Source organism: Microcebus murinus, chromosome 16, assembly GCF_040939455.1.
Source record: "Microcebus murinus isolate Inina chromosome 16, M.murinus_Inina_mat1.0, whole genome shotgun sequence".
Classification (NCBI taxonomy): Eukaryota; Metazoa; Chordata; class Mammalia; order Primates; family Cheirogaleidae; genus Microcebus; species Microcebus murinus.
In genome coordinates, this window is record NC_134119.1 from 70741408 (window position 1) to 70813496 (window position 72089).

Genomic DNA, 72089 nt, shown 5'->3' on the forward strand with positions numbered 1-72089 from the left:
GATCTAAACATAAGATGAGTTTTAATATAACTATTTCTATGAGTTTTGTTTTGATATGCCTATTTTTCATTTTTAATATCTTTGCTACTGCTTTAATGTTTCAGGGAAAAAATAAATCATGAAAAATGACACAAAACACATATATAAGGGATATACTCAGGGTCCAGTATAGCTTGGCACAAACTGGACTTTATTTAAATTTGGGGTGTTTGTCCACTATGGAGGAGCATTTATTTATTTATTTATTTATGTGCATTCATGTTGTTTTTTTAAATATTACATTAAGTCTTATTTTTCTTTTTGAAAAAACTAACTGTAGTCACTGTGCTGTGCAATAGCTCTCTGGAACTCATGCCCCTGTGTGGCTGAGATTCTCTGTCCTCTGACCAACATCTCCGCAGCCTCTACCCCGTCCTGCTGACCGGGCTTTTGGGGACCTCCTCAAGCCTGCCTCACCCGAGGGCCCCAGCTCCAACTTGAGGATCTGACCTTTGAGCTAAAACATGAAGACTGAAAAAAGAAACATCCAGGGGAGCGGAGGACAAAGGAGGTTCCAGTGAGAGGGAAGCAGGCAGAGTCTTGGGGCAGGCGCCCCAGGGAGGCCAGCGGCCGGCTGCCGTGGTCTCGTGGGACAGTGCCAGTAGTTTCCCTTTCATCCCGCGAGCTGCTGAAAGAGGTTGCATCTGAGGGGGAGGTGGGTGGAGGCTGAGCCGTCTCTGATCTGAGTCATCTGCAGGTCTGCCGCTTGCTTTGTTGGAGGATCGTCTGTCGAGGGTGGGACGCTCGCCACTGAGACGCCACCGTGGTCTGGGGAGAGGCCTGGCACGGGACCAAGTGGACAGCGGTGGCCCAAGGCTGGCGCAGGCGACTGGAGGCGAGGCGCTAGGGCGCAGAGGAGCGAGGAGAGGATAGGACAATGCCTGCCGTGAGCTTGGCCTCTCGGGCGGAGGGGGGGCTTTCTGTAGTGACCGGGAGGACGTGGGGGTGAGCGGCAGACTTCCGAGGAGGATTGAAGATCTTGGCGCGGGTGCACTGTCAGGAGATGCCAAGACTCCATGGAGAGACGCCAAGGAGGCAGGAGTCCAGATGGAAAATCGAGGCTGGAGTAGCAAATCAGCATAGATTTTTGGTAAAAGTTTTGGTTTTGGCCAAAGTGGCCGTAGAGGAGGTCAGGTAGGAAGAGGGTCAGGGTGGTGTGGTTGCCTCTGAGGGGTGCCCCAGCGATGGGCGCCTCCCAGTGCTCACACCCTGTGTGGCCCCTCCCACGACGAGCGGGGCTCACCTGTGCGACCCACGGGAGAACACAGGAGTGTTGGTGAGTGCTCCGAGGCTGGGTCCAGAAAGGCACGGCCCCTTGGCTCACACACTGGGGACCCAGCGCCACGCTGTGAGGACGCCCAACAGCACCACGGAGAGCTCCCGCTGGCCAGGGACGAGGAACAGCCTGCACTGCCGTGTCTCCCCGAAAGTAAGGCAGGGTCTTATATTTACTTTTCCTCAAGAAGACACCCCAGGGCTTGTTTTCAGGGGACGTGTTAATATTTTTTAAGTATGGTACAACAATGTACATTTATTCCAATATAGCGAAGTCGTCTTCTTCTGGAGCATCATCCTCACTCTCCAAGCCCCGAATTCCGTCCTGAATGTCTTGCGACTCTGTTTCCTTTAGACCCACCGGCCCCAGTCTCTCCCGTGGAGCCACAGAGCTGTCCTGGGCGGATGAGAAGGGCTGCTCGGCGTCTTTCCCGCTCCGCGCCGACACGCATGGGCTGTGCAGACGCGCCGCGTGGCCACGCCCGTCACTAGGGCTGATTTTTGGGCTGGGGCTTCTATTGCACAAATGCAGAGAAATCCTGCTAGGGCTTATTTTATGGGTAGGACCTATTTTCGGGGAAACACAGTACCTTCCAGGAATGTGAGTCTCTTCGCAAATGGATCATCCAGCCTTTAGACAGTTCAGCCCCGGCAGACATTGTAGAGGCAAATTCATGAGAGACCTTGAGCCAGAATCCCTCAGCCATTCCATTCCCAGCACCCAGGCCCACAGAAACAGTGCAAGAAAATGAATACATTTATTATTTTAAGCCACTAAGTTTGGGGGTAATTGTTATGCAGTGGTAGTGACTAACACAGATGGGGTAGATGGACGTGACCCCCACCCGGGAGCCCTTCAATGTCCTTACAGGTGAGCCGGGGAGGTGGGGACCCAGAAGGGGGTACCTGGTGAAGTGAAGCAAAGACTAGAGGGAGTGCATTGCCCCTGAAGGTGAAAGGAGGGAGGGACAGTTCAAGCAGCTGATCACAGGAGGGCGTGAGAGTGGCCACTGGGTTTAGGGATGTGTGGGTCACCGGCACCTTGACGAGAGCAGCTTCAGGGAGTGATGTGGTGAGACCTGGCTGGAGTCGGGTGAAGAGCGAGAGGGTGACAAGGGGCAGTGGCCACCTCGAGCAGAGAGGACCGTCCAGAGGGGACGTGGGCAGAGGCCTGTCCCTAGAGAACGTGGGCTGGGGGTTACCAGAGCCCAGTGCTCAGAAGGAGGGCGGCGGGGAGGGCACAAAGCTGGAACTCCACCCCAGAAGGGCATCCTGGGCCACCACAGGGAGCCCACACTTTGTCCTGGGGCAGTGGAAGAGTGTCAAGTGTTCAAAGGAAAGGAACATGGCCTGGCCTGACCTTTTACGAAAGTCGCCGTGAGTTCCGAGTGTGGAACGCTTAGAGCAGGCGTCCTCAAACTACGGCCCGCGGGCCACATGCCACCCGCCTAGCACATTTATCCGGCCCGCCGGGTGTTTTTGCCGCAGCTGCCTGTCCTGCTTAGCAGCCGACTCGTCCCGACCCACAGTGCGCACTCTCCCACGGTCTGAGGGACAGTGACCTGGCCCCTGTTTAAAAGGTTTGAGGATCCCTGGCTTAGAGGATGGCAAGGTTCCGAGCGGGAGGATCATCAGGCAGCCGAGTTGGTCCAAAGGGAGGGGAGGTGCTGGCCGCGGGCGGGGGCGGGGGCGGGGGTGCCCGGGCCATGGAGAAATGTGGCCAGACAGGTCCTTGGATGGCAAGAGCCACTGCGATGTGAGCCGGGCCCATGTGAGGAGGACAGGGTGAGAGAGGCGCTCTGACTGGGTTCCTGCAGGAGTGGAAGAGTGCTCTCTGGGACAGAGGCCGACACGACAGAGCACTCCCTTGGCTCACAGGTAAGGGTCGGCTGGATGACACCCCGCATACACCTGGAGTCTGTCCGAGAGAGGAACTGTCTTTGCAGGACAGACTTCGAGTGTGCGCTGGATCCAACCGCGGCCCCTCCCAGGCTCACGCTCTCCGGACCCGCAAACGTGGCCTTATTTGGAAATAGGGTCTTTGCTATGGAAATAACCAAAGGCCACCTGCCTTGGTCTGTTTGGGCTGCTAGAGCAAAAAACAGCAGAAATCTATTTCTCACGATGTGGAGGGCAGAAGTCCAAGACCAAGGGAGCAGCAGGTTTGGTGTGTGGTGAGGGCCATGTCCTGGTCGCAGATGACTGTCTTTTACTGTCACCTCAGGTGGCGGAAGGGGCAGAGGTTCTCACTGGGGTCTCTTCTGGGAAGGGCAGGAATCCCATGCTTGAGGGCTGCACCTCCAGGACCTGCCCACCTCCCAAAGGCCCCACCTGCTAATACCACCAGCTTGAGATGTCAGCATGTGGATTTGGGGGACACGAGCGCCCAGACCGTAGTGCCGCCCTCGCGAGAGCTCGCGAAGGCTATGTATCCAGAGCTTGCTAGAGCCAAGAGATCATCTGCCAGCATTGGTGCTTGACGGAGAGCTGGTGTCCGGACTCTAACCTGCAGTCCAGACCCCCTGGATCCCCCTCCACAAAGCCGCGACTCCGAGCCCCTCCTAGAAGGACCCTCTGTAGCTACCACTGATTATGAAGTGGGATTTTTATTCCAAGAAAAATAATAACACAGGCAGGGCAAGTATGAGAGAGCGAGATGGTCAGATGTTGAGGCAGGAGCAAGGCCCTTTGAAAGCCGATCGCACTGTTCCGCTGAGAAGCGAGGCAGACGCCGTCCCACCCCGGCCGCTCGCAGAGTGGGCGGCCAGGAGGCGCGGGGCGGGCGCGGGCCGCAGGGCGGGGCAGGGCCGGGCAGCGGGCGCTGGGCCTCTGCCCAGACCGGGGTCAGGCCTGAACTGCGTGCGCGGGCAGAGGTGCTTTGGGAGGGCGCACGCGCGACCAGGCTGCGGCCAGAGGAAAGGGCGGCTGCGGAGAGGGAAGGGTCCCGGCCGCCGACGCCCCCTCTGGTCCCTCCCACTGCGACGGAGCGGGAGGGCAGGGGCTCCGTGAGAGCCGCCCAAGGCCGCGGGGCGCCCGGAGGACCTGCGGAAGAGAGAGCCAAGTGTCTGTGAACGGATGACTCCTGCTGTCCGAGGCCGCTGGTCCAGACGGCGCCCCTGTCTCCCTCCCTGTTGTCTCAGGGCCTAGGACAGTGTCCGGCACGCACAGGTTTGCCGACCGACTGGCGAGTGAGCGGCGAGCAGGTAGCGCCGACCGCCGGGCTCCGCTCTGCCGCGCCCGCGTGGAAAGGCGTCCCTGCGCGCCCGCGTGGAAAGACGTCCCTGCGCGCCCGCGTGGAAAGGCGTCCCTGCGCGCCCCGGGCCCGCGTGGAAAGGCGTCCCTGCGCGCCCCGCGCCCGCGTGGAAAGGCGTCCCTGCGCGGCCGCGTGGAAAGGCGTCCCTGCGCGCCCCGCGCCCGCGTGGAAAGGCGTCCCTGCGCGCCCCGGGCCCGCGTGGAAAGGCGTCCCTGCGCGCCCCGCGCCCGCGTGGAAAGGCGTCCCTGCGCGGCCGCGTGGAAAGGCGTCCCTGCGCGCCCCGCGCCCGCGTGGAAAGGCGTCCCTGCGCGCCCCGGGCCCGCGTGGAAAGGCGTCCCTGCGCGCCCCGCGCCCGCGTGGAAAGGCGTCCCTGCGCGCCCCGCGCCCGCGTGGAAAGGCGTCCCTGCGCGCCCCGGGCCCGCGTGGAAAGGCGTCCCTGCGCGCCCCGGGCCCGCGTGGAAAGGCGTCCCTGCGCGCCCCGGGCCCGCGTGGAAAGGCGTCCCTGCGCGCCCCGCGCCCGCGTGGAAAGGCGTCCCTGCGCGCCCCGCAGTCCGCAGCGCTGGGGTGGCTCTCCCGCCGCGGGGAGCTGGGGGCTGGTTCTGCCACCCTCCTGGGCCGCCTCCTGCGGGGCGGTGCGAGGCTGTTGCTGTGGAAACCGCAGTGGGCGGGGAGGGGCGGGGGGGGGGAGCCAGCGCCTCCCAAGCTGGAATTTTCCATCATGTGGTGAAGATCCCGCGTGGATAAATGACCGCGGCCCGCAAACCATCAGAAGGCGGTCGGCGCTTGCGGCCCAGTGAATGACCTTGCCTCAAGGAGTCACCTCGTGGGCGGGGGAGGGTCACATACTTCATTTCTACCTGTACTTGGGAGATTCTCTTCTCATTTGGGGGCACAAATCTAATCGTCAGCGATAGATGCGCCCACGCGCCCACCAAGACCTTCACTCCGCTCCTTCTGGGATGTCCCAGGACCCCTTTCCACCCTTGTTTGGACCTCAGATCAAACATCCCTGCCCCAGAGCGTCTTCCCAGCACCTGACCTGTCCCCTCCCCTCCCTGTTCCTTTTGCCCCAAAGCCCTGGCCTCTGGAATAGTCTGTCTCACACCCCGCGCCCCAGGGCTGCACCTGCTTCTGGCTCCCACAGTGGAGGCCTGCACCTCGGTCAAGGGTGGAATGACAAAGAGGCCTCTGGTCCAGACGGCGCCCCTGTCTCCCTCCCTGTTGTCTCAGGGCCTAGGACAGTGTCCGGCACGCACAGGTTTGCCGACCGACTGGCGAGTGAGCGGCGAGCAGGTAGCGCCGACCGCCGGGCTCCGCTCTGCTCCGTCAGCAACTCTTTAGGAGACTTGAGATTTCTTTAGGAGTCCACAGAGACCCAAACAATAAAATTTTGATCCTGCCCCCCAAAATGGACTAATTGATGTATAATTGGCACACAAGAAAATGCACGCATTTTAAGGGTACAGAAATGTCTTTGACAAATATATGGGTCTTACAAATATTGCGAAGCCAATACTACAGTCAAGATACAGGCCGTTCCAAGGATGCACTTGGATAAAAATAAAAAGTCACCAATGGGGCGCTGGTTGCTTGGTTAGGGTTGACCCTACCCAGCCACTGCCATCCCCAGGAGAGCTGGGTGTGCCTGTCTGTCTTCTCTGTCACTCACTGTCTGGCACAGGGTGGACCTACAGTCAATATGAGTAGGATAAATGTCTGAATGAAAACATCTCCTGGCAGGCTGTAATCTCCATGAGAGAGAAAAATTCATACCTCTGTCTTCCTCCCCAGTGTATGGCCAGGGCCTGGCACATTGCCCTGCCACTGTACGCACTCAATATGTATTTGTTGAATGAGTAAGTAAAAGAATGGATGAAAACATGGCAAGAATATCAAATATTTCTGCCACCAGCCACTGTTGATATGAGCACGTGGGACTTTCTAGACTCTGTGAAACCTGGAGCCACTGTTTGCCCCCTGCAAAGGCCTCGTCAGAGGACAGGCTCGGGAGATGTGCCTGCGCTGTGGGGCTCAGGGCTTTCTTGTTCCTTAGCAACTCAGGCAAACTCGATCTGTTACCATGGAAACTGTTGCTAAGATGAGGAAGTGGAGGTGGCTGAGAGTCAGCAGAGGGAACCTCTGAGAATGGAATATTCTGGAATTTTGTGTCAAACTGAGTGCACATTTAACATTTTTAGCCTAAACCCCACTAGCTCATCATTCATTGTCTGCAAGTAAATAAAAATGTGGGTTCTTTGGCAGGTGTTTTCATGTCTCTGGGATATCACTAATGCAAACCCTTATTTGTAAAATCAGAATGTGGAGCAGTCTACCTCATAAGATAATGAAAACAGTGTTGAGCTCAGGACCCAGTATCTTATAAACCAGGGTCCGACAAAGAGCATTTAGCAGGAACAGCTGCAGTAAAGTTACTTGGGAGAACTTTCCCTAAAGAACAAAGATTCCACGCATCACAGTTGTTGTTTTTTTCCAGCATCAACTTTTTTTCCCCAGGTGCTTTCTTTGGAGAAGGAGTCATGTCCCCTCACCATCCTAGGTTTGTGTCAACTGGATTTTGAATAAAAGCCAGATTTATTGGTTACTCTGCCAGCTTGTTCCCTTAACATTAACTCTAAATGTGCACAAAATGGGTGTATTTCAAACGAATGATGCAGTCATGTGAGAAACACCTGCTGAATGTCCCCGCCTCGCGGGCAGCGCTGCAGGCGCTGGGGCACAGAGGAGCACGCGGCAGGCCCGGCCCTGCAGAATGTGTGCTCCTCTCTACTCAATGAGCATGACTTAAATGTTAATGCAAATATGAAACTGGACTCCTGGCGATGGTTTCTTCCTCATATCTTTGTAAACCTAAAGATAGTATCTTGCATCTGACACATTGCTGTTTATTCTTTGGTCTCTTTCCATTTTAAAGAATATTAGTTATGCATAGTTTGTAATTCAAAAAGTGTGCTCCTAAGGGAGCTTTGTTTCATTGCTTCGTGTGTGTGTGCGTGTGTGTGTGTGTGTGTGCGCGTGTGTGTGTGCATGTGTGTGTGTGCGTGTGTGTGCGCGTGTGTGTGCGTGTGTGTGCGTGTGTGTGTGTGTGCGTATGTGTGTGTGTGTGTGTGCATGTGTGCGCGCGCGCGCGCGTGTGTGTGTGTGTGTGTGTGGTGACAGAACAGTTCTGTACTCTGTCACCATGATAGTTGCATGGATGTGGTAAATTTTCACAGAATGATACAACAGCAACAGGAATCGGTGCACATAAAAAATGTAAAAGTCAAGGCCGGGCGTGGTGGCTCACGCCTGTAATCCCAGCACTCTGGGAGGCCAAGGCGGGAGGATCAATCAATGTCAGGAGTTCGAAACCAGCCTGAGCAAGAGCGAGACCCTGTCTCTATTATAAATAGAAAGAAATTAATTGGCCAACTAAAAATATATATAGAAAAAATGAGCCGGGCATGGTGGTGCATGCCTGTAGTCCCAGCTACTTGGGAGGCTGAGGCAGGAGGATCGCTTGAGCCCAGGAGATTGAGGTTGCTGTGAGCTAGGCTGACGCCACGGCACGCACTCTAGCCTGGGCCACACAGTGAGACTCTGTCTCAAAAAAAAAAAAAAAAAGTTAAAGTCAGAAACAGGCTGATCCCTGAGTTAATAGTCCTGTGCCAACATCAGAACCCAGGTCTGGGCATTGTGCTGTGGTTCTGTCAGATGTTATTGCTGGTCGTGTGAACTAAAAATAAAATATTAAGGCTTCCTCCCTCCACTGGCTGACTGAATGGACCGCTCCTGGCCAAGGAGATAATCTAAAACTAAACTGCCTGCAGGAGGAGGGAGGTCAGACAGGCCTCATCGTGCCCCCTCCCTTCTTGGAGACTTTCTTTGTAACCCATTAACAGGATTAAAGTTATGCAAGACAAACCTGCAGGTCCTCAATTTACGCAACAAATATATGTCCAGTAGCTTGTCTCTGATTAACAGAGATCCTTATCTTAAAACATTCCAAGCTTTTAGACAAAGCTTCATGTCTTTAACCGATTACAAGTCAAAGAATTTTTAAACCCACCTATAACGTGTAAGCCCTGGCCCACTTCGAGATGTCCCACCTTTCTCAGGCCAAACCAATGTATGCCTCCCACGTACTGATTTATGACTTTATGTATAATTCCTGTCTCCCTGAAATGTATAAAACCGAACTGTAACCCAGCCACAGCGAGTCCACTTGCTCAAGGCTTCTTGGGCGTGGCTTCCAGTCACAGTCCTCAAATTTGACTCAGAATAAACCTCCTTAAATTATTTGATAGAGTTTGGCTTCTTTTCTGTCGATGGGCAAAATGAGGGAAGGGTACGTGGGAACTCTCAGTACTATATTTTTGCAATTTCTTGTGAGTCTTTAAATATTTCACAAAGTAAAAAGTCAGTTCAAAGAACACACAAAAAATATGGTATTCCAATACACGCTTTACAAGAATGATACAAACCACACTGGGTGTGATTTCCTGGCCAGACTCACGCCTGCTCCCTGGAGGGCACCTTGGGCTGTTCTGGAGAGGGCTGGCTTCCTGTCCGTGGCAGAGGTGAGCCCCTGGCAGGCTGATGGCTCTTTCCCAGCACCTGGGCTTGTGCTCGGCAAGCCCCTGGTGCTTAGTAAATATTTATTAATGGGAAAAGAGTGCCGTTTCCTGCGCTATACCCAGCCTCTCTGAATAGAGCATCGAGACTGTTGTATTTTGACTGCTGTATTTTAAACAAAATCTCTCTGAAATTTCTGGTCCACTTAAAAGGCTGACAGGTGTGGCTTTAAAGGCGTGGTAAACAGAACCGACAGGTGCCAGGAGCACAAGAGGCTCTCAAAAAATTCATGTGGTCAACTGGATGACTTCTTAGGGCAAGGCTGGAGCTCCTGGGGCAGCGATTTGCATCTGTGTTGCGGGCTGCCCTGCCCCCAGCTCCCTGCCTTGGGATCAGCATTCCTTTGGAATTCCGTGTCTGCAGGTGAGTCCGCTCTTCCGCCCGATAGCCTTCCTGCACTGCGCCCACCTTCCTGCACTGCGCCCACCTTCCTGCACTGCGCCACGGCTGCTGCTTTGTGCTTCCCAGACGCACAACGCCGCGCACACAGGTTTCTAGTTCTGGATGGTGGCATCGTTGCAAGGAGCATGCTCAGGGGGTTCAAGCTCAGGGTTTGGGGCTTCCATTCAAATCCCAGCTCTGCCCTTATCCGCTGCCTGATGCTAGACAAGCTGTCCAACCTCACTCTGTCAGTTTCCTTCTGTCTAAAATCAGGCAATACTATTACCCACCTTGCAGGGTCGTTGCGAAAATTTATTGTAAAGCATTTAGAATAAGTACTCCACTCGTTTAAGATGCTGTTATAAAGTTACTCTCCTGTTTATTCATTGTTCTGAAGCCATCAACTCCTCCCCACCCCAACAGCTCAGCAAAAGGCAACACCATCCCCGAAGAACGGTCCACTCTGTTTCCAAAGCCACCACCCTAATGCAGGCCACACCTCGCACGCTTGTCCCTGGCACAAGTGCAGAAGAGGGCCGGACGCACACTGGGCGCTCTTGAAAGCCGCTCGATTAATCGCTGCCAGCATCTCCCAAGAGCTGTGAGCCCCGTAAATGCAGAGAGGATGCCTCCTGCGTCAGTGTGAACCTGGCACCTCGCGCGGGGCAGGAACTCGGTCAGCCACACAGTCCTGTGCCACGCAGTGACACTTCCGTCAGCGACAGACTGACGTGACCGTGGGCCCATGAGATTGCAGAGTCCTGCTTTTACAGTGCCTTGTCTGTGTTTGGATGTGTTCGGATGCCACAGGCTTGCGGCCGTGGCGCGGCTGCCTGCAGTTTCCGGTCCAGGAGCCTGCGCAGGTTTGTGGGCTTAGCCCACGCGTGTGGCGGGCCAGCCCACCGGCTTGTGTCAGTTCACTCTGTGATGTTTGCACAGCGATGAAATCGCCACACAGCCCGTTTCTCAGAGCGTGTCAAGTGCATGACTGTCCCATGGTCAATATTGGTGGTTTGTTGAGGATGGATGTTGATCTGCCTGATTTCATCATCCCGCAGTGCAGACACAGCATCACATTGTACCCTGTAAATACATACAGTTATTATTTGCCAAGTTAAATGCAATTTAAAAACCGAACAAAAATAATGCATTAATAAAACCCAAAGTTTTATGAGGCTTCATAACCTGCTGCCATGCAGACCTCACGTCCGAGCCTTCTCTCAGTCCTGTTAGCTGCCCTGGAATGCTTCCGTCTGCCTGCAGCCTCCTCCCCGGGGGCGTTCTCCCTCATCCAGCCGCTGCTCAGTATCACCACTTGGCTAGTGTGCGCCTAAAACAGCCCTTGCCTTTCCTATTAATGCCTTCCAATTTCCTGCTTTATGTTTCTGCATAGGCCTCTTCAACTTCTGAGGTTATATTAAGTGTGTTAGTTGATTTTGTCTTCTTTGCACCAAAACAGGTTTTACAAATGCAGGGGCGTGGTCTGTCTTAGTCCCCGCTATTTTCCCAAGCTCTAGCATGATGCCTGTCTCTTAGAAGGTCATCTTTTTAAAATAAATGACCAAACTTTTGGTGATGAACGAATGTGTCTCCCACTAGAACAGCGGGATGGGGGGCGGTTTGCATGGCGCTTGCTTCCTGCCCGTAGACAAGGGCTGGACCCACAGAGGCGCTCAGCCAGTATTTATGAAATGACTTGATGAATTCTGATCTTGCTGCTATTACTGGAAGATGCAGGAGATTTGTGATTTCTAACTGACTCTACAGATGCCCTCACATGCATTTTTTTATGTGTGTGTGTAACTTTTTCAAATTTATTTCTAATTGGCAAATAATAATTGTATCTATTTATGGGGTACAATGTGATGTTTTTGTATGTGCATACATTGTGGAATGATGAAATCAAACTAGTTAACATATCTATCACCTCACATAAGGCACTGTATGCTTCAAAATTTTCAATATTCTTGCCACATGCATGTTTTTCTTGTTCTGCAAACCCCCAATCAAAGGCAGCCGAAGGCTGTGCACGGACCACTGCTGTGTGGGGGGGACTTGAGCCTTCTCTCCCCTCCCCTGCTGTGCCCACCTCAATCTCTAGGATAGGTTAATCAAGACTGTTCATCGGCCCTTAGCGAGGAGGGGAGGCTCAGACCATCACCATGGAAACCGCAGCGGCAGTGCGGAAAGGCGGGCGGGCCAGGGAGGGGCTGGGGCCCTGCGAGGAGGCGGATTCTCCAGCATTTGGAGCCATTTCCTGGCCGTGCCCTGACACGCAGCGGACACGCATTAAATATCTATTGGAAGAATAAAGGGTGGGGCCTCCCATATACAGCGGGGAACCTCCACCCCGGTTATCTCTGATGAGAGGTCGAGCCCCCCAGCTGGGCAGGTCCCCGCACCGTGAGCATCACGACCCGCAACGACGCTGTTCGTTGAGTCTTCCTGATTTTCATCTCGGTGGAACTCAAAACCATGACAATTCAAAATCGTCACGGCCATGAGCAGCGTTCCTGAACGAAGGGCTTGCTGTGGTCTGGATGTGCGGCCCCCCAAAATCCGTGTCTTGAACCCCTAACCCCCACGCGGTGGCACTAGGAAGCGGGAACTTTGGGAGGGGATGAGGTCATGAGGGCGGAGCCCTCCCGAATGCGCTTCGAGCGTCACAGTGGAGACCCGAGAGAGAGAATCCATCTGTCCGCGCGTGAGGACACGGCAAGATAACGGTGACCTGCAAACCAGAAAGGGGCCCTGCAGAGCCCAGCCAGGCGGGCGCCCCGGGCGCACACTGCAGCCTCCAGAGCTGAGAGGAGTCGAGTGGGCTGTGCTGACCAGCCAGGCTAGGGCATTTGTCCCGGCAGCGCGGGCGACTGCGGGCTCACAGGGAGGTTCTCAGCCAGCCACCCACCGTCCCTGCGGCGCGGCTGGCCCCAGGCCCCCGAGGAAGCGGCTGCGGGCCCTGGGCGCAGGGCCAGGCCCTGGAGAGAGGCGGGGCGGTCTGGAGCGGCGGGCGGGCCGGGGCGTGGGCACCGCGGCCGAGGCCGGCCTCCCTGGCGCCCGACCTGTTTCTCAGGGCCTGGGGGAAGCTGCGTGCTCGCTCCCCGCCCCGCCCCGCTTGGTCCTCCGCGACAGGACCGGCAGGGACTCGCCTTGGCTGTCGCAAGGCTCCAGGAGGCCGCTCGTCTCCTGGAGCGCCGGGACCCAGCGCCACAGCCGCGTGGCTCAGAGCGACAGACACCGATTCGCTCGCAGTCCTGGGGCCAGAGGTCCAAAATCCAGGCGTGGGCCGGTTGTTTTCTTCCGAAGCCTCTGGGGGAGACTGTTCCACGCCTCTCCCAGCTGGGGGGGCGCTGCTCGCGGGTGCAGCGTCCAGTCCTGTGTCGTCGTGTGGCCTCGCCCTGTGTCCGTCTCCCTGCCCCGGCACCAGGCCGCTGCACGGGCCGCAAGCACAGCAGCCCGGTTCCATGCTCCGGAGGTGCCGGGGTGATTTTTGTGGGGTGCGTAATTAACTCAGAGCGCGCAGGTGTCCGGCACGGTTGGCAGTGAGTGCTGCGTGCGAGCGCCGTGTCGCATCCAGAACGGCCCGAAGACAGCGGGACTGCACGCGCACAGCGCAGGCACTGCCGAGCCGGGGCAGGCCCCGGGCCTCCTTGCCCCCCCAGGGCCATCTTCTGGACCGAAGGACGGGCACGGTGCGGCCCGGAGATAACGGAAGGCCGGGTCCCCAAGAGGTGCGAGGTGGAGTCGGGCAGGCCGAGGGAGAAGTGCGGGGCCCTGCCCGGCGGCGTCGGGCCTTGACGGAGGATGGCAGGCACCGGCTGGAGGCGGAAACCAAACGAGGCTGTGGCCCTTGACGGCGCAGAGGCCATGGGCGGTGGCCGAGGGGATGGGGAGAAGTGGGGTGTCTGTGGCATGAAGGGGGAAGTGGGAGAGGAGGCAGAAGGCTCGAGGGCGGGGTGCTATTGTCCCCAAAGTTACGCCGGCGTCCTGCCCCCAGGACACCTGCCTGTGACCCGTTTGGAAATAAGGTCTTTGCAGGATGTAGCCTAGTTAAATCGAGTCATGAGGGTGGGCTCTCGGCTTCCACGCTGGGTGTCGTGATATTAGCAAGAAGAGAAGATGAGGACACAGCCACTGCAGGGAGACCACACAGGACGGAGGCAGAGACTGGAGTGAGCGGCCACAAAAAATGCTAAGTAGGTGAAGGGATGGATAGGTTAATTAGCTTGATATAATCATTCCACAATGGCTGGGCGCGGTGGCTCACGCCTGTAATCTTAGCACTCTGGGAGGCCGAGGCAGGCGGATCATTTGAGCTCAGGAATTCAAGACCCCCTCTCTACTAAAAGTAGAAAGCAATTAGCTGGACAACTAAAAATATATAGAAAAAATGAACGGGGCATGGTGGCACATGCCTGTAGTCCCAGCTACTTGGGAGGCTGAGGCAGGAGGATCACTTGAGCCCAGGAGTTGGAGGTTGCTGTGAGCTAGGCTGAGGCCAGGGCACTCTAGCCTGGGCAACAGAGTGAGACTCTGTCTCAAAAAAAAAAAAAATCATTCCACAATGTATACATACATCAAGACAGCACATTGTACCTCAGAAATGTAAACAATCATTATTTGTCAATTAAAAAGTTTAAACTCCTTTCTATAGAGGTTGCACTAGTCTGCTGTCCCACCAGCAGTGTAAGAGTGTTCCTATCTCTCTGCATCCACACTAACATTTGTTGTTTTAGGACTTTTTGTTAACAGCCATTCTCACTGGAGCTAGGTGATATCTCATTGTGGTTTTGATTTGCATTTCCCTGATGATTAGAGATGTTGAGCATTTTTTCATATGTTTGTTGGCCATTATTCTGTCTTCTTTGAAAAGTTTCTGTTCATGTCCTTTGCCCACTTTTTAATGGGGTTGTTTGATTTCTTTTTTCTTGCTGATTTGCTTGAGTTCTATACAGATTCTAGTTAGCCCTTTACCGGATGTGTAGCATGCAAATTTTTTCTCCCATTCTGTAGGTTGTCTGTTTGCTCTAATGATAGTTTCCTTGGCTGTGCAGAAAATTTTTAATTTGATCAGGTCCCATTTATTTACTTTTGTTGTTGCTGTGGTTGTTTTGGGGGTCTTCTTCATAAATTCTTTGCCTAGGTCAATGTCTGTGTTTTTCCAAACACATTTTCTTCTAGAATTCTTATAGTTGTGTGCCTTAGGTTTAAGTCTGTTATCTGCTGTGAGCTGATTTTTGTGAGAGGGGAGAGGTGTGAACCCTGTTTCTGTCTTCTACATGTGGCTATCCAGTTTTCCCAGCACCATTTATCGAATAGGGATTCTTTTCCCGGTGTACGTTTTTGTCTGCTTTGTCAAAGATCATATGGAAATATGAGGATGGTTTTATATCTGGGTTCTCTATTCTGATCCATTGGTCTATGGAGATCCCTCAAAGAACTAAAAGGAGAACTACCATTTGATCCAGTAATCCTACTACTGGGTATTCACCCAAAGGATAAAAAGACATTCTATAAAAAAGACACCTGCACTGAAATGTTTATAGCAGCACAATTCACAATTGCAAAGATGTAGAAACAACCCAAAGATGCAGTGCCTGTCAATACATGAGTGGATTAATAAAATGTGATATATGTATACCATGGAGCACTACTTAGCCATAAAAAAGTGGTAAACTAATAACGTCTTGTATTAACTGGAAAGAACTGGAGCCCATTCTTCTAAGTGAAGTGTCACAAGAATGGAAAAACAACACCAAATGTATTCATCATTAAATTGGAACTAATAGATCAACACATCCATCAGAAATCAAGCAGGAGGGGGATGGGTAAATCCACACCTAACGGTACAGGCACACCATCTGGAGGATGGGCACACTTTTAACTTCGAATCAGATGGCACAAAAGCAATTTATATAACCAAAAACATTTGTACTCCCATAATATCCTGAAATTTTTTAAAAATTGAAAAAAAATTAAGTAAAAAAAAGTTTTAAAAATCTAATCTAAAACGCTGTGGGATTTTTTTCCTTAACAATCTATTAGAATTAATCAAATGTCTATATTAAATATCAAATTCATTTGGGTTTTTTTCTTTTTTGAGGTCATGGATTTGGGATGCAAATTATTTCAGGCAACATGATAAAAGAAAAATACTGTTTACTAAATTACAGCAAAAGCATTAAAATCTGAAAAATATGTCTTAGAAGAAGTGAAATCCATTATTCTCTTCCTTGAACACTTCTTCTTTCTTTTTTTTCTTGTCTAGGTCTTCACTCTGCCATTTGTTTTGCCAATCTGCCCTCAGAGCTGTAGGCCTGGTGTATCGTAGGAACTAACAGATATCTGTTGAATAAGCAAATGCATAAGGAAATGAATTTTACTTCTGAAAAATACAGATCATCATGTTTATAATGTTTGGCCTCTTACTTCTTTAAAAAACTTTTTTTCACTATTATTAATAGTGTTGCTGTTGCCATTATTTAAAGTTGCCCCAGATTTAGCAAATAAAAACACAAGCTGCCCAGCTAAATTTGGATTTCAGGTAAACAAAAATTTTTTTGAGATTGCATAATTTATTGCCATTGCTAAGATTAACACATAGACCTGATACTAAATCTTATGCCAAAGTTTACTTTTCTGTGAGGCATGTTTAAAAAAACATTATGCAGAATTTTATAGTGTCAATATTTACACACATATTTTGTCACAAGAAATAATAGCTATTTGAATTAACTACTACTGTAAGCACAATAATTTAAATGTCTTTAGAGTACAATAACTTAAGGATAAAATTTTACTACAAGAGAAAGTGCAAATGTATCAAGCAATTTTGTTTTAGAGTGTAATAGCATTTTAAGAATACATAGCATTTTTTAAAGAAGGATTATTTTAGGTGGTAACCCAATTATGACAATTAGATAATTCTGTTATAAATTGATTCATAATTATTTTCTGAGATCAGAGAACTTGTTTTTATCACAGTAATTTTTTTACATATAAAGAAATTTCTTTACATTTTCCCACCAATGACAATTTATACACTTTGTAATGAGCCTGTATATGTAAACAAAAACAAGAATAGGCCAGGCGCGGTGGCTCACGCCTGTAATCCTAGCACTCTGGGAGGCCGAGGCAGGAGAATGGCTCAACTTCAGGAGTTTGCAACCAGCTTGAGCAAGAGCGAGACCCTGTCTCTACTAAAAATAGAAAGAAATTAATTGGCCAACTAAAAATATATAGAGAAAAAATTAGCCGGGCATGGTGGTGCATGCCTGTAGTCCCAGCTACTCGGGAGGCTGAGGCAGAAGGATCGCTTGAGCCCAGGAGTTGGAGGTTGCTGTGAGCTAGGCTGATGCCACAGCACTCTAGCCCTGCAATACAGTGAGACTCTGTCTCAAAAAACAAAAAAACGAACAAACAAAAAGCAAAAACAAAAGATATCTGCTATGAATCAAATCTGAGTAATTTAGAAAAAAATATGAAAACTTGTAATTACTATATTTTTACTTTTATAATCTTAAACTGTAATGAAAGCCTTATGCATTCTGTTATAAGCATCTTGTGCATTCATACAGGAAATGATCATTATAACTGGATAAACACAAAACAGCTGTCATAGCATTTGCAGTACACAGTCTAATATATATTACCCAAAACTAGGAAATATAGGAAGCAAAGCTAGCTCACTTCTTTTTCAAACCTCAAGCTATCTGAACAACTGAACACGGGATGGCCGTGGGGGGATTATTTACACCGTGGAAATTGCCGAACGCCATGAGGCTCCCCACCCCAACCTGAAGGGACGGCTGCCGAGTAGGTGCCAGCTCCCTGCTGGCTGCAGGGACTGAATACTCTACCCTAGGGAGCAGCAGCGCTCACTCAGGAAGCCCTATTATGAGCTCATCTGTGTCCTACTGTGTCTCCCTGAAAGTAAGACAGGGTCTTATATTTATTTTTCCTCAAGAAGACACCCTAAGGCTCATTTTCAGCCGATGTGTTATTTTTTTCAAGTACGGTACAACAATCTACATTTATTCAAATAGAGTGACGTCTTCTTCTGGAACATCATCGTCACTCTCCAAACCCCGAATCCCATCCTGAATGTCTTGCGACTCTGTTTCCTTTAGACCCACCGGCCCCGATCTCTCCCGTGGAGCCACAGAGCTGTCCCGGGGCGGATGAGAAGGGCTGCTCGGTGTCTTTCCCGCTCCGCGACGGACACGCATGGGCTGTGCAGACGGCTGCGTGGCCACGCCCGTCACTAGGGCTCATTTTCGGGGTGGGGCTTCTACTGTGCAAATGCTTAGAAATCCTGCTGGGGCTTATTTCATGGGTAGGTCTTATTTTTGGGGAAACATGGTAGCACCAGGGCTACTGTGGTGAACAGAACTGCCAAGACCCTGCCTTTCTGCAGACCTCATTTTGTGAGATTGGAAAGGAAGTAAACATAAAACTAAACACAGAAAGAAGATAATTCCAGAAAATTCTAAGCACAAGAAATAAACACAGTGAGGTGATACTAACACAGGGCAAGCATCACTTAAAAAGGCAGGTCAGGAGGACTCCCTGGAGGAGGTGAGCTCACCTGTGAACCACTCCAGAACAATCAGAAGGACCCAGTTGTGGGAGGATTTGGAGAAGAAGGTTTCAGGCGGGTGTGAAGTGGACAGGAAGTCTGCAGTGTCCATGGAATATAGTGGTGCATGATGAGTGGTAGGGAGGGAGAAGGAAGGGATGCTGGGGTGGTCAGCATAGGCCAGATCCTGCAGGGCCCCTGAGCCTGGGGCGAGGGGCCCCATGACCTTTGATAGCACTGGCAGCTTCTAGGGGTGGTAACTTGGAAACTCCCATCACCAAAATACTATTTTAAAAAGATTGCCCTGATTCCAAAAACATATCTACATACAGATAAAAAGCACATGAAAAGATACTCAGCATCACTGATCATTAAAGAAATGCCAATCAAAACCACAATGAAGGCCGGGCGCTGTGGCTCACGCCTGTAATCCTAGCTCTTGGGAGGCCGAGGCGGGCGGATTGCTCAAGGTCAGGAGTTCAAAACCAGCCTGAGCAAGAGCGAGACCCCGTCTCTACTATAAATAGAAAGAAATTAATTGGCCAACTGATATATATATAGAAAAAAAAAAAAATTAGCCGGGCATGGTGGCGCATGCCTGTAGTCCCAGCTACTCGGGAGGCTGAGGCAGAAGGATCACTCGAGCCCAGGAGATTGCGGTTGCTGTGAGCTAGGCTGACACCACGGCACTCACTCTAGCCTGGACAACAAAGCGAGACTCTGTCTCAAAAAAAAAAAAAAAAAAAAACACCACAATGAAATGCCACTTTGCATGAATTAGGCTGGCTACTAAAATGAATGAATGAATGAATGAATACTGGAACATAACAAGTGTTGGTGAGGATTTGGAGAAATCAAAGCCCTTGTGCCCTTTTGGTGGGAATGTAAAATGGTGCTGCTGTTTTGGAAAACAGTATGGTTGCTGCTCAAAGATTGAAAATTGGATTGCTGTATGAGCCTTTACTTTCACTTCTGAATATATGCCCTAAATAATTGAAAGCAGGAACACGGGAGATCCTATACAGCTGCAATCAGAGCTGCAGGATTCACAGTAGCCAAGAGGTAGGAGCAAACTAAGTGTCCATCTAAACCAAATGTGAGCTGCACACACAGCGAAATATCACTGAGCCCTAAACAGGAAGGAGATTCTGACACACGGCACACCATGGGTGAGCCTCGAGGACATTATGCTGGGCGAAATAAGCCAGTCACAAAAGGACAAATACTGTGCCGTGTTTCCCCGAAACAGGATCTGCCCATGAAACAAGCCCCAGCAGGATGTCTGAGCATGCGCGATAGAAGCCCCACCCGGAAATCAGCCCTGGTGACGGCGTGGCCACGCGGCCGTCTGCACAGCGCATGCGTGTCGGCGCGGAGCGGGAAGACGCGAGCAGCCCTTCTCATCCGCCCGGGACAGCTCTGTGGCTCCACGGGAGAGACTGGGGCCGGTGGGTCTAAAGGAAACAGAGTCGCAAGACATTCAGGACGGAATTCGGGGCTTGGAGAGTGAGGATGATGCTCCAGAAGAAGACGACTTCGCTATATTGGAATAAATGTACATTGTTGTACCATACTTAAAAAAAAATACATCCCCTGAAAATAAGCCCTCGGGTGTCTTCTTGAGGAAAAATAAATAAAAGACCCGGTCTTACTTTCGGGGAAGCGCGGTGTGCGCGCGTCCCACACAGGGTGAGCACTTCAAGGCTGAGGCGCTGAGATTAATCGTGTCCCCGGCAGGCGCGCCTCCCGCAAGCAAGGGGCTGCGGTTCCCAGGTCACTAGGAATCCACCAAGGGTTAAGCTGAGGACAGACACAAAGAACCACACTGGGGTTGTGACAGGTCGTGATTCAATGACAGTTAAGGGGCAAAGGGGTCTGAACCCAACCTACAAATAAGCATCTTCGGGATGAACAGGTGGGTTTGTCCAAGGGTGAAACTGGAACAGAAGTGGCGCACAAGTCGCTGACGGGAGGGCGGCAGGCAGGCCCTCTGTGAGCCCTGTCTCCCAGTCCACACCTCTGGCCCGCCCCTCCATGGATGCCCACCTGTGGTACAGACCACAGAGGTGGCTCCTGTGGTCACCATGGAAACTGCAGTGGGATGAGGACAGTGAGCCAGCTCGGGAGGGGTAGGGAGATGCTCTGACGCTGGAATTTTCCAGGATCTGGGATGACACTCAGGGTGTAGAAAAGAGATTTTGGGGAGTGGCAGGGTGAGACCTTGGAGGAGGACAGTGTGGTCACCTGGGCATTGTGGTGGAGGGATCTGAGACCCACAACAGAGGATGAGGCAGAAAATGGTCCCTGACAAATGGAGAGAAATAGCAAGAACAGACAGGAAAGGCGTTTCTGACTGGAGACCTTATGTATGGTATAAAACTACAAAAAAAAATTTTTTTTTTGAGACAGAGTCTCACTCCGTTGCCCAGACTAGAGTGCCGTAGTGTCAGCCTAGCTCACAGCAACCTCAAACTCCTGGACTCAAGGGATCCTCCTGCCTCAGCCTCCCAAGTAGCTGGGACTACAGGCATGCGCCACCATGCCCGGCTAATTTTTTCTATATATATTAGTTGGCCAATTGATTTCTTTCTATTTTTAGTAGAGATGGGGTCTCACTCTTGCTCAGGCTGGTCTCGAACTCCTGACCTTGATCCTCCTGCCTCAGCCTCCCGGAGTGCTGGGATTACAGGTGTGAGCCACTGCGCCCGGCCTATAAAAATCTTTTAAAGAGCAAATCTGAAAATGAAGCACATAATGAAATAGAAGTTGTGATAGTATCTTCCCAATCGCACCCTACTTTGGAGTGAGCGGGGGGGGGGGGGAGAGGACATGGCAGAGGCTGCAATGGGGCTGCTGAGACTTCGCTCTGGCGTATCTCCCAGGGAGGCTGTGGAGAGGGCAGTGGAGCACCCCAGACAGGGCCTGAGGAACCTCACTGGAAAGACAGGGTGGCACAGGGGAGCCATGGCCCACGCTTACTGTGTCAGTGAAGAGTGTACAAACCGCTAGTCCAGCTGCCCTCACCTGCCTCACTCAGCAACTCCCACTCTCAGACATTCACATGCCCAAGACAGGACTTTCCACATGTGGGAGGTGTGGGCAGCCAATACATAGCAGCAGCTCCAGAACCCAGTGACCTTATTTGAAATGAAATTGATCCATAAAAAGAAAGACAAGTATCTGTTTCATCTGCAGGATCCACCCACCCACCCATCGATCCACTGAACCATCCCTGCAGCAATCCCCCATCCATTCATCCTATCCTCCACCCAACTGTCCATCTGTCCACCCACCCATCGATCCACTGAACCATCCCTGCAGCAATACCCCATCCATTCCTCCTATCCTCCACCCAACTGTCCATCTGTCCACCCATCCATCGATCCACTGAACCATCCCTGCAGCAATCCCCCATCCATTCATCCTATCCTCCACCCAACTGTCCATCTGTCCACCCACCCATCGATCCACTGAACCATCCCTGCAGCAATCCCCCATCCATTCCTCCTATCCTCCACCCAACTGTCCATCTGTCCACCCACCCATCGATCCACTGAACCATCCCTGCAGCAATCCCCCATCCATTCATCCTATCCTCCATCCAACTGTCCATCTGTCCACCCACCCATCGATCCACTGAACCATCCCTGCAGCAATCCCCCATCCATTCATCCTATCCTCCACCCAACTGTCCATCTGTCCACCCACCCATCGATCCACTGAACCATCCCTGCAGCAATCCCCCATCCATTCATCCTATCCTCCACCCAACTGTCCATCTGTCCACCCACCCATCGATCCACTGAACCATCCCTGCAGCAATCCCCCATCCATTCATCCTATCCTCCATCCAACTGTCCATCTGTCCACCCATCCATCGATCCACTGAACCATCCCTGCAGCAATCCCCCATCCATTCATCCTATCCTCCACCCAACTGTCCATCTATCCACCCACCCATCGATCCACTGAACCATCCCTGCAGCAATCCCCCATCCATTCATCCTATCCTCCACCCAACTGTCCATCTGTCCACCCACCCATCGATCCACTGAACCATCCCTGCAGCAATCCCCCATCCATTCATCCTATCATCCATCCAACTGTCCATCTGTCCATCCACCCATCGATCCATAGGTTCATCCACTTACCACCTTCGATCTGTATACCCATCTATCCATTCACCCTGCCATCCATCCATCCACCATCCATCCACCATCCTTGTCTTCATCCATCCACCATCCATCCACCATCTATCCATTCACCCTTCCATCCATCCATCCATCCACCATCCACCCATCTATCCATTCACCCTTCCATCCATCCATCCACCCATCTATTCACCCTCCATCCACCATCCACCCATCTATCCACCCTCCGTCCACCATCCACCCATCTACCCACCCTCCGTCCACCATCCACCCATCTATCCACCCTCCGTCCACCATCCACCCATCTATCCACCCTCTGTCCACCATCCACCCATCTATCCACCCTCCGTCCACCATCCACCCATCCACCCTCCGTCCACCATCCACCCATCTACCCACCCTCTGTCCACCATCCACCCATCTACTCACCCTCCGTCCACCATCCACCCATCTACCCACCCTCCGTCCACCATCCACCCATCTACCCACCCTCCGTCCACCATCCACCCATCTATCCACCCTCCGTCCACCATCCACCCATCTATCCACCCTCCGTCCACCATCCACCCATCTATCCACCCTCCGTCCACCATCCACCCATCTACCCACCCTCCATCCACCATCCACCAATCCATCCACCATCCACCCATCTATCCACCCTCCGTCCACCATCCACCCATCTACCCACCCTCCGTCCACCATCCACCCATCTATCCACCCTCCGTCCACCATCCACCCATCTATCCACCCTCTGTCCACCATCCACCCATCTATCCACCATCCATCCACCATCCACCAATCCATCCACCATCCACCCATCTATCCATTCACCCATCTATCCACCCTCCATCCACCATCCACCCATCTATCCACCCTCCATCCACCATCCACCCATCTATCCACCCTCCATCCACCATCCACCCATCTATCCACCCTCCATCCATCATCCACCCATCTATCCACCATCCGTCCATCATCCACCCATCTATCCACCATCCATCCATCATCCACCCATCTATCCACCATCTGTCCATCATCCACCCATCTATCCATCATCCACCCATCTATCCACCATCTGTCCATCATCCATCCATCATCCATCCATCCATCCAGCATCCATGCCTTCATCCATCCATCATCCACCCATTTATCCACCATCCATCCATCATCCACTCATCTATCCACCATCCATCCATCATCCACCCATCTATCCACCATCCATCCATTCACTCATCCATTTGTGATGGGCTGAATGGTGGGCCCCAAAGGTGATCCACATCCTAGTTTTCAGAGCCTGCAAATGTTACCTGATTTGACAAAAGGGACTCCCTGTGATATAGGTGATGGCAGCTCAACTCTGCCTTTATACTATAAAATTGGTCATAGACAAAACATAGGGGATGGGTGTGTCTGTGTTCCAATAAAACCATATTTTACAAAAACAGGGCAGGCCACGGTTTGCCAACTCCTGCACTGGATTGTCAACCCCTTAACCTGAATGATCAGGCCCTTAATTCTCTTTCTGACCATATCTCCGTCCACTTCCTCCTTGACTCCGTCCACTCCAGCCACAGTGGCTTTTCCTCACTGGCTCTCGGCAGGGCAGCCGCCAGGCTGTGCTCTCCAAGGTGTGAATTCCTCTGTAGGGCCTGTTCTTGATATTCCCATAGCTGCTCCCTCCCTCCGTTCAGATTAAAATATCACCCTGTGCAAATATCACCACCTCCAAGAAGCCATCCTGGACTGCCCAATCTAAAAATACCCCACCCATGTTCTGTGAACCTGACTTGCTGTTCCTCACAGCACTCAACACCACCTGAAGTCTTACACCGTACTCACCACGTGACACTCCCACAGAACACTCATCTTCTAGACTGTGGACGTGACTGCTGAGTCCTCTGCTGGCTCCACCACCCTGGGCTCGGTCTACCACACAGTGTGCTCTCAGCAGCTGTTGGTCGCAGAAAGGATGGATGAACGAATGAATGGATAAGGGTAGGAGAAGGAAGGGTTCAGGAGGGCAGAGACCTGGTTCTTTTTTGCACATCATTTTATGATCTGTGCCTGGGGCCGCGTCTGGCACATAGGAGAGGCCCGAAAGGCTGGTGCTCAGAAGATACTTGGGATCTCCACCCACGTCCACGGTGGGCCTTGAAGCCAGTGTTCGCTTTCTGCAGAGACGCTGCCGATGACCCGTTTTGACGTGTGCAAAATGCACACGTGAACCACAGACGCAGAGCCTTTTGACATCCGTCCCTCTGCCCTGTTCCCCCACAGGGCTCTCACCTTTTTCAGGAATGGCGCAGGAGCTCAGGCCGTTGCCATGGAAACCCTGGCTGGAATGAAGAGGCAAGTGCTTGAAGGGGGATGCAGACAGAGCCACAGAGAATGGAATTTTCCAGACCCTGCAGTAATACTTACGTTCAAAACAATGTCGGGATATGAACCCTCTGACCTCACCTACATCTCTCCTGACCCCAGGATTCTCAGTGTCCCTCACCCCCTCCAGGTGTCCTTGTATTCCTTGGCAGTCTGGAGTCCTGGGTCCTTCCTCTTAGACTCCCTTGCATGTCTCTCTCTCTGTCTCCTCTTTCTCTCCTCTCTCTCTTCTATTCCTTAGGCAAAATACCAACCCTGATCACTCCAATTCCCACTCCTCCGGACCCCGAATTTTAACCATAATCAACAACTTGATTGGGATGGACTTCAGCTCTGTCACTTATCATAGGGGCATTTGTGGCAACTTTTAGGGAATGTTTGCTGCATGCCTGTGCAGTGTCTGTCACTATGTCTCCCAAAGTTGAACCCACTCAATAATCTTAGAAATTATATATTGTGTTTAGTTTAATAAACAATGCTATAGCACTTACTCAATGCCATTCAGTCCTCTAAATCTCTAATTTTTAAGGCTCATGTGAACTATGTTCTAACCTTACCCCAATTTTCATGTAAGGAAAGGGAAGCACAGGAGAGTCAGTGTGTAGACTCGCACAGCTACCATGTTTCCCCAAAAATAAGACCTACCCATGAAATAAGCCCTAGCAGGATGTCTGAGCATGTGCACAATAGAAGCCCCACCCCAAAAATGAGCCCTAGTGACGGGCGTGGCCACGCGGCGCGTCTGCACAGCCCATGCGTGTCCGTCGCGGAGCGGGAAAGACGCCGAGCAGCCCTTCTCATCCGCCCCGTGACAGCTCTGTGGCTCCACGGGAGAGATCGGGGCTGGTGGGTCTAAAGGAAACAGAGTTGCAAGACATTCAGGATGGAATTCGGGGTTTGGAGAGTGATGATGAAGTTCCAGAAGAAGACTTAACTCTATTTGAATAAATGTAGATTGTTGTACCGTACTTACAAAAAAAAAACCAAAAAAAAACAAACAAACAAAAAAACACATCCCCCGTAAATAAGCCCTAGGGTGTCTTCTTGAGGAGAAATAAATATAAGACCCTGTCTTATTTTCGCGGAAACATGGTAGTGAGTGTCAGAACTGGAATTCAAACCCAGGCAGCAGGACTCCTTAGTCTGCACTTTTAAGCCTAGGGCTGTGCCTTTGCTTGGCAGGTCTCGGAGGGCTGCCTATGCTCTGATGCCCATTTTAGACATGAGGCAACTGAGGCACCAACCAATGTCCTTACAAATGATTTAGTCATTCTCCGCCTCCATTGTACTCAACTATTTTAGTAACAACATTTTCAACACAGTCATCACAGCTTTGGCCATTATGCATTAATATAAATTGCAAGTGCCCATCAATACATGAGTGGATTAACAAAATGTGGTATACGTACACCATGGAGTACTATTCAGCTACAAGAAACAACTGTGCTAGAGCACCTCTTGTGTTTTCCTGGATAGAGCTGGAACCCGTTCTAAGTGAAGAATCTCGAGAATGGAAAAACCAGCACCACATGTACTCACCAGCAAATTGGTTTCACTGATCAACACCTAAGTGCACATATAGGAATAACATTTATGGGGCGTCGGGCAGGCGGGAGGGGGAGGAGGGGACAGGTGTGTACAAACACAATGAGTGCGATGCGCACTGTCTGGGGGATGGTCACGCTTGAAGCTCTGACTCCGGATGTGTGGGGGTAGGCAACACACATAACCTGAACATTTGTATCCCCATAATATGCTGAAATAAAAAAAGAAATTTTAAATTTTAAAGATAGAAATAAAGCACTCTAACCTTTTCTCACCATGCCCCATGTCAGACACCGCCTGCCAGGCAGAGACGCTGGCGGCTCAGAACACGGTGATGACGAAGGAGACGGAGAAAGCTCAGACGGTTTGAAAGATATACAGGAGAGAGGTGGCCGGGCAAAGACGTACCTTGGGGATTCTTCACCCGTGGCCGAGGGAACGGGCTTGCTGGTGATTAGATCAGTTCTGGCCTGCAGTGTTAGTACCGAAGGTCGGTGCTGTGGAGCAGCTGGTGGGTGAGTGTGTGTTTCTGAAGTCATGAGGGAGGTCTGGGCTGGGGATGGAGACCTGGGGAACCATCAGTGCAGAGGGCCGCTGAAGAACAGGTCACAGGGTTGTGCACTGCACAACTCCAGGGGGTGCCATCCATGTGAATGATACTATGAGAGGGAATCCCACCAAGGTCACCCATGGAGAGTGTGCAGAGAGAGGAGGATTCAGGCCTTTAGTGGCTAATCAGATAGACAGGAATTGATGAAAATATTGCTCAACTCCACAATTGTTTTCATGTTAAGAGGAGGCCATTATTTTAATTATTTTTATTCATCTACCAATACTTTACTTCTGAATGTGGGTGTGTGTGTGTGTGCACGCATGCATTCCAAAGTCACGACACTCACAGGTAGCTGATATAGACAGAAAAGAAAAAGGACTTCTAGAATTCATAATTCACATCTGCAGGGGAAAAATATTTACTTTACTTGTATTAATAGCATTCATCCAACCAACTATTCATTCATGTAAACATCCCTCCATATACTACACATCAGTCCACCCACCCACCCATTCACCCATCCATTAATCTCTACACCAATCCATTTAATCGTCAATCCATTGCTCCACTCATTCCCCATCACTCTATCCGTGCATTGATCCAACAAAGAGGAGAAATATATCTCAAAGAAAAATTTGTCATCTCCTTAATGATAAATGTATTTATGTGTTTACTCATGAAATGTAAGCTACAAGTCACTGCATGGCCTCTTCCCCGCTCCCTCCCTGAATTCACCTCCATGCACTTTTGTCCTTCCTCCCTGCCCATCAGACACCCGGCCTCCTGTGTGCTCCAAGCATGGCAGTCATGCTCCACCTTCACACGTTTCCAGCGCTGCTCCCTCTGCCCAGAGTCCTTCTCTCCCGAACGATCCGAGTCTCTCCCTCCCTTCACTCAGGTCTGCTCAAATGTCACCACCTCCAGGAAGATCTCCTTGCTCTGCCGGCCTAAGGCGCCCTCACCTTCACTCTCCATCTCACCTGCTTACCCTTTATAGAACTTATCACATCTGTATCTTTCAGTTAAATGTTTTCACTCATAAAGGTCCAAAGGTGAAAGGTCCATAAGGGGAGAGTTTGTCTTGGTTTCTACTTTATCCATCACTTTTGACTCCTGCTGACTCCTAGGGGACCTCAATAAATACTCAGTAATAAACCATACTCAACGTGCTTTGTGAATGAAAGGACGAGTGAATGGATAATTCATCAGAGCACAGAAACTGGGCATTTGTTTATTCGTTCATTCTATGGGCTCATTTTCCAGCTCGATACAGAGCACGTGAAACAGAGAGTGGCTCAGCGAGCCCGCGCCGGCGAGCGCACCTGTCCTGTCTGCGCTCGCGCCACACGCCGCCGCTCAGTAAATGGAGGGCGAGGACACGAGCTGCTGCGTCGGGCGCTTGGAACGGATTCCTCATGTTATTCTGAGTCGGGGGAGGCTCTGGCAGCCGCGTCTGGGCTTTTTCTCCTGGTGCAAAGATCGGGACCAATGACGCATTTCACCACGCACAAAACACGCAGACGCGCGCGGAGGCGGAGACTGCGCCAGGCAGGCCTGGTCCCCGCAGTGGCGGAGCCTGACGTCCGCGCCTCCGCTCCGGTCCCCGGTCCCCGCGCAGGGGCCCCCACATCTGCAGGGACAGGGGCGGGCCCAGGCGGTTGCCATGGAAACAGAAGCTGGCGAAGGGGCGCCAAGGGAATGACAAAGGGCAGAGAGAGTCCCTTGGGACCGCACGTCCAGCCCTCTGAGGTCAGGCTGTGTGCAGGCTCCCAACCGCAGCGGGCGCACGGCGGCCTTCCGCGCCCGCGGGCCGGGCCCAGTGTGCGCCTCGCGGAAGCGCCCGGGGCTGCATCTCGGGGGCGTCTGCTCTTCGCAGGCTCAGTTCCTGGAGGGCATTTGTCCCAGGCCCCTGGGACCTGGCATGACTGGGCGTGTGTAGTCCTCTCTGTGGGGAATTCTGTCCAGGAGCTAAACCCGGGCGGAGCGCGCGCTCCGGGCGGCCCGCGGAGCGCCAAGGGCTCTTCCCGCCCTGGCGACGGGCGGCTCCTCGCAGCTGAGCCGTGCGGGGAGCGGAGGAGACGCGGTGCAGACCTGGGCGAGGCTGTTCCAGGCACAGGGAACAGCAGGGGCAAGGCAGAGCAGGCTTCGCTTCGCGGGAGAACCCGGAGGAGCGCGGAGGTGTCCGGAGCCCGGAGTGGGGGCGGGGGCGGGCCAGGCGCTGTCACCGCTCCATGGCCAATCTGAGAGACCAGGGCCTCCGGAGGGTTCGTGATGGGGCTTATGCTCTGGCGTCCCCTTCGTGACACCCTTAATAATTTTATCCTTGATTTTTTTTTGTTTTGGAAATGAATCCAGTGCGGCAGAAAAACATGTTGCTCTAGTGGCTTGGAGTCTCCCCGGCGCGGTCGCCCCCTCCCCCCAGCGCGCCTCCTGGGGCCGGCTGTGCGGCCTCCCTTTGGGGGGCCGGCCATCACCGTCTCCAGACAGCCAGGGCCTCCCTCTAGGGCCGGGCCAGACCCCAGGAACCCGCCTCCCTGGGGCGGCTCTGGGCCTCTCCCCGCCGCGCGGACCCGCGCCCCCTGGCCCCCGCGGGGACCGGCGTGGGACGGGAGTCCGGGCGGGCGGCCCCGGCGTGGGTCTGCGTCCTCCCGCCAGGGTCGCGGGGTGCCCGAGGGAGCGCGGTGTTAAGTGAAACATGAAGCCACCGTGACAGGTCGTGGGGAGAACGGGCAACCAGGGAGAGCCTTCGCCTGCGTTTTGGACGCGGGGCTTTTAGGAACGAACGTGCAGCCACCGCTGGGGTTCAAAAATAAAAACGATTTGGAAGTGGCATCTCCAGATCTCTGAACACAGTTTGTGGTTTCAAAGCAAACCACGCTCTTTCCTGGTCAGAGGTCGGGTCTGCGGCAGAGTGTCCAGCCGGGTGCGGGTCCCGCGCTCCGCAGCTGCCAGGGCCGGCTCCGCCGGTGCTTCTCCTCAGGCCGCAGGGGCCTGCAGCGACAAAGGTCTCTCCCTGCCTCTCTACGTCGCCTGTCCACGCTCTCGTGCCGCGGCGCAGCGAAGCCTCCGGCCGCGCCCCGCTCTGGCTGCGTGGCCTCCTGCCTGCCCGGCGGCCACACGGTGGGCTCTCCCAGCCCCGCCCTCCGGCCCTCACGCCGGTTTCCCGCTTAGTAGTGAAAGTGATGTGGTGAAAGTCGCAACACTCCTCTGTTTAGCTCATTGTTCCCACCAGAAAAGCTCACTCTCCTCGACACACGCACAGGGGCCTCGCGCCGTCTGAGCCGCACAGGCGCCGGCCCGCACGAATGAGAGTGCGGCGCCCGCGTCCAAAACGCAGGCGAAGGCTCTCCCTGGTTGCCCGTTCTCCCCACGACCTGTCACGGTGGCTTCATGTTTCACTTAACACCGCGCTCCCTCGGGCACCCCGCGACCCTGGCGGGAGGACGCAGACCCACGCCGGGGCCGCCCGCCCGGACTCCCGTCCCACGCCGGTCCCCGCGGGGGCCAGGGGGCGCGGGTCCGCGCGGCGGGGAGAGGCCCAGAGCCGCCCCAGGGAGGCGGGTTCCTGGGGTCTGGCCCGGCCCTAGAGGGAGGCCCTGGCTGTCTGGAGACGGTGATGGCCAGACTCCCAAAGGGAGGCCGCACAGCCGGCCCCAGGAGGCGCGCTGGGGGGAGGGGGCGACCGTGCCGGGGAGACTCCAAGCCACTAGAGCAACATGTTTTTCTGCCGCACTGGATTCATTTCCAAAACAAAAAAAAATCAAGGATAAAATTATTAAGGGTGTCACGAAGGGGACGCCAGAGCATAAGCCCCATCACGAACCCTCCGGAGGCCCTGGTCTCTCAGATTGGCCATGGAGCGGTGACAGCGCCTGGCCCGCCCCCGCCCCCACTCCGGGCTCCGGACACCTCCGCGCTCCTCCGGGTTCTCCCGCGAAGCGAAGCCTGCTCTGCCTTGCCCCTGCTGTTCCCTGTGCCTGGAACAGCCTCGCCCAGGTCTGCACCGCGTCTCCTCCGCTCCCCGCACGGCTCAGCTGCGAGGAGCCGCCCGTCGCCAGGGCGGGAAGAGCCCTTGGCGCTCCGCGGGCCGCCCGGAGCGCGCGCTCCGCCCGGGTTTAGCTCCTGGACAGAATTCCCCACAGAGAGGACTACACACGCCCAGTCATGCCAGGTCCCAGGGGCCTGGGACAAATGCCCTCCAGGAACTGAGCCTGCGAAGAGCAGACGCCCCCGAGATGCAGCCCCGGGCGCTTCCGCGAGGCGCACACTGGGCCCGGCCCGCGGGCGCGGAAGGCCGCCGTGCGCCCGCTGCGGTTGGGAGCCTGCACACAGCCTGACCTCAGAGGGCTGGACGTGCGGTCCCAAGGGACTCTCTCTGCCCTTTGTCATTCCCTTGGCGCCCCTTCGCCAGCTTCTGTTTCCATGGCAACCGCCTGGGCCCGCCCCTGTCCCTGCAGATGTGGGGGCCCCTGCGCGGGGACCGGGGACCGGAGCGGAGGCGCGGACGTCAGGCTCCGCCACTGCGGGGACCAGGCCTGCCTGGCGCAGTCTCCGCCTCCGCGCGCGTCTGCGTGTTTTGTGCGTGGTGAAATGCGTCATTGGTCCCGATCTTTGCACCAGGAGAAAAAGCCCAGACGCGGCTGCCAGAGCCTCCCCCGACTCAGAATAACATGAGGAATCCGTTCCAAGCGCCCGACGCAGCAGCTCGTGTCCTCGCCCTCCATTTACTGAGCGGCGGCGTGTGGCGCGAGCGCAGACAGGACAGGTGCGCTCGCCGGCGCGGGCTCGCTGAGCCACTCTCTGTTTCACGTGCTCTGTATCGAGCTGGAAAATGAGCCCATAGAATGAACGAATAAACAAATGCCCAGTTTCTGTGCTCTGATGAATTATCCATTCACTCGTCCTTTCATTCACAAAGCACGTTGAGTATGGTTTATTACTGAGTATTTATTGAGGTCCCCTAGGAGTCAGCAGGAGTCAAAAGTGATGGATAAAGTAGAAACCAAGACAAACTCTCCCCTTATGGACCTTTCACCTTTGGACCTTTATGAGTGAAAACATTTAACTGAAAGATACAGATGTGATAAGTTCTATAAAGGGTAAGCAGGTGAGATGGAGAGTGAAGGTGAGGGCGCCTTAGGCCGGCAGAGCAAGGAGATCTTCCTGGAGGTGGTGACATTTGAGCAGACCTGAGTGAAGGGAGGGAGAGACTCGGATCGTTCGGGAGAGAAGGACTCTGGGCAGAGGGAGCAGCGCTGGAAACGTGTGAAGGTGGAGCATGACTGCCATGCTTGGAGCACACAGGAGGCCGGGTGTCTGATGGGCAGGGAGGAAGGACAAAAGTGCATGGAGATGAATTCAGGGAGGGAGCGGGGAAGAGGCCATGCAGTGACTCTTACATTTAGTGGTTAGTGCATAAATGCAGACACAAACTTATTATTAAGGAAGTCACAATTTCTTTTTTCTTAGAGATACATTTTCATTCTTTGTGGGATGTATGGAGAGACTGATGCATGGAAGGCGGAAGATGTGTGGGTTGGGGGTGGGGGGGTGGGTCGAGGGGGGTAGGGGGGTGGGGGGATGGGGGTGGGGGGTGGGGGGGTGGGTAGGCGGATGGGGGTGGGGGGTCGGTCGAGGGGGGTAGAGGGGTGGGGGGTGGGGGGGTAGGTCGAGGGGGGGTGGGTAGGGGGATGGGGATGGGGGGGTGGGTCGAGGGGGTAGAGGGGTGGGGGGTGGGGGGGTAGGTCGAGGGGGTGGGTAGGGGGATGGGGTGGGGGGTGGTAGGCGGGTGTGGGGTGGGTAGGGGGTGGGTAGGAGGGTGGGGATGGGTAGGGAGTGCGGGGTGGGTCGGGGCTGGTAGGGGGGTGGGGGTGGGTTGGGGGGTGGGGGGTGAAGGAGATGTAGATGAATGAACTGTTTTTTCGATGGACGCTACAAATAAACACTTTTCTTTACCAAGGGTGAATTTAGGAGCCCTTTTTCTTTTCTGTCTGTATCACCTACCCATAAATATCATGACTGTGGGACACACACACAAACACACACACACTCAGACGTGTTGGTAGATGAATACAAATGATTTACATATGGCCTCCTCTTTACATGAAAACCGTTGTGGAGTTGAGCAGTATTTTCGTCATCAATTCCCACCTTTCTGATTAGTTACTAAAAGCCTAGACGCTTCTCTCTGACCCCACACTCTCCCTGGGTGGTCTGGCCATCCACATGGGCAGTGACCCTGGAGTTGTGCAGTGCACAACCCTGTGATCTGACCTCCAGTGACCCTCCACATTGATGGTTCCCAGGTCTCCAGCCCTGCCAGCCCTCCCTCAGGAGCTCCAGAAACCGGCGCCCACCCGTCAGCTCCTGCCGCAGTGCAGACACTGTGCAAGTCAGAGCCGGTCTGGTTATGGCAAGGGGAAGAGCCCCGGGCTGCAGCTCTGCCCAGGCCCTCTCACCGGCGTCTCTCTCAAAGCCTCCCTGCTTTCTTGCTGCCTGTGCCACCACCCTATTTTAAGCCACCACTGTATCTTGCCTGGATCGATGGTGTCCAAAATGAGGCATTGTGAGAACAAATTTAGCATGGAGTATTTCTATTTTTAAAATTTCATCTTTAACACATTGACTGCCACACAAAAAAAAAAACAGAAACATTTCCTTGGGATCACAGTGTTTTATTACCAAACTAGAATTTGAAAAACTTCCGGGTGTAATTTAAAGATAAACATAAATAGAAAAACGAAATGTATTGCCTTCTATTCCCTTAATCCACGTTTTCAGAATGAAATGGTCAATACTAATCGTAACAAGAACACCACCACCAAGTAAGATGTTCTATATGCTTCACCTGGCCTGGGCGTCAAAACTAGAGTGAGTTAAGCACAGTCCCCAAGGCAGTTAATGTGTTCAAATTCTCTGCAGTAAATCCCCTATATATCCCACATCACTGCCGCACCGTGTCTCCCCGAAAGTAAGCCAGGGTCTTATATTTATTTTTCCTCAAGAAGACACCCTAGGGCTGATTTTCAGGGGATGTCTTATTTTTTTTTAAGTACAGTACAACAATGTACATTTATTCAAATATAGTGAAGTCGTCTTCTTCTGGAACATCATCATCACTCTCCAAACCCCGAATCCCATCCTGAATGTCTTGCGACTCTGTTTCCTTTAGACCCACCGGCCCGATCTCTCCCGTGGAGCCACAGAGCTGTCACGGGCGGATGAGAAGGGCTGCTCGCGTCTTTCCCGCTCCGCGACGACACGCATGGGCTGTGCAGACGCGCTGCGTGGCCACGCCGTCACTCGGGCTCATTTTCGGGCTGCGGCTTCTATTGCGCAAATGCTTAGACATCCTGCTGGGGCTTAGTTTATGGGCAGGTCTTATTTTCGGGAAACACGGTAGCATATGACTTAGCAGGTGGGTGGAGACCTTCCCTGGCGCTGGGCGCCTAGCACCGCGCCTCCCGGGGCCTGCAGGGCCCCACGCGGGGCGAGGGCAGCGAACATCCCAGAGCCTGTCCCAGGGAGTCAGGTCGGGAAGGGTGGCGGGACTGGGGGACAGGAAGTCCCAGAGCATGCTCTCTTGTTCTAGACCTCACTTCTTAAAACTTAAAACAAAAATTCAAAAATAAAATGATCACAGCTGTTATGCTGGGGAGCCGCAGAGCGTAGCGCCCCAGCTCGGCCATCGCAGGTCCGCCAGTCTCTACCCGCCTCCGCGCCCTCCTCCACGCTGGGCTCCGACACCTCCGCGCCTCTCCCGCTTACCCCCACAGGGAAGACTGATCCGCCTTGCCCGGGCTGTTCCCGGTGCCGGGAACAGCCTGGAACCGCCTGGAACAACCCACTGTCCCCTCCGTCCCGCACGGCTCAGCTGCCCGGAGCCCAGGCTCGCCCTGTTTCATCTCCTGGACAGAATCCACCGCAGACAGGACCGCACACGTCCAAGGGCTTGAGATAGAAATATCCTCCAGGCCGGGCGCGGTGGCTCACGCCTGTGATCCTAGCACTCTGGGAGGCCGAGGTGGGGGGATTGCTCAACATCAGGAGTTCGAAACCAGCCTGAACAAGAGCAAGACCCCCATTGCTATTATAAATAGAAAGAAATTAGCCAAACAACTAAAAATAGAAAAAAATTAGCCGGGCATGGTGGCGCATGCCTGTAGTCCCAGCTACTTGGGAGGCTGAGGCAGGAGGATCACTTGAGCCCAGCAGTTTGAGGTTGCTGTGAGCCAGGCTGACGCCATGGCACTCACTCTAGCCTGGGTAACAGAGTGAGACTCTGTCTCAAAAAAAGAAAAGAAAGAAAGAAAAGGAAGGAAGGAAGGAAGGAAGGAAGGAAGGAAGGAAGGAAGGAAGGAAGGAAGGAAGAAAGAAAGAAAGAAAGAAAGAAAGAAAGAAAGAAAGAAAGAAAGAAAGAAAGAAAGAAAGAAAGAAAGAAAGAAAGAAAGAAAGAAAGAAAGAAAGAAAGGAAGGAAAGAAGGAAAGAAAGGCCCTCCAGGGCTGGTTTCTGGGGTGCGGCCAACGTTTAGGAGGCTTTCCTGGGTGAGGGGCGGAGATTTTAATCCCATCCCCCATCTGACACCAGAACCTGGAAGATTCCGGTCTCGGGGTCCCTCTCTCCATCCCCCAGCCCCTCCACCTCTCCCAGGCCTGGTTTCCGTGGCAACAGCCTGACCAGCACGCCCACCCTTTGCGGCTGCCGAGGCGGGCGGGCGCGGCGCGGCGGGCGGGCAAGCGGCTTGGGGAGCCTGCCCTGGGCGCCAGGAACTCAGCACTGCATGGACTCCCCGCTCAGAAATGCGGGCTGGCCCTCGCTGTCCGCCCGGGGTTGTTCCAGACGCGGAGAGTGAAACCCGGGCGAGCCAAGGCCACTCCGCCTCCTGCAGTGGGGACTGCTCGGGAGTCCCCACTCCCGCTGGCCCACCGCCCTTCCTTCCATGCATCCCCCTTCCCTTCTTTCCGTCCGTCCATCCTCCCTTCCCTTTATGTCTTCGAAGTTGCGTTTATTGCTTCAGTGAGTGTGCCCTGTGAGCGCTCGGCCGGCTCCGTGCTGGGCCTGTGGACCGGCGTCCCGGGCTGTGGACCGGCGTCCCGGGGCTGTGGACCGGCGTCCCGGGCCGTGGACCGGCGTCCCGGGGCTGTGGACCGGCGTCCCGGGCTGTGGACCGGCGTCCCCGGGCTGTGGACCGACGTCCCGGGGCTGTGGACCGGCGTCCCGGGCTGTGGACCGGCGTCCCGGGCTGTGGACCGACGTCCCGGGCTGTGGACCGACGTCCCGGGGCCGTGGACCGACGTCCCGGGCTGTGGACCGGCGTCCCGGGCTGTGGACCGGCGTCCCCGGCTGTGGACCGACGTCCCGGGCTGTGGACCGGCGTCCCGGGCTGTGGACCGGCGTCCCGGGCTGTGGACCGGCGTCCCCGGGCTGTGGACCGACGTCCCGGGCTGTGGACCGGCGTCCCGGGCTGTGGACCGGCGTCCCCGGGCTGTGGACCGACGTCCCGGGCTGTGGACCGACGTCCCGGGCTGTGGACCGGCGTCCCGGGCTGTGGACCGGCGTCCCCGGGCTGTGGACCGGCGTCCCGGGCTGTGGACCGGCGTCCCGGGCTGTGGACCGACGTCCCGGGCTGTGGACCGGCGTCCCCGGGCTGTGGACCGGCGTCCCGGGCTGTGGACCGGCGTCCCGGGCTGTGGACCGACGTCCCGGGCTGTGGACCGGCGTCCCGGGGCTGTGGACCGGCGTCCCCGGCTGTGGACCGACGTCCCGGGGCTGTGGACCGGCGTCCCGGGCTGTGGACCGACGTCCCGGGGCTGTGGACCGACGTCCCGGGGCTGTGGACCGACGTCCCGGGGCTGTGGACCGGCGTCCCGGGGCTGTGGACCGACGTCCCGGGCTGTGGACCGGCGTCCCGGGGCTGTGGACCGGCGTCCCGGGGCTGTGGACCGGCGTCCCGGGCTGTGGACCGGCGTCCCGGGGCTGTGGACCGGCGTCCCGGGCTGTGGACCGGCGTCCCCGGGCTGTGGACCGACGTCCCGGGCTGTGGACCGGCGTCCCCGGGCTGTGGACCGACGTCCCGGGCTGTGGACCGGCGTCCCGGGGCTGTGGACCGGCGTCCCCGGCTGTGGACCGACGTCCCGGGGCTGTGGACCGGCGTCCCGGGGCTGTGGACCGGCGTCCCGGGGCTGTGGACCGGCGTCCCGGGCCGTGGCAGGGCCAGCGGCGAGCGCTGCCCGGGCAGTGAGCCCGCCTGGCGCGGGAGAGGTCGGGTGGCCTCTTCGGGGCTGTGAGGCGCGATGTCAGCCCGGGGCTCGCAGTGACAGGGAGGAGGAGCCTTTCCAGGCGTCCGAGGGCAGACAGGCCGGCCGGCCTTGGCCCCGCAGCAGGGGTGTGTGGTGGGGCCCTCGGTGCTGAGCCGGGTTCGCCCTCCCAGCAGCCACGTCGCCAACCCGCACCGCAGGCCCGCCCCCCGACAGCCTGGCCCGCCCCCCGACAGCCTGGCCCGTCCCCCGACAGCCTCGCCTGCCCCCCGACAGCCTGGCCCGTCCCCCGACAGCCTCGCCTGCCCCCCGACAGCCTGGCCCGTCCCCCGACAGCCTCGCCTGCCCCCCGACAGCCTGGCCCGTCCCCCGACAGCCTCGCCTGCCCCCCGACAGCCTGGCCCGCCCCCCGACAGCCTGGCCCGCCCCCCGACAGCCTGGCCCGTCCCCCGACAGCCTGGCCCGCCCCCCGACAGCCTGGCCCGTCCCCCGACAGCCTGGCCCGCCCCCCGACAGCCTGGCCCGCCCCCCGACAGCCTCGCCTGCCCCCCCCCCCACAGCCTGGCCCGTCCCCCGACAGCCTCGCCTGCCCCCCGACAGCCTGGCCCGCGGCCCGACAGCCTGGCCCGCCCCCTGACAGCCTGGCCCGCCAGCCCCCCCCCACAGCCTGGCCCGCCCCCCCCCACAGCCTGGCCCGCCCCCCGACAGCCTGGCCCGCCCCCCGACAGCCTGGCCCGCTCCCCGACAGCCTGGCCCTTGGCTGCAGCGTGCACGTGGCTTCACGCGGCGCCCCCGGGCGGGAGTGATTGAGGGGCTCAGGCGGAGCCGGACTCCAGACTTCTAGCAAGTTCCTAAGAGAGGCCAGCGCTGCTGCTCTTCAGACCATGTGGGTGCAGGGAGGCTCTGTGGTCTGGCTGACCAAGTGTCATGGCACCCAGAAAACACTTTTGGCTAACATGTAGGTGTGACACAATGTTCATAACATATATGTATATATTTAATAATGTGTAAATGTATTTAATGATGTATTTATTATATATTCAGCCCAGTATATAACATTAAATTAATATCTAATATGAATATTACCTATATTATACATATATAATTGTATTATATGTGTCTTTAGCTTATTATACATAATATAAATAACATATAATATATATTATACAATATATTAACACATACATATATCATGCATAATAATATACTGTGCATAAGATATTATATGATACATCAGATGTATTATCTATACCTTATATATTATATAATACTATATAATAAATATATTATATGATTTTTCTTTCTTGAGACAAGAGTCTCACTCTGTTGCACAGGCTAAAGTGAGTGCCGTGACGTCAGCCTAGCTCACAGCAACCTCAAACTCCTGGGCTCCAGCGATCCTCCTGCCTCAGCCTCCCGAGTAGCTGGGACTACAGGCATGCGCCACCATGCCTGCCTAATATTTTCTATATATATTAGTTGGCCAATTAATTTCTTTCTATTTATAGTAGAGACAGGGTCTCACTCTTGCTCAGGCTGGTTTTGAACTCCTGATACTATATGATTATATGATATATAATTTAAGTTGATCTACTCAGTATATAATATATAATAATTTAATATATAATATATATTTAATAATATATCTATATATTTAATAATATAAAAGAATATTTATCTAGTTTATATGTATTTAGTACATACTTATATAGGCATGTTTATAAATGAATAATAAATATCACATACTTTTCTATAAATTATATAAACCACTGTATGATGTGTAATATAAAATAAGCACAAAATATAGGAGTTTTGAAAGGACATGATAACATAACAGATATAAACAGAACATGCAATGGCATCACTGCCACCTTAGAAGTTACCAAGTTAAACAGGAGAAGTGGCTTAGAATGGAGGAAGCAGTAGAGATAAAGAGACCAGTGCAATATAGGACTATATTTAACCCATTGCTGGAGTCACCTGAAGATGTATTTTGGAGATCAACTTGACTTGATTTGCTGATCAGCTAGGTTGCTTGACAATGAGGAGCTTGATTTCTTTTTTTTTTTTTTTTTTTTTTGAGACAGAATCTCACTCTATTGCCCAGGCTAGAGTGCCATGGCGTCAGCCTCCAACTCCTGGGCTCAAGCGATCCTCCTGCCTCAGCCTTCGAGTAGCTGGGACTACAGGCATGTGCCACCATGCCCAGCTAATTTATATATATATATATATATATATATATATTTTTTTTTTAGTTGGCCAATTAATTTCTTTCTATTTTTAGTACAGACGGGGTCTCACTTTTGCCCAGGCTGGTCTCAAACTCCTGACCTAGAGCGATCCTCCTGCCTCGGCCTCCCAGAGAGCTGGGACTGCCGGCGTGGGCCGCCCGCGGCCTGACGGGGCTGCTGTCTAACACTGCTGGATTGGAAGGCGCCAAACTCCAGGCAGCTGGAAGCCCCACCTGTGCGCGTCCGTGTGACTGCGCACCAGCCCACGTCCGCCACCCTCCTCTCTAAGCAGCTCTCTGGTGACCCTGCTTCCCCGCGACTCCGCCCGAGTCGCCACAGAACCCCTGACACTCCTTCAGCTTCTCTCCCTGCTCCCGCCCTTCCCCGGCTCCCTGCTGCTCGGCGCACCACTGCCCGCCACGGACGAGGGCCACGCAGGGAAGGCTCCTGCGTCTGTCCCTGGGAGGAGCTCGGGGCGCGGGGGTCTGGCGAGGGGAGGCCGACAGCCGCTCCTGCTGTCTGGAAGGTTCGCGTCTCACTGAGCAAGAGCGCTGGGCCGCGGGCGAGCGCAGGCTCTGCTGGCTGCACAGCAAACACCCGCTCTGAGCCGCGCGCAGCAGTTACTTACTATGCCTGCAGATTCAGAAAGGACAAGTGCAGATGGCTTGTTTCTAGTCCACCGTGTCCGGGGCTCTGTCAGGAAGACTCAAAGGCTGGGAATAGCCCAACATTTAGCGGACCATAAAGTGAGATTAGAAAGTAATAGAAAGTGAAATTTGCATCATTGCTTCTTTTACGTGGGTCTCAACCTGGGGCGATTGTCTCCCAGGGACTGTCTGGCAGTGCCTGGAGATGTGTTTGACTGTCACAACCGGGGAGGGGATGTGCTCCCAGCATCCAGTGGGTGGGGGCCACAGACGCCGCTACACACCATACAGTGCACAGGGCAGCCTTCCTACAACAAGGAATTGTCCACCGCGAACTGTCAGGCTGCAGTGTGGAGTCTCCGCCAATAAGCTCATCTGGAAACAGGATTGCATTGTGGCAGGGAAATGTGAAATGTGTTCACACAAGAGCCAGCTGTGCACGGGGCCCCCGTGCAAGCATGCAGGACAGGAACTCATCATGTCAGACAGTGAGGAGGAGAGGCAGCCAGCCCCAGGAAATTAAAGAAAAGCTGGCTATCAGCAGCACCTAGGGACGCCCGCGCAAAGCTGACAGCTGCAACTCACGTGTTCGGACGGTCTGGGAACGGACGGTTCTGCATTGCTGGCTGTGATGGGCTGTTTCCAAAAAGCTACTCCCTTCCTGAGTTCCGTGGAAATGCATATATTTCCTGAACTTAAGCTGAACCTTTAGCTAATCCCCCGGAAGGAACAACCCATGGTGGGTCGTTGAGCTGAGCTTGAGTCTGCCTCAGACTCAGTCTTGACTGGACTCAGTCTTGACATTCTAACCCCACCTTCTTGGGTACCACAAGGATTCATGCCAGAATGTTTCTTCTATCGAATCTTCTTTTCCATTCAGGACTGGGCAAATCCATTCTGTGAGGTGTGTTGTTAAAGTAAAAATTATTCAATAATACTTGCTAAAGTGAGGTAAGGAAGCCTTTATTCAGAATCATTGAGATAGGCGCACGGACTATGGTGGGGAGAGGTTGGCTTCAATTCCAATACAGGATGGGAAAGCGGGAATTTGTAGCCAAAGAGTAGGTGGAGGTCAGTAGTTGGAAAATGACGGAGAGGAATCCTCAGGGGTGAGGGGGATTCTGGCTAAACCAAGCTCACAGAATTCTTGCTGAAGACAGGCTGGGGTGATCAGACATCACCTGGGAGTCGGTGGAGGATGAGGAATCCACTCAGATATCAAGGTGATTGGATTTAAAGGGCAAGGGGTTCTTGCTAAAGAGACCTGGCAGGGTTCTTGCCAAAACTGGATTTTACAAGGAAGTGCACAGATGGGCCTAGGAGAAGGTTCAGGAATGAGACTAACGTTTGGCCAAGCAAAGGATCTTTGTCAGTGGGTGGGTGTGACGTGCTTCTGACCAGCAGAATATGGCGCAGGTGGTAGAATGTCACTCCATGGCGATGCTATATCATGTCAGACTCTACCTTGCAGGCTCACGCTGGACTCGCTTTGCTGGCTTGATAAAGTGAGTGACCACGCTGGAAAAGCTTGAATGGCAAGGAAGCACAGGTGTCTCTGGGGGCTGAGGGCAAGCCTCCAGCTGATGGCTGGCAACAAGGAACAGATCCTGCCAACCACCTGGGTGATCCTGGAGGCACACTCTGCCCCAGCCGACCTGCCTGATGAGAATGGAGCCAGCTGCCACCTGACTGCAAGCTTCGGAGACTCTGAGCAGAGGACACAGACTCACAGACAAAGTTGTTGTTTTCACCCACTAAATTTGTGGGATTTTACTACCAGTAATTAAAAACATTTGCCACAAGAAAAGAGGAAGGAATGTTTTTGTAATCAAGGGGTGCAAGAAACCTTGTTGAACATGACCCAAAGCCACCAGCATAAAAGAATAGATTGATGGATTTCACCACTACAAATGGGAAATGTATGTTCCAGATGGGGAGTAGGGGCAGATCGTGTCACAGCCCAGCCCAAGCCCTGGTGGAGTTCATGTCACAAAGAGAAAGATCACGTCCTGCGGGCAGTGGAGGAAGGCACGGAATTTCCTCTGTGGGCAACTTGCAGGAGGCAACATTGTGCAAGAAGTGGAAGGTCAGGAATAGGTCTTGAAGCTGCATTTGCTTCACCTTTTTAATGCTTATGCTACACTGTAAGAAAAAGGAAAACAAATACACAGTACTATTATTCTGTGTGTGTACATTTATACATAATACTATTATTCTGTGTATATACATTTATACGTGGAGTTACAAAGTAAGAAAAGTGAAATTTCCCACATTGCTTTATACTGTTCATTTACGTCTGGGATATTTCTCAGGAAGTCAGAGCAAAAATGCATTTATGGACCACTAATTATGTTCTGGGAAGCATCATAAACATCCAGGAATTCCAAGCCATTGCATTAGAAAATGAAAACAATAAGAGATTTTCCAGCCTCTGAAAAATCTGAAAATAATTATAATCAGAAAGATCCTTGGAAACAATCAGCAAAACAATCTTAATTGACTCAGACACCATTTTTTTACCCTTTGGAAAGGAACGCTGAGCATGTCACGCCGTCTCTGAGAGACCTGCCTCTTTTTCTCTTACATGGCCAGGTGCGTAAAGCCCGGGCCACCTGACGGACACGCTTAATGAATTTGGGGAACTCTCCCTGGCACGCCTGGCCTGGGGTAACGTTCTGACGGTTCCTCGCTTTGTTGGCCTGGCCTGAGCAGGAGGCCGTCCTGTCCAGCGCGCCCGGCCGGCTGACCCCAGGCACCTGCGCGGCGCCGGCTCCGGCGGCCGGGACTCGGCGCGGCTGCGCTCAGGAAACTGGAGGTTTTCTTCTAGAGTTTGCTGAGTTCATCTTGCTCCTGTCTCGAATCTCACATCCTTCTGTGTATTGAAATTTGGGGGTTCTCTTTCACCTTTACCATAAAGCTACATACCTGGAAGACAGCTGGTCCAGTCCTTTGGTTTTTTCCTGAGTTTTCGTTGGAAAACTAATTCACATACACTGTTGATTTTTTTTTGTAGAAAGTTGATATAGATTTGTGCATGTGTGAACTAACCAAGTACATCCCCTAAAAGAAAACAAGAGCCCGATTTATTAACTTGGTGTTGTCCTTTTTCAACAAGTTTTGCGTTTAGTCTTTTTTTACTCTTCCATGTATGAAGATAAAATAAAACTGATTTCATACTTATAGTAGTGACATAAAATTACCGTGAAATAATGCTGTCATAGGTGTGATTGTGGCCAAATGTAAATACATTTAAGTAGATTAAAAAGATGAAAATCATGAGGGTGGTAGAAGAAAGATGGCAATTGGGAAACCGAGATCCCAGCAACCCACTCTTGACCCTAACAGCCAGACCTGCCCGCGACTGTCTGCTGAGTGGAGTGCTCTGTTTCTGGGGCATAAACTCCAAATTCTGCACCACAGTTTCTCGCTCCCCGTAGGTGCTGTCCTGGGTGTCGTCTCGCGCTGCCCTGCTCATCACTTCTCCTTCCCACGTTCAAGAGCATCTGGACCAAGGGATGCTCCTTCCTTCTTCATCTTTGCCCCTCACGCGCCCTGGTGACCCTCACCTGATGGGCAGGTCTCCTTAGAAAACACGACTTGAGCATCCTCCTGCCGGATTTTCTCGGGTTTGTGCTGTCTTCGATGAAGCAGATGCAGTACCCAAGAGGGGAAATTGCATTTTCTAGAGGAGGCAGAAGAAACCACTTGTGCTGCTGTGGACTGAGTTGCGTGTCTGTCTCAGTCATGTCGCAGTCCTGACGCCAGACCTCAGACGTTAGCCTTTGGAAGCAAGGTCGTTGCAGAGGTAGCTAGTTGAGATGAGGTCTTTGGAGTGGGCCCTGACCGAGTGCACCTGGTGTCCTTATAGAAAGAGGAAATCTGAGCACCAGCAGACACACAGAGGGAAGACACGAAGATGTAGGGCGCAGAAGCCGGCCTGCCCACCAGGCGGCGAGGCCTCAGAGGAGCCGCCCGACCCCCGCCCGCGAGGTGGGCGTCCGCCTCCAGACTCGCAGCGCTGAGTCTCTGCCGCCCAAGCCCCTCGGGGCACTTTGTTGCACAGCCCACTGAACTGTACACATGCCTATCTTCTTCCCCACATTTCCGTAAAGACTTGGATTAGGAATAAAATATATAAAGCTACACAAAATAAGAGCCTGTCAACAGCAAAGAAACCGAACTCTGTAAAATAATTTAAAGAGGTTTATTTAACTGAGCCAAGTTTGGGAACCCTGACCCGCAGCCACGCCCAAGAACCCTTGGGCGAGTGGACTCACTGTAGCTGGGCCACAGTTTGGTTTCACATTTCAGGGAGACAGGCATTACAGGTAAAGTCATAAATCAATACATGTGAGGCATACATTGGTTTGGCTCAAAAAGATGGGGCATCTCCAAGCGGCCGGGGGTGGGGGGCTCACAGGTGTTATATAGGTGGGTTTAAAGACTCTTTGACTTGTAATTGGTTAAAGAAATGAAGTTTTGTCTAAAGGCTTGGAAAGTTTTAAGATAAGGAGCTGTGTTAATCAGAGACAAGCTACTGGACATATACCGTGTTTCCTCGAAAATAGGACCTACCCATAAACTAAGCCCTAGCAGGATGTCTAAGCATGTGCGCAATAGAAGCCCCACCCTGAAAATAAGCCCTAGTGACGGGCGTGGCCACGCAGCGCCTCTGCACAGCCCATGTTTGTCGTTGCGGAGCGGGAAAGACCACGAGCAGCCCTTCTCATCCGCCCCCATCAGAGCTCTAGTGCTCGACAGGAGAGATCGGGGCCGATGGTTCTAAAGGAAATAGAGTCGCAAGAAATTCAGGATGGAATTCAGGATTTGGAGAGTTCCAGAAGAAGATGACTTAACTCTATTTTTTTTTTTTTTTTTTAGACAGAGTCTTGCTTTGTTGCCCAGGCTAGAGTGAGTGCCGTGGCATCAGCCTAGCTCACAGCAACCTCAGACTCCTGGGCTCAAGCAATCCTCCTGCCTCAGCCTCCCGAGTAGCTGGGACTACAGGCATGTGCCACCATGCCCGGCTAATTTTTTCTATATATATTAGTTGGCCAATTAATTTTTTTCTATTTTTTTTATAGTAGAGACGGGGTCTCACTCAGGCTGGTTTTGAACTCCTGACCTTGAGCAATCCGCCCACCTCAGCCTCCCAAAGTGCTAGGATTACAGGCGTGAGCCACCGCGCCCAGCCAACTCTATTTGAATAAATGTAGCTTGTTGTACCTTACTTAATTTACACCACAAATACTGTGTTTCCCAAAAATAAGACAGGATCTTATATTTATTTTTCCTCAAGAAGACACCGTAGGGCTTATTTTCAGGGCATGTGTTATTTTTTTTTTGAGGACCTGCAGGTTTGTCTTGCTTAGCCTTAGTCCTGTCAGTGAGTTACAAAGGTCGTCTCTAGGAAGGGAGGGGGCATGATGGGGCTTGTCTGACCTCCCTCCTCATGTGAGGGGTCGAGACATTGCATACCTGCAAGGCCCACACCCCAGTGAAGCCGGAACTAACATCCGGCTTCTGGAAACTGTTGCTTGCTTGCCATGGAAACCGTTGCTTGCTTGCTTGTTTGCGCCAACTTTGCATTGTTCGGACCCCTGTATAGTGGGGCTGCCAGCCAACCAATCATGGCAAAGGTCAATGCATGATCCACGCGTGATCAGCCACTGCATGGCGTGTGCACCATAGGGATAAAAGGCACGCTGCAACCCCGGTCAGGGTCCTTGCCTGCAAGAGTGGCCACTGCGTTGGCGCTCTGGGTCTTGGACCCTGGCTAGCCAGAAAATAAACCTCCTCTTGTGTGATTGCATCCTCGATGTCTCTGCTTTTCTGTCCGGTGGGGCTGTGGAAGGTCGGTCCCTAACACTCATGGCAGGCAATTCAGTTTTATGGTATCCCCTTGACCAGGAGGGGTCCATTCAGTCAGCAGGTGGGGGGAGCCTTAAGATTTTATTTTAGTTCACATGACAAACAATGCTTTTCCCTCCATTCTGAGACCCACCTGACAGCTTGGCAGCCGGTTTCCCTTCAGGGGCTCTGGCTGTGCTGAGAGGCTGGGGAATGTTCTGAGGAGGGGATGAGGGGGTGGAGATGGGGGTGGGGAGGGGAGGGCTGTTGCCATGGAAACCTCAGCAGAGGTGGATGAGGGGACGGGCTGGGACCAAAGAGAAAGCCTCATAATGCGCCCTGGAGAGCAACGGGGTGTGGTTGCCCCGTCCCGCCCTAGCGATGAATCTCTATGGAGCAGATTAACGAAATCGTGGGGCATTTGTCTAGTGACTCCTAACATGGACAATTGAGGTTCCCAGGCCATCAGTTTGCTGGGAGGATTGTAAAAGTTCATCAGAATTGTCAAAAATGTGTTTTAAAGCCGTAATTAATTTTTTTGTTAAAAAATGTGTTTAAAAGCACATTAAGGCTGGGCACGGTGGCTCACGCCTGTAATCCTAGCACTCTGGGAGGCCGAGGCGGGCGGATTGCTCGAGGTTGGGAGTTCGAAACCATCCTGAGTGAGACCCTGTCTCTACTAAAATAGAAAGAAATTAATTGACCAACTAAAAATATATATACAAAAAAAAAAAAATTACCCGGGCATGGTGGCACATGCCTGTAGTCCCAGCTACTTGGGAGGCTGAGGCAGGAGGATCGCCTGAGCCCAGGAGTTTGAGGTTGCTGTGAGCTAGGCTGACGCCACGGCACTCACTCTAGCCAGGGCAACAAAAGTGAGACTCTGTCTCAAAAAAAAAAAAAAAAAGCACATTAAGATTGTGAAAAATGCAGCCCCTGGCCCTGCAGGAGCCCCACGCCTGCCCCCTCCTTCCACCATCACCTCCTTCTTTGTTTGGTCTCCATCCCTTGTCTGACTGCTCGCTGGTGTCTTTCCTTTCTTGGTTCTCTGTTGGTCTTGGGCATCCCCACCAGCCGCTGGGAATAAGGTCCTGTCTGCATGTTCACCGTGAACTATACCCAGCAGAGAGGCCCAGACAAATGTCAAATACAAAATGCATGAGGTTATTTGCTGTAGGTTTTCTGGAACCTGAGGAAAAGAATGGAAACAACTTCATTGTCCATGGGATGGCAACTGGTTAAATAAATCTTGGTGTCCTCGCCCTGGAAGATTCTGCTACAATAAGAAGAAAATGAAGTCCTTATAAGGGACAAGGCCCAAAATGAATTGTCACATAAAGAAACACGGGTGTCAAATAGATTATACCATCATTTTGTATAATATGTAGGAGAATAATATGCATAACAGTTTATGTATGCATAATTGTTATGCATAATTATGCATAACAGTTTATGTATAATAATATGTGCACGATAGGTTATGCATAGTGATATCTGCAAAATGTATTATGCATAATAATATATGCATAACAAATGTAGAATATTTTTGAATGCATACATATGTAAAACTTAGCTCTGGGGCAATACACAGTACCTGGTGTTAGAAAAATTGCTACTGGGAGAGGTGAAAGAACAAAGGTCAAGGTGAAAGAGAATTCTTTTTGTTCTGTCTGCTCAGCGATTTGTATTTTTTTCAAAATGAATAAATAGATATGCAAGAGTAAAAACAACTATTTATATGATATTAAATTAGAGTTTTATTTTATAAATGTCACTGTAACCATTGGCAGAGGTTAAGATTTATATGATGCATTAAGGTGTTCCAAATTATTATGACGGTCAGAAAAGAAAAAAAAAGATTAATAAATATGATGAAATTATTTAAAGTTTTAATCCATGGAAAAACAAACAACATTTGGAAAGTAATTATCAATACACAATTGGAAAATAAAAATTTAAAACTATCAATTACATTAATTTCTAAAAATATGCAATACTTGGTGTAAATATAACAAAATATGTAGAAGATTTCTACTCTAAAAAACCACAGAACATTGCTGAGAGAAATTAAAGAAGACCTAAGTAAGCACAGAGATATGTGATTTTCATGGATTGAAGATTTGACAGTATTAGGTTGGCCATGCACCTAGAGTTGGTCTTATAATTCCAGTCTAACTCCCCATGCCATATTGTGTAGGAATTGACACAATTTATTATAAAATTTGAATGGAATGATGGACAATCCGACAAAAAAAAAAAAACCTTAAGAAAACAAACCAAAAAACCCCACAAAATCGGGCGACTTAAGCTATCTGATGTCAAGACTTTATAAAGCTCCAGTAATCAGCACGGTGCCGTGTCAGAGCGCGGAGAACACGCGCCCGTGGAACGGCACGGTCTAGACGCACGTCTGCACATGCGTGGCCAACTGACTCTCAACAAAGGAACTAAGACAATTCAACAGGGAACGGAAAGTCTTTTCAAGTAAGGATGTTGGAACACAAACATAACCCAATTCCAGATGAATTATAGACCTAAACATTAAAGACTTCTGGAAGAAATTCTAGAGGAATATCTCATGACTTTGGAATAGGCAAATACTTCTTAGACAGGAGACACAAAAAGCTCACCATTAAAAAAGGTTAAGTAAGTTGGACTACATCAAAGGGAACATTTCTGTTCATCAAAATATTCTATTAAGCAAATGAATAAGCAAGCCACATACTGGGGGAATATCTTGTACAAAGGACTTATAACCAGAATGTGAAAAGAATGCCTACGATTCCATAATAAAGACACAGTCTAATTAAAAAATGGTTAAGAAACTTTGAATTGAAACTTTACAAAAAGAGATAAACAAATAGACAATAAGCCTGTGGAAAGATGTGCAACATAGTTAGCTGAAAGGAAATGCAAATAAAACCCCAAATGAGATAGTATTTTTCAATCACCAGAATGGTTAAAATAAAAGAAACTGGAAATGGTGAACATGGATGAGGACGCAGAGCGACTGGAGTCTCCCACACCACAGCCGAGAGCACAAAACGATACAACTGTTGTGGAAAAACAGTCTGGGAATTTCTCAGGACATCAACCATATACAGAGCCTTTAACCAGGCCATTTCACTCCCAGGTATTTGCCTAAAATAAATGAAAACCTCTGCCCATAAAAAAATTGTACAAAAATGTTTATAGCAGCCTTATGCATAATGTCCCCAAACTGGAAACAACACAACTGTCAATCAACAGATAAACAAATTTTGAAATATCCACACAACAGAATGCTACCCAGTCATAAAAAGCAACAAATTACTGATAAACAGAATGATCTGGATAAATATAAAACTTATTGGGTTGAGCAAATGAAGCCAGACACATAAAGGGGTTTGTGTATGTGCATGTGTGTGTGTGTATATATGTATATAAAATTAAAGTTTATGACAAGGAAAACTAATCTATGAGGAGAGTAAAAGGTGGTTCCCTCGAGGTAGGATAGGGGAAGATTGACTAGAAAACAGCACAAGGAAACGTGCTGGGTCGATAGAAATCTAGAGTTTGATGTGGATAATGGTTATACAAGACTATCAATTGTCGGCCGGGCGTGGCGGCTCACGCCTGTAATCCTAGCTCTCTGGGAGGCCGAGGCGGGAGGATTGCTCGAGGTCAAGAGTTCGAGACCAGCCTGAGAAAGAGTGAGACCTCATCTCTACTAAAAATAGAAAGAAATTAATTGACCAACTAAAAATATATAGAAAAAATTAGTCCCAGCTACTCAGGAAGCTGAGGCAGGAGGATCACCTGAGCCCAGGAGATTGAGGTTGCTGTGAGCTAGGCTGACGCCACAGCACTCTAGCCCAGGCAACAAAGTGAGACTCTGTCTCAAAAAAAAAAAAGACTATCAATTGTCAAAAGCCACCAACTTCTTGCTAAAGATCTATTTATTTTGTAGAATGTATTATAGATTATATTTCTATTTAAACGGATATTTAAAATAATAACAAACCTACTGAAAATGTGAGCTTATACCCTGTATAAGGGAAAAAAAAAGTCTTACTATATAGATAATTCTAAAAAACCAATAATGATAATGAAGATAAATATATCATCGTCCTTGGGGTGAAGGGTCTAGACGTTTGTTCCATCATTTACGAGATGCGGGCTTCCTACTGTAATCTTTGTGCCAAGAAGTGCCCACACCCAGTAAGACAAAACAGAGCCGGTGGATTTTCCACTGTTTCACTTTTTAACAAATTATCTTAATTTTTTGTATAGTAAATATAGTCACATAATAGAAAACTCAAATGATGTAAAAGGGCGATTATTCAAAAGTTTCTTTTCACCCTTCATCTCCCAACCAAGGTTCCCTGACTTTTGGTGTATATTCACAGAGATACTACGTATGCAAAACAAGTGTGCTTTACATTTTCCCTTTGTTAACAAAAAAATGCTGTTCTACTGGTAAAGTTTTTTGTTTTACTTTTATCATACACTGTATCTTAGTGATCTCTCTGCAACAGTACAGAGATTCACTCTACCCTTTTTCTTGGCTGCATAGTATTCCACCGCATGGACACACCACAATTTATTTAACCTATCAAATGTGGGTGGACATTTAGGATGTGCCCAATTTCTTGTGATTATAAATTCTGCTGATGTGAATAGGTTGTTGGTGAAAGTTCAGGTCTGGACATAGCTGTGCAGAGAGATGCTAGCCTAAAGCACCCAGGTCCCCTAGCACCTGGCCAGTGTGAACACCCATGATCTGTGCATTTCAGTACATCTGCCTGGGTCGTGTCAGGAATACCTGGATGTGTCTGATCACTACTTCCTGCTTAGAGTCAGTCTTTAAAATCTCCCTGCGGATCTTTGAAGCTCCTTGCCTTCCTTTTCAAATAATATGTTTAGCTTAGGGCTATGACACTTTCGGTATAAAAGGGGCCTTATCATCCTAATTCTGGGCTGGTTAAGAAATAAAGATGTTTGCCTTTGCTTTGTTGATGTGAAAGAAAGAAAGAAAGAAAGAAAGAAAGAAAGAAAGAAAGAAAGAAAGAAAGAAAGAAAGAAAGAGAGAGAGAGAGAGAGAGAGAGAGAGAGAGAGAAAGGAAGGAGGGGGGAGAGAGAGAGAGAGAAAGAAAGAAAAGAAAGAAAGAAGAAAAGAAAGAAGGAAGGAAGGAAGGAAGGAAGGAAGGAAGGAAGGAAGGAAGGAAGGAAGGAAGGAAGGAAGGAAGGAGAAAAAGAGAGAAAAAGAAAGAAAGAAAAAAAGAAAAAAGAAAGAAAGAAAGAAAGAAAAGAAAAGAAAAAAGAAAGAGGAAGGAATGAATAAGGGAAGAAGGGAAGGAGTGAAGAAAGAAAAAAATATGATCCTTAAGCCCTGGAACATCCTGACAAACAGTTATTCAGTATATTGAGAAGAAAATCTAATATTTGATAAAGCAATTGCTTAAAAGCTTGTGTGCTTTTCCTATCCACCTGTTTCCCGGGGTACTAAGTGGGCACACATTTTCCATCCTGGTAATTGCCATTTTACTGTGGCATTCCTGTCTGAGACTTTGACATTTAAGTAATAAATGTCATGTCTCAAATCTCCGCACAAAAACACATTTCTAATAGCAGTCTTCCTTTGCCAGTTCCCACCCTGAGCTGATCTTCACGTGGTTTGCATGATTCACATAATTTGACAGATGACTCACCACTCCTGAGTCGTGATTCTCCACAAGGCACGACTCTCTGAAGGTGTCATAAAACAGAGGCTTTTAAACAAAGTGTCCTCTGCATGGCAATTATCCACCTTTTTTTCATTCAGAAGTCACAGGATTATCTTTTCTCACAGCAAGCTATTGCTCACAATTTTTAAAAAATTTTCCATAAGGTGCAGTACAGTGGGCATTGGAGACTCAGAAGAGAGGAGGAGGAGATGGGGTGAGGGAAGGAAAACCACCTCTCGGTGCAAGGTGCACCATTCGGGTGACGGGCACGCTAACCCCAGACATCACCACGAGACACTTCATCCATGTAACCAAAAACCTACCCCTAAATCTATCAAAATTTAAAAAGTTCATAAGAAAAAAATTTCGCATGACATTTTTTTATTGTGAAGTACAAGACACAGACAGTGATGCACATAACACTCACGTGTACAGGGCAACAGGCGACTGTCTACCGTGTTTCCCCGAAAATAAGACCCACCCATGAAATGAGCCCCAGCAGGATGTCTGAGCATGCGCAATAGAAGCCCCAGCCCGAAAATGAGCCCTAGTGACGGAGCGGGAAGACGCCGAGCAGCCCTTCTCATCCGCCCGTGACAGCTCTGTGGCTCCACGGGAGAGATCGGGCCGGTGGGTCTAAAGGAAACAGAGTCGCAAGACATTCAGGATGGGATTCGGGGTTTGCAGAGTGACGATGATGTTCCAGAAGAAGGCGACTTCACTATATTTGAATAAATGTAGATGGTTGTACCGTACTTAAAAAAAATAGCACATCTCCTGAAAATCAGTCCTAGGGTGTCTTCTTGAGGAAAAATAAACATAAGCCCGTCTTACTTTCAGGGAAGCGCGGCAGGAGCCAGCTGGGGAGGACCAGGGCCGGCTGCGTGCCAACCCTCTTCCGGTCCTGACTGCACCTCCGGGAGATGGCCCTATCCGGACTTTTCTAATAATAATTCTTTGCTGGTCTTTATACTTTCAACACCTACATAAGCCATTGCTTTTTTCTTTTTTTTTTATTTCGGCATATTATGGGAGTACAGATTTTAAGGTTTCAATAAATGCCCATTTCCCCCCCTCCCCCCACAAGTCTGAGTCTCCATCATGACCATCCCCCAGATGGTGCACATCTCACTCATTATGTATGTATATACCCGCCCCCCTCCCCCTCCCCAATACCCTATTACTGTAGTACCTATGTGTCCACTTAGGTGCTGCTCATTTTATACCAGTTTGCTGGTGAGTATATGTGGTGCTTCTTTTTCCATTCTTGGGATACTTCACTTAGTAGTATGGGTTCCAGCTCTAACCGGGAAAATACAAGATGTGCTATATCACCATTGTTTCTTAGAGCTGAATAGTACTCCATGGTATACATATACCACATTTTATTAGCCCATTCTTGGATTGATGGGCACTTGGGCTGTTTCCACAGCCTTGCAATTATGAATTGTGCTGCTATAAACATTCGAGTGCAGGTGTCTTTTTTGTAGAGTATCATTGGATCTTGTGGGTAGATGCCCAGCAATGGGATTGCTGGATCAAATGGTAGATTCACTTGTATCACTTTAAGGTATCTCCATATTGCTTTCCACAGAGGTTGAACTAGTTTGCAGTCCCACCAGCAGTGTAGGAGTGTTCCTCTCTCTCCAAATCCACGCCAGCATTTGTTATTTGGAGACTGTTTGATAAAGGCCATTCTCACTGGAGTTAAGTGATATCTCATTGTAGTTTTGATTGGCATTTCCCTGATGATTAGAGATGATGAGCATTTTTCATATGTTTGTGGGTCATTCTTCTGTCTTCTTTAGAAAAGTTTCTGTTCAAGTTCTTTGCCCACTTTTTAATAGGGTTATTTGATTTTTTCTTGCTGATTTTCGTGAGTTCTAAGTATATTCTAGTTATCAGCCCTTTATCGGATACGTAGGATGCAAAAATTTTCTCCCATTCTGTAGGTTGTCTGTTTACTTTTATGACTGATTCTTTGGCTGTGTAGAAGCTATTTTTAGTTTCATCATGTCCCATTTATTTATTTTTGTTGCTGCTTTGATTGCCTTTGGGGACTTCTTCATAAACTCTTTGCCTAGGCCGATGTCTAGGAGAGTGTTTCCAACATTTTCCACTAGAATTCTAATAGTTTCATACCTTAGGTTTAAGTCTGTTATCCAGCGTGAGTTGAGTTTTGTGAGAGGTGAAAGGTGTGGGTCCTGCTTTAGCCTTCTACAAGTGGCTATCCAGTTTTCCAGCACCATTTATTGAAAAGGGATTATTTTCCCCAGCGTATGTTTTTGTCTGCTTTGTCAAAGATTAGATGGCTATATGAGGATGGTTTTATATCAGAATTCTCAGATCTGTTCCACTGGTCCATATTCCTATTTTTGTGCCAATACCAGATTGTTTTAATTACTACAGCTTTGTAGTATAGTTTGATATCTGGCATATTAATACCTCCCATTTTGTTTTTGTTGCCTAGAATTGCTCTTGATATTCGAGGTCTTCTTTGGTTCCATACAAAGTGTAAAATTATTTTTTCTATATCTATGAAGAATGCTGATCGGATTTTAATAGGTATTGCATTGAATCTGTAGATCAGTTTGGGTAGTATAGACATTTTAATGATGTTGAGTCTGCCGATCCACGAGCATGGAATGGATTTCCATCTGTTTACATCCTCTGCTATTTCCTTCCACAGTGTTTCATAGTTCTCCCTGCAGAGGTCTTTTACCTCCTTGGTTAAGTATACTCCTAGGTACTTTAATTTCTTTGTTGCTATTGTGAAGGGTATTGAGTATTTAATTTGGTTCTCAATTAGATTGTTGTTGGCGTATATGAATGCCTCTGATTTCTGTGTATTGATGTTGTATCCTGAGACTTTACTAAATTCATTTATCAGTTCCAGGAGTTTCTTGGTTGAATCTTTGGGGTTTTCTAAATATAATATCATATCATCAGCAAACAGTGAAAGTGTGATCTCTTATGCCCCTATTTGGATACCTTTAATTCCACTTTCCTGTCTAATTGCTGTAGCCAGGACTTCCAGCACTATGTTGAACAGAAGTGGACATAGTGGGCAGCCTTGTCTGGTTCCAGTTCTAAGTGGGAATGCTTTCAGTTTTTCCCCACTCAGTATGATGTTGGCTATGGGTCTGTAATATATGGCTTGTATCATTTTTAGGTATGTCCCTTCTATGCCTATTTTCTTAAGTGTTCATATCATGAAAGGGTGTTGAATTTTGTCAAAAGCTTTTTCTGCATCTATTGAAAGAATCATATGGTCTTTGTTTTTGCTTCTGTTTATGTGGTGAATTGCATTTATAGATTTGCGTATGTTGAACCATCTCTGCATCCCTGAGATGAAGCCCACTTGGTCGTGTTGGATTATTTTTTGATAAGTGTCTGGATTTGGTTACCTAAGATTTTGTCAAAAATTTTTGCATCTATATTCATTAGGGATATTGGTCTGTAGTTTTCTTTTTTTGTTGCATCCTTTCCTGGTTTTGGTATCAGAGTGATATTCGCTTCATAAAATGTGTCGGGGAGGTTTCCGTTCTTCTCAATGTCATGGAATAGTTTCTGCAAGATAGGTACTAGTTCTTCTTTGTAAGTGTGGTAAAATTCAGGTGTGAAGCCATCTGCACTGGGACTTTTCTTTTTAGGGAGATTTTTAATTGCTGTTTCTATTTCAGCTGTTGAGATGGGTCTGTTCAGGGAATCTATTTCTTCCTGATTGAGCCTAGGGAGGCTGTGTGTTTCTAGAAATTTGTCCAATTCCTCCACATGTTCCAGTTTGTGTGAATAAAGATTTTTGTAGTACTCATAAATTATATCTTGTATCTCTTTGGAATCAGTTGTGATATCTCCTTTTTTGTTCCTGATGGAGAACAGAGATTTCTCTTTCCTGCTTTTCGTTAGCTTAGCCAGTGGCATGTCAATTTTGTTTATTTTTTCAAAGAACCAACTTTTTGTTTTGTTAATCTCCTGAATAGCTTCCCTGTTTTCAATTTCATTTAGTTCTGATTTGATCTTGTTGATTTCACTTCTTCTGCTGGGTTTGGGGTTGGTCTGTTCTTCTTTTTCCAGCTCTTTGAGTTGTTTCATTAGATTGTCTATTTGTGATCTTTTTGTCTTTTGGTTATAGGCATTTATGGAGATAAACTTTCCTCTCAGAACTGCTTTTGCTGTGTCCCAGAGGATTTGATAACTTGTCTCTCCATTGTCATTTTCTTCATAGAATTTTTTATTTCCATCTTGATTTCTTCATTTATGAAGTAATCATTTAGTAGGAGGTTGTTTAATTTTCACATTTTTGTGTAGAAATGTGAGTTTCTGTTAGGGTTGATTTCTACTTTTATTCCACTGTGATCTGAGAAGATACATGGTATGATTTCTTTTTTTTTTTTTTAATTTCTTGAGGTTTACTTTGTGTCCTAGGATATGGTCAATCTTAGAGAGTGTCCTGCGTGCTGATGAGAAGAATGTATATTCAGTGGATTTTGGGTAGAATGTTCTGTAAATGTCAGTCAGACCCAATTTTTCTAGAGGTTTGTTTAAGTCCATTATTTCTTCATTAATTTTCTGTTTGGAGAATCTATCTTTTGCCATCAGTGGGGTGTTGAAATCTCTGGTGATTATGGAGTTGCTATTAATCCATTTGCTTAGCTCCAGTAAGGTTAGCTTTTTGAATCTGGGTGCACCTAAGTTGGGTGCATATAGATTTTAAATTGTTATCTCTTCTTGTTGGACTGTGCCCTTCACCATTATATAATGACCCTCTTTGTCTTTCACTACTTTTGTTGCTTTAAAAACTAAATCGTCTGAAATTAGAACTGCCATGCCAGCCTTCTTTTGGGTTCCACTTGCCTGGAATACTGATCTCCACCCTTTTACTTTTAGTCTATATGCATCCTTGCAGGTTAGATGTGTTTCCTGAAGACAGCATATACTTGGCCTGTATTTTCTTATCCATTCAACCAGCCTATGTCTCTTGAGTGGAGAGTTTAAGCCATTCACATTTATTGAGAGAACTGATAGGTAAGGTAGATTGCTGTTCATTCTGTTGGGTTGGATGTTGTTGCTATGATTTCTGTCTTGAGCCATTGTTATATCTGGCCTTTAATCTTTGGGTTTTGGTTGTTTTTATATTCGTGGGTTATTATTATGACGTTCCGTGCGTAATGCTGTTTTGAGTACTTCTTGTAGGGCTGGTCTTCTCTTGGTGAATTCTCTGAGCCTTTGCTTGTCTGAGAATGTCTTTATTTCTCCTTCATATATGAAGCTTAGTTTTGCGGGGAATAAGATTCTAGGCTGGGCATTGTTTTGTTTGAAAACAGTGAGAATGGGGCCCCAGTCTCTCCTTGCTTGTAAAGTCTCAGTAGAGAAGTCTGGTGTTATTCGAATTGGCTTTCCCTTGTATGTTACTTGCTTCTTTCATCTTACAACTCTTAGAAGGGCCTCTTCAGTTGATATTTTGGTCAGTCTGATGACTGCATGTCGTGATGTCTTCCTGTTTGCATTGAATATCCCAGGGGTCCTCTGAGTTTCTTAAACTTGTATATCAAGATTTTGAGCAAGGCCTGGGAAATTTTCCTCTATTATATCTTCAAATTTCTTGTCCAACCTTTGAGTGTTGTCTTCTTCCCCTTCTGGTAACCCTATGACCCTCACATTAGGTTTCTTCACATAATCTCACATCTCTTGTAGGCTTTGCTCTTTTCTCTTGTTTCTCTGCTCTATTTCTGTGACTGATTTATTTAATTGGAGGATGTTATCTTCAAGCTCTGAGATTCTTTCTTCTGTTTGATCTACCCTGTTCTTGAGTCTTTCCACTGTATTTTGTAGTTCCCTGAATTGATTCTTCATTTCCAGGAGTTCAGTTACACTTTTCTTCATTGTGTCTGTTTCTTTAGTGAATCTTTTTTCCAGGTCCTGGAGGCTTTTTGTGGTTTCTTTGTGTTGGTTATTGAGTTGCCCTTGCAGGTCGGTGAGTGTTCTTATGATCCACATTCAAAATTCCTCTTCTGTCATTTTGGTTGCCTGATTTTGGTTGGTGGCCATTTCTAGGGGGCTGGTGCTCCTCTTTGGGGGTGTGTTTTCCATTTGGTTCTTCATATTTCCTGAGTTCCTTCACTGATTTCTTCCCATGTCGGTCAATTGTTGTTTCTTTTCTTTAGGTTTTTGTTTGGGTATTCGCACGCCTTGTTTAGTTTCTGAGCTGGCAGGTTGTGTCTGTGGGTGAGATTCGAACTCTCCCTGTATAATAAGTCAGTAGGTGCCGTGAAAAGGGTGTGCAGGATGCTCTCCCTGTCAGTAGATGGTGCTTGCTTGGAGGAACAGGCTATGCTGTTGTTTTATGTCCTGTTATCAGCTCTTGTTCCTGTAGAGAGAACCCTAGTGCCTCAGGTGGTGGGTGGGGCCCTGGGACTTCCAGGTGTGTCCTTTTCTCCCTTTCAGTGAGGGCTGGTCTAGGAGAGAGTCTGGGCGGAGCTGGGTTGGGTAAGCCTGCCCTCAGGCACCACCAATGCCATTAGCAGGGGTCAAAGTTCTTTTCTCTGCTTCTAGGCAAAGCTGCCAGGGAGGGGCTGGAATGGCCCTGCTCAGAGAGTCTGCGTGTGGGGGTGGGGCTGTCTGAGACCCGCAGTCTGGAGCGGGCCTCGCTTCTTTCCACCCTCCCCAACTCCGCAGCTACTCCTGGGCCTCTGCCAGCAGGCCAGACCACACGCCACCAGGCGTCCCCTGGCTGTGCTGCCGGCGGGGAAGTTCCCTGTACAGGAAGGAACGCCGCCTGGGCTGGGCGCACGGCCTCCCTTTGGGGGGAGGGTTTCCCTCTAGGTCGCTGATCTGACCCTGAAGGCACACACACCCCAGTAGGCTGTTCACAAATATCCCTTTTGTGCCGCAGACAATGCGAGGCCTCGGTGCATGGGATCTGGTCTGCAGGTCTGACCTCTGGGTCCCAGAGTTCAAACTGTATCCCCACCAGGGAGTGGAGTGCCAGTCCCAATTCACCCACAGGGAGCCCACGCTGGGTCTATGTCTCTCAGCCTCAGGGTCTGCCCCGTTCTCCTGGGATCACCGTGCCAGCAGCACCTGGGAGGGCTGGCGGGTAGGGAGCTCACTGTCTGAGTTCCCCTTAGTCAGCTGTAGGGCCCCAAAAGGGAAGGTCCCGTTCCCTGTAGGTGCCTCCGGCTGGTGGCTGTATTGTCTCTCTGGGCAGCCGCGGGTAGGGTCGGCGGAGGGGAGGAGGAGGCAATATGGCGCCTGCCGCGCGGCTCGGGTCTGTGCACACGGAGGTGCCGGAGGGAGTTGGGAGCCTGGTGCCGCATCTGCTCCTGGCTTACTACTCACTGGCAGTGGCCATCTCTGGGCTGGTGTCCGCAGGTCTCTCCTCCCACTAGGGAACCCAACCACAGTCCCGAATGCAGGGGAGGGGAAACAGCCGAGACACCTACCCTTGCCGCTGGTCTCCGGGCTGCTCCAGTGGTCTCAGCCTCCAGTTCTCCTCCACAGCCTCCTCCCGTGGAGTCTCCCGGGGTCTCAGGTACCGCTCCTTCCGTCCCTCGTCCGCTGTATGCTCATCTTCTTGCTTCTTTCTTCTAATTTCTACTAGAATCTGTCTTTTCTGCAGAGACACTCTGTCTGGCGGTGTTTCTCGTCCACCATCTTCTCTGGATCGGCTCCCATTGCTTATTTTTGTTTGTAAAGTAGTCATCTTTTTATTTGGTAAAATTTTGGCAATCTGTGTTTTGTTTTTCCCTCCTCCACGTCTTCTTCTCCCCGTCTATGGCAAAGGGACCTAGTTTTGTTTTGTTTTCTGTCTACTGTGGAGATCTACATTGTTCTCTCTCTGTTTTCTTAAAAATTTTAATTGTGGTAAAATACACATGCCATAAAATTTACCATTTGAAGCATCTTTGAAGGAACCGCTCAGTGACATTAAGCACACTCTGGTCGTTGTGCGACCGTCACCCCGCCCGTCTCCAGAGCTCCGCATCAACCCAAACTGAAACCCTGTGCCCGGCACGCACACACTCTCCATTCCTCCTCGCCCAGCGCCTGGCGGCCACCGTTCCGCCGGCTGCCTCTGTGGACCTGGCTTCCCCGGGGCCCTCGTGTGGTGGAGTTAGGCAGTGCTTGTGCTGCCACTGGCTTGTTCCAGTAGCGTCCGTGTGGGAATTGCCTTTGGCCGGCCTGCATGGTGGGCTGCGCCCGCCTCCGGCAACTGTGAACCAACGGTCGCTCGCAGCTTTGTTCCCGGACTCGTGAGGGTCAGGGCCTCATGATGATAGCGGCCAGCACTCTGACAGCGAGGGAGAATGAAGGTGCGAGTGAGCGAGCGATGAGAGGAGACAGTCGTCACGTCTCAGACACCTGCGCAGCTGCTAGGAAACTGTGACTGCTTCCTTTTTTTTTTTTTTTTTTTTGAGACAGAGTCTCGCTTTCTTGCCCAGGCTAGAGTGAGTGCCGTGGCGTCCTAGCTCACAGCAACCTCAAACTCCTGGGCTCAAGCAATCCTCCTGCCTCAGCCTCCCGAGTAGCTGGGACTACAGCCATGCACCACCATGCCCGCTTCATTTTTTTTGTATATATATTTTTAGTTGGTCAATTAATTTCTTTCTATTTTTAGTAGAGACGGGGTCTCGCTCAGGCTGGTTTTTAACTCCTGACCTCGAGTAATCCGCCCACCTTGGCCTCCCAGAGTGCTAGGATTACAGGCGTGAGCCACCGCGCCCAGCCAGGAAAACTGTGGTTTCTGAGATGGTGGAGGCTCAGCACAACCAGGTCTCCCTTCTGTGAAGTTCTCATCCCAGGACACAATTTAGCACGCATAGACACAGGCACTGCACGCTGCCTGCAGGCCCCAGTCTCAAGTCCTTGTCCCCTCCTTTCTGTGTCCCAGTGGGCAGATTTCCTGCCCTTATTCCAACACTTGGTCCCCACCTGCCCTCTCAGCTGTGGGCGTGGAGGCCAGCCCAGGCTGTTGCCATGGAGACCGGAGCCAGCTGCTGGGAGGAGGGCACAGCACTGAAGAATGGTCTCCAGGGTTTTTTGTTCTGGGTAAATCCAGGTCTTCAATAATATGTATGAAAATGCTATAAACAGCTATAAAAATAAAAAGAATGATGGTTAGAAGTCAATGCACAGAGAGACACAGTCACACACTGAAAGGACACACCAGAAAATTGTTCATGGGGAGACCTGGACGGAGAGACAAGCTGGCATGGCAGGTAGATTTGTCCCTCCTCTCCCCCTTCTCCCTGTTAACATGCAAATGTGTCCCCATTTCTAAAAGTGAAAAATGATGAAAGAGAGTATCCAGAAACTTTTAAGGACTTATACAAAATTAAGTTAGAGTCCAGTCTTTCTGCTTATGCCAAAATTAGTTTTAGATGAGTTCAAGGCAGACTTTATGATTATTAAAACAAACAAAAACCACAAAATTTTAATGCTTGGGAGAAATAAGCCAAGGAGTCACGCAACGCATCTGTTGCAACCTATATAAGAAACAAATTGTTGATTGCCTTAGAATATGAAGAACTCTGAAATATCAATAGAGAAGGTAAATATCTCAAGAGAAAAACAAACGACTGCAATTAGCAAGTGGATTTTAAGAGGAATGCAAGCAGGAGTCACTAGCAATCAGAACATTTCACATGGAAATCTGAATGGGAATCAGTTTTCCTCCTACAGGTTGGGTATAGCAAGAAGAGTGGGAATACTAGGCACTGAGAATCAGAGAAAACTGGATGCTCACCTGTTTTTGTAGAGGATCCTCCAGAGAGTGTTGCCAGGTGGCAATTTGAGACTATGGATCAGCCCCACCCAACAAGAAAATAGCATTGCAGTTTCACTCAGCTACTTCGCATCTGGCCCTTCCCTCAGAAAATAACCAGTGCAGAGAGACATGTGTCCCAAGGTGTTCATTGTGTCACTGCTACATGGCAGAAAATTAGGAAGAACTCTGGGGTAAGCAGAAGAAATGGCCCCAAACACATCCACATTTTAGTCTCTGAAATCTGAGAATATGGCACCTTACATGGTATGAGCAGCTTTGCAGGGATGATTAAGTCAAGGGTCTTGAGCTGAGAGTTTATCCTGAATTACGTGGGTGGCCGAGGTGATCATGAAGGTCATCGTATATGAGAGAGGAAGGCAAGGGCTTCGAGGTTGGAGAAAAAGAGGCGACGCTGAGCCAAGGCACAGAGGTGGCCTCCGGCAGGTGGCTGGGGAGGTGGACTCTCCCCTGGGGCCTCCAGAAGGAGGGCACCCTGCCAGCACCCCGGTTTTAGTCCAGGGAGAGCCGTTCTTGCACTTCTGACTGTAAGGTAATAAATTTCTGTTGTTTTAAGCCACTGAGTATGTGGCAGTTTGTTATAGCAGCCGTGGGGAACTCACACCAGCCCAAACACGCAGGATGGAGCAGCAGCCCCATGTGCTCAGGGCCATTTCTGACGTATATCCGTTAAACGGGAACACGTAGGTAACCCCAACGTATATAGTGTAATTATGAGGACTGTTATTGAAATAAACAGATAACTGACAATATACAGTATCTAGGTCTAGTAATTGTCACAGTTTTGTTTTAAGCCTCATTAAGTACCAAGACTGTGCCAAGGCTTTTCTTTGTAAAAATGTTTTTCAATTCATTCTTTTAATTGACAAAATTAAAATTGCATTTATGGTATAAAACATGATGTTTTAAAATACATATACATTGTGGAATGGCTAAATCAAGTAATGAACATATGCATTGCCTTCCATATTCATCATTTTTGTGATGAGAACACTTAAAATTCACTCAGTGATTTTTAAAGAAAGCAACACATTGTTATGAACTACTGTTAACAGGCTGTACAATGGATCTCTTGAACTTATCCCTCCTCCAGAGTTTAACTGAAACTTTGTATCGTTTGACCTTGATAGACATTTTACAAATGTCTTGTTTAGAGTCAGTGATAATGTTATAGTTACAATATTGGCTGGTGCTTGTCAGGCATGGGCTCTGTGAGGGGAGCATTTCCAAGTGCTTTCTGCATCTACGTAGATTTGTCCAACCTTCACAATGTCTCTGTGAGGTTGGCAGGAATTTAATTCTCATTTCCCAAATAGGAAAACTGAGGTTAGCAAATTTCCCCACAGGGAACAGGTGGGATTTGGCAGAACCGGGGCTGGCACGTGTCCAATCTGATGACGTTGCCTGCCTTTGACACCCAGACTCACAACTTCCCAGTGGCCTCCCATGAACTTAGAATGTTAAACGCCAAATCCCCAGCGTGACCACGCATAGGAGAAGGAATTCACAAACATCTAGAAAAATTATATGCACATTTTCCCTCCTGCCTAGAGGAGATTGGTCAATACTTATCTAAAGTGCAAACACTTGAATCTGCAATCACATTCTCAGAGTTCATCCAAAAGTCAGAACAATATTCGGCGACACAGCCTCTGTGTAATAAGATTATTCAGTGCACCAGATTGCTGCTGTTATTTTTTTATAAGAGAAACACAATAGAAATTCATCAGGAAACTGGTCCTTGAAATTATCAAAAATCTGCAAGTAGAATATTCGATGGACATAAATAAGAATGTAAAATATCTTTGAATATTGATATACGATTGGCACCAAGATAGGTTGCTAAGTGATAAGAGCAAAGTAGCCAACAGTGCAATGCTGGGCCATTCTTTGTGTTTTTAAAAGAGGAGAAACGAGCAAAGATAAGCTACATATTGATGCTGCTATGTCTACACAACAGCTTTGCAAAGAAGCACAAGGAAATGGCAATTGGATTTGTCTCTAGGGTAGGAGCTGGCAAACATTTTTTCTAAAAGGCTGAATCAACTACTTGACTCTGTAGTCGTGAGGCCAAAAGCACCACGGACAATTCTTAAGGAACAGCCATGGCTGTGTTCCAGTGAAATTAATTGCATAAATGAGTGCAGCACATCTGGCCTGTGCAGGGCAGTTTTCTGGTCCCTGGGCTAGAGAACGGAAACCCGGCGGGGCTGGGAGGAGGGATGATGATCAAGATTGGAAAGGAAACGCTCCGTTTCCTGTTTCTTTTCATACATGTCCATCTCACGCACTTGTGTTACTTTTCAAAACAAAAAGTAAGCAAAGAATAGCGGACACATGTCGACACCTCTCAGCCAAAGACCACCAGGAACACACAAGTGGAGCTCACTACTTGTTACAGGAGGGAGAGCATGCCCTGGGGACCATGGAGAATCTCAGAAAGAGGGTTTGGGGGCTTTTTAAAAAAACATTTTGGTGAAAAACACATATAAAATGTACTGTTTTTAATAAGGGTTTAAAAAGATGTATTATATCACTTAATGCTACTGAACTGTACACTTAAAAACGGTTAAGATGGTACATTTTATGTTATGTTTATTTTACCACAATTAAAAATATTTTAATGAATAAAATTTCAAAAATTTTATTATAAATTACTTGTACATTAAAAAAAGGGAAAAGTTAAATCAACATATAAAAGGAAATTAAAAATACCCATAATATGATCAAAACCTAATAATCTCTATTTTTGTACCTATACTCCAGATACGTATACATTCTTATGCTTTTTCAGTTCTTTTTTCACTTAAAATGTCATTAACATTTTACTATGTCATTAAATAATCTGTTATAAAAGAAAAAATATTTATGATAAGATTTAGGCCTTTAAGGTGGCGATTTGGGGGGGGGGGATCTAAAGAAATGAGGCTTTGTTCTCAGTTAGGCCCTGTAAGAAAGTGGGCATGTCCCGGCACGGGGTGCTTTGATGAGTCTTAGCTGGAAGGAGCGAAGAGGGAAGTTGAGCAGGGTGGTTAATTTGGTCAGCTTGGTTAGGCCATGGTTCCTAGATGTGTGGTCAAACCCCAGACCCATGTTGCCGAGGCAACTTTTAGATGTGACAGTGGTTAAACCCTAGGCTCTCTACCATGTGGGTGGGCCTTACGGGTCCGGGTAGGACTAAGTGAAAATGACTGAGGTCGCCTAGGAAGAGAGACGTCTGCTGCAGACAGGCCTTTGCACATTGACTCCTTCCCGGGTCTGCAGCCAGCCGGCCTGCCCTGAACATTTCTGATGGACCAGTTCCCACAATCATGTGAGCTAATTCCTTAAAATATATGTGGCATATGCACATAGACACAGAGAGAGAGAGATTTAAGGAATTAGCCCCGTATACATAAATAGAGAGACAGAGAGACATAAATATATGACTATACAGATGGTCCTTGATGTAAAATAATTTGACTTATGAATTGTCAACTTTAGGATGGTGCCATAGCGATATGCATTCAGTGGAAACCACACTTTCACCATGTTTCCCCGAGAATAAGACCTACCCATAAAATAAGCCCCAGCAGGATGTCTAAGCATTTGCGCAATAGAAGCCCCACCCTGAAAATGAGCCCTAGTGACGGGCGTGGCCACGCAGCGCGTCTGCACAGCCCATGCGTGTCATCTCGGAGCGGGAAAGACGCCGAGCAGCCCTTCTCATCCGCCCCGGGACAGCTCTGTGGCTCCACGGGAGAGATCGGGGCCGATGGTTCTAAAGGAAATAGAGTCACAAGAAATTCAGGATGGAATTCGGGGTTTCTTCTTCCAGATGAAGACGCCTTCAGTATATTTGAACAAATGTAGATTGTCGTACCGTACTTTAAAAAAATAACACATCCCCTGAAAACAAGCCCTCGGGTGTCTCCTTGAGAAAACCTGAATATGAGGCCCTGTCTTACTTCGGGGACACACGGCAGCAGCATGTGCTGACGCTGCATTTCCTCCTCGTCCTGCCCCTGGTCCACTTTAAAAAAACAAAAACGCTGACCACCATCCATGAAGTTGATTTGACCACCCACCAACGAGCTGCGGCCCACAGGTGGGAACGCGCGAGCCGGGCGGGGGATTCAGGTGCCAGGCACAGTGCTTCTCAGGTGGGTGCTCAGTGAATAAGTGAGTCAACAAGCGAATATGAGATTTAACCGCCTGGGCCCGCACGGCGGTGCGCGCTGCGCACTGAGGACGCGGCCGCCTGTAGTGAGCACAGCTTGAAGCACTGAGAGCTGGTTTCACTTTACAGGCAGCTTCACTTGTCATGTAAATCAGAATAGGTAACACGTACACATATGCTTTCATTACGTTATGTTTAAATGTTCACAATTTCATTTTGATAAGTGAAAAATTATAAAAGTCATATCACGGCTGTCGGCTACAGTCGGTGCGCGTTCTCCCGCGGCTGTCAGGTACAGTCGGGTGCGCGTTCTCCCGCGGCTGTCGGCTACGGTCGGGTGCGCGTTCTCCCGCGGCTGTCGGGTACAGTCGGTGCGCGTTCTCCCGTGGCTGTCGGGTACGGTCGGTGCGCGTTCTCCCGCGGCTGTCGGGTACAGTCGGTGCGGGTTCTCCCGCGGCTGTCGGCTACAGTCGGTGCGCGTTCTCCCGCGGCTGTCGGCTACAGTCGGTGCGCGTTCTCCCGTGGCTGTCGGGTACGGTCGGTGCGCGTTCTCCCGCGGCTGTCGGGTACAGTCGGTGCGGGTTCTCCCGCGGCTGTCGGCTACAGTCGGTGCGCGTTCTCCCGCGGCTGTCGGCTACAGTCGGTGCGCGTTCTCCCGCGGCTGTCGGGTACGGTCGGGTGCGCGTTCTCCCGCGGCTGTCGGCTACAGTCGGTGCGCGTTCTCCCGCGGCTGTCGGCTACGGTCGGTGCGCGTTCTCCCGCGGCTGTCGGCTACGGTCGGTGCGCGTTCTCCCGCGGCTGTCGGGTACGGTCGGGTGCGCGTTCTCCCGCGGCTGTCGGCTACAGTCGGGGTCACGTTCTCCCGCGGCTGTCGGGTATGGTCGGGTGCGCGTTCTCCCGCGGCTGTCGGCTACAGTCGGTGCGCGTTCTCCCGTGGCTGTCGGGTACGGTCGGTGCGCGTTCTCCCGCGGCTGTCGGGTACAGTCGGTGCGGGTTCTCCCGCGGCTGTCGGCTACAGTCGGTGCGCGTTCTCCCGCGGCTGTCGGCTACAGTCGGTGCGCGTTCTCCCGCGGCTGTCGGCTACAGTCGGTGCGCGTTCTCCCGCGGCTGTCGGCTACAGTCGGTGCGCGTTCTCCCGCGGCTGTCGGGTACGGTCGGGTGCGCGTTCTCCCGCGGCTGTCGGCTACAGTCGGTGCGCGTTCTCCCGCGGCTGTCGGCTACGGTCGGTGCGCGTTCTCCCGCGGCTGTCGGCTACGGTCGGTGCGCGTTCTCCCGCGGCTGTCGGGTACGGTCGGGTGCGCGTTCTCCCGCGGCTGTCGGCTACAGTCGGGGTCACGTTCTCCCGCGGCTGTCGGGTATGGTCGGGTGCGCGTTCTCCCGCGGCTGTCGGCTACAGTCGGTGCGCGTTCTCCCGTGGCTGTCGGGTACGGTCGGTGCGCGTTCTCCCGCGGCTGTCGGGTACAGTCGGTGCGGGTTCTCCCGCGGCTGTCGGCTACAGTCGGTGCGCGTTCTCCCGCGGCTGTCGGCTACAGTCGGTGCGCGTTCTCCCGCGGCTGTCGGCTACAGTCGGTGCGCGTTCTCCCGCGGCTGTCGGCTACAGTCGGTGCGCGTTCTCCCGCGGCTGTCGGCTACAGTCGGTGCGCGTTCTCCCGCGGCTGTCGGCTACAGTCGGTGCGCGTTCTCCCGCGGCTGTCGGCTACGGTCGGTGCGCGTTCTCCCGCGGCTGTCGGCTACGGTCGGTGCGCGTTCTCCCGCGGCTGTCGGGTACGGTCGGGTGCGCGTTCTCCCGCGGCTGTCGGCTACAGTCGGGGTCACGTTCTCCCGCGGCTGTCGGGTACGGTCGGGTGCGCGTTCTCCCGCGGCTGTCGGCTACGGTCGGGTGCGCGTTCTCCCGCGGCTGTCGGCTACAGTCGGGGTCACGTTCTCCCGCGGCTGTCGGGTACGGTCGGGTGCGCGTTCTCCCGCGGCTGTCGGGTACAGTCGGGGTCACGTTCTCCCGCGGCTGTCGGCTACAGTCGGTGCGCGTTCTCCCGCGGCTGTCGGGTACAGTCGGTGCGCGTTCTCCCACGGCTGTCGGCTACGGTCGGTGCGCGTTCTCCCGCGGCTGTCGGGTACGGTCGGGTGCGCGTTCTCCCGCGGCTGTCGGCTACAGTCGGTGCGCGTTCTCCCGCGGCTGTCGGGTACGGTCGGTGCGCGTTCTCCCGCGGCTGTCGGCTACAGTCGGTGCGCGTTCTCCCGCGGCTGTCGGCTACAGTCGGTGCGCGTTCTCCCGCGGCTGTCGGCTACAGTCGGTGCGCGTTCTCCCGCGGCTGTCGGCTACAGTCGGTGCGCGTTCTCCCGCGGCTGTCGGCTACGGTCGGTGCGCGTTCTCCCGCGGCTGTCGGCTACAGTCGGGGTCACGTTCTCCCGCGGCTGTCGGGTACGGTCGGGTGCGCGTTCTCCCGCGGCTGTCGGCTACAGTCGGGGTCACGTTCTCCCGCGGCTGTCGGCTACGGTCGGGTGCGCGTTCTCCCGCGGCTGTCGGCTACAGTCGGGGTCACGTTCTCCCGCGGCTGTCGGGTACGGTCGGGTGCGCGTTCTCCCGCGGCTGTCGGCTACAGTCGGTGCGCGTTCTCCCGCGGCTGTCGGGTACAGTCGGTGCGCGTTCTCCCACGGCTGTCGGCTACGGTCGGTGCGCGTTCTCCCGCGGCTGTCGGGTACGGTCGGGTGCGCGTTCTCCCGCGGCTGTCGGCTACAGTCGGTGCGCGTTCTCCCGCGGCTGTCGGCTACAGTCGCGTTGGGCGTTTGCCTGTGGCTGTCGGCTACAGCCAACGCTGGTCAAAGTGGTCAAAGCCCTAGGAACTGTTGGAGCCCGGATGACTTTTCCAAAAACCAAACTGAAAGGCAAAAAGGCAACAATCAGGAGTGAGCAGAGCATGCGGGCCCCTGAAACAGCCCTGTGAGGAGGAGCCTGGCACTTTCCACCAACTCGGGACGGACAGGAGGGACGTGGCCGTGACCTCAGTGGAGCGGCACCTGGAGACACCAGCGTGTGTCGCCGCCCGGTCCCCACGTGTGCACTCTCATTTGCAAACATCACACGGACTGGACGCGGAAACGGAGCCGCATCTCCGCTGACACAGCGTTCCCGCCGCCTGCATGGGCCGGCACTCTCCCGACTTGCCTTTTCTATCAGTCCATATTTCATTCAGATATAATTTTGTATTTCATATATCATTCTGTTTTTAAGACGTACATAAAACTCTTTGAATCCTCACACAATGCCTATGCAAGAGGAACTGCTTTTTCCCTCAACACGCAGATTTGGAAACGGATATGCAGGAAGTCGCACAAGCCAGATCGGGGAGCGGGCTACACTCAGGCCTCGTTCCTCCTCTTTTACGCACAGAGAGGGCGAGTGGGCTTCCCAAGGTGCACAGCAGTCGGGAGGCACACCGGCTGGCTCTCGCTTTCACACACAGACACCAGTCACCCCCACTCTGCTTCCTCCCCACTCCTGCTGGCCGGTAGTGCCGGGTGGTGTCTGTGGGGGTCTCGAATCTGCCCGAATGTGCCCGACCCCCGTCCTTGAACACCCACATCCTGGCCTGGGCTGGGCTCGCTCTGCCCTCGGCACCCCAGCGCCACCGCTTCCTCTCCTCCCCTCCTCCATCCTCCCGGCTCCATGTCCAGAAAACCCCAGAACCTTCTATTTCAGCGGCCACCGCCCCCCACCCCTAGGACGCCGCGACCTCCCGGTTGGTCTCACTCCCTCTGTGCCTGCCCCTCTTGCCATTCCCAACCGCCGGTTTCCACCGTGTGCAGGAGGTTAGGAACAGCTGTGACGCGCTGTCTGCGCGTGGCTGTGCCCGGCCAGGGCCACACGCGCGTGGTGGGCGCAGCGGGCAGCACGAGCTGGCTCCGCCTCGGGCTCCGAAATGCAGCCCCGCACTGCGTGGCCACGTCTCGGCAAACACGGGGTTTTTGCTACGCCTTTTCTGTGTTTAGATACACAAACACTTACCTTGCGTTACAACGGCCTACAGTGCTCGGGGCTGTCACAGGTGCAGGTGAGTGGCGGGGCAACAGGCTACCACACGGCCTGGGTGTGCAGCAGGCTGCACCGCCGCGGTTTCTGTAAGAAGTGCGCTCTGTGATGCGGGCACAGTGACAAAATCGCTGACGGTGTATTTATCAGACCCTATCTCTGTTGCTAAGCCACGAGTAACTGTACGCGCATAATAAACATTAATACAGCTTTTATCAAAATGCCAGCCCATAACGAGTGCTGGCGAGATTTGGAGAAAGGGGAACCCTTGCACACTGTTGGTGGGAGTGTAAATGAGTGTAACCACTATGGGAGCAGGAGAGAGGTGCCTCAAAAAACTGAAGATAAGGCCGGGCGCGGTGGCTCACGCCTGTAATCCTAGCACTCTGGGAGGCCGAGGCGGGAGGATTGCTAAACGTCAGGAGTTTGAAACCAGCCTGAGCAAGAGCGAGACCCCGACTCTACTAAAAATTAGAAAGAAATTAATTGGCCAACTAAAAATATATAGAAAAAATTAGCCGGCATGGTGGCGCATGCCTGTAGTCCCAGCTACTGGGGAGGCTGAGGCAGGAGGATCGCTTGAGCCCAGGAGTTGGAGGTTGCTGTGAGCTAGGCTGACGCCACGACACTCACTCTAGCCTGGGCAACAAAGTGAGACTCTGTCTCAAAAAATAATAATAATTTGATGTGTAAAGTCAGCGTCCAGAACAGTGGCGGACAGCGCGTCGCGGCCCTGTGGTTGGCACAGACGGCCGGGACAAAGGGGCGAGAAAGCAAAGGGGCAGAGGGACACAGCTGCAGAGGGACCTGTGGAAATCTGCTCTTAAAAGCCCCACACAGCATTCTCGATGCTGGCATCTTGTGGACTTTTGATTTTTGCTGCTGTTGTCGTGTTTTGTTAGAACACATTCTCTTCTTCTGGAAGGGCACGCAGAGGCTTTGCGTGAGTCTCGACTTCTCTGACCACAGAGAGTGGAGCCTCGTGTCTGACTTCAGGGAAGTCGGTGTGTGTGGGAAGATCACTCTGGTGGGCGGTTGACTTGCTATAGGGCACGCCACGTGCCGCTCAGCACTGAACGATGGGGTACCTGGCTGCGGGTTCCATGCGTGACAAATCCCACACAGCTCAGGGTCACCAGCAGCAGCCCCACGGCCAGCGGTTTGCAGCAGCTGCTGCGGGTCACGGTGGTCAGCCCCATTCCCTGTCCCCTCTGCGGAGGACCGAGGGCCGTCAGAAGCAGTGACATGCCGCAGGGCCGGGCCGGCTGCTGCGCAGGAAAGCTGACCCATGACGAATGGTTTTAGTGTGTCCACCCCTGGGAAACGTGACCTTCAGGGTTTGCACTATAGAACCTGCTTGCTCCAGAGGATGGAGGACACTTTTGTTGTCTGAGTCCCCCGAGAATCTCAATGTAGACAACTGTGGACGTCCCCAACAAAACGGAACGCAAAACACCAGCTGCGTGCGGGCCGCATGCAGGCCAAACAGCCGCTGGGTCGGGAATCGCTGCGCGAAGCTTCCTTTGGGCAGTCTGCCCGGAACCCGGGGCTGCGGATTCCTGAGATGTCGCCATATATTCGTCGACTGTAGTTGCTCTGCGGGAAGGTGCGTGCGGGAGGGAAAACATCCGAGCTCCGCTCCCCGAGGAGGGCCCCGACAGCCGGAGGAGCCAAAGCAGTGATCCCAGGCTCTGTCAGTATTTCATTTTCTTCCTGTGAAACTGCTAAGCCTCCGTAGCCCTGGGTGTGGTTGGAATTAAGCAACATTGGCCTCTTTCTGATTTTTTTCCAGAGGCCGGCGAGGATTTGGAATAGGGGAACGATGTGGGCATGTTAGGGTTGGGAAGATCACTCTGGCTTTGGGTGTGAGAAGTGACGGTGGGAAGCAGTGTCCTTGAAAAGTGTGAGGACACACAGAAGCAGGCCAGACAGCACCCTGAGTGCTTTATCTTCATCGCTCCCTCGGCTGCCCCGTGCCCCGGCCTGGGCTGTGCCGCCCCTCGCCCCTCTGCGGCCTGCTCTGTGCCGCCCCGCGTCCCCTGTGCGGCCTGCTCTGTGCCGCCCCGCGCCCCTCTGTGGCCTGCTCTGTGCCGCCCCGCGTCCCCTCTGTGGCCTGCTCTGTGCCGCCCCTGAGTCCCCGGCCTGCTCTGTGCCGCCCCCCGTCCCCTCTGCGTCCTGCTCTGTGCTGCCCCTGAGTCCCCGGCCTGCTCTGTGCCGCCCCCGAGTCCCCGGCCTGCTCTGTGCCGCCCCGTGCCCCTCTGCGTCCTGCTCTGTGCTGCCCCTGAGTCCCCGGCCTGCTCTGTGCTGCCCCGCGTCCCCTCTGCGTCCTGCTCTGTGCTGCCCCTGAGTCCCCGGCCTGCTCTGTGCCGCCCCGTGCCCCTCTGTGGCCTGCTCTGTGCTGCCCCGTGCCCCTCTGTGGCCTGCTCTGTGCTGCCCCCGAGTCCCCGGCCTGCTCTGTGCCGCCCCCGAGTCCCCGGCCTGCTCTGTGCCGGCCCGCGCCCCTGGCGTTCTTTTCAAAGCAAGTCCCGACACCACGCCACATCAGCCTTAGCTATTCCAGTGTCTGCTTCCTGATGGCAAAGACTCCTGCACAGAGCTGACTGTTGAGACGGGAGTCTCGCTCTGTTGCTGGGGCTACAG